Source organism: Schistocerca cancellata, chromosome 2 (genome assembly GCF_023864275.1).
Source record: "Schistocerca cancellata isolate TAMUIC-IGC-003103 chromosome 2, iqSchCanc2.1, whole genome shotgun sequence".
Lineage (NCBI taxonomy): Eukaryota > Metazoa > Arthropoda > Insecta > Orthoptera > Acrididae > Schistocerca > Schistocerca cancellata.
The window spans coordinates 571,699,374-571,771,462 of record NC_064627.1 but is presented as its reverse complement, the minus strand read 5'-3'; positions in this window follow the sequence as shown (position 1 = coordinate 571,771,462).

Below are 72,089 nucleotides of genomic sequence, written 5' to 3'. Positions count from 1 at the left end.
GGCTGTGTGGCGTGGACTGGGTGTTTTTTAGGTTCGACAGTCTCGGGAAAGATCATAAAGGGCTCCAGTGTCAAAGCGTACAGGGCAAAGAAACGACGAGAATCGACCAAGCAACAATCGGTATTGTAGTTGTAAATTGTCGTAGCTGTGTTGGAAAAGTACCAGAGCTTCAAGCACTGACAGAAAGCACTGAAGCTGAAATCGTTATAGGAACAGAAAGCTGGCTAAAGCCGGAGATAAATTCTGCCAAAACTTTTACAGAAGCGCAAACCGTTTTCAGAAAGGATAGATTAAATAAAGTAGGTGGTGGTGTGTTTGTGCCTGTTGGTAGTAGTTTATTTTGTAGTGATGTTGAAATAGATAGTTCCTGCAAATTACTATGGGTAGAGGTTATACTCAACAGTCGTACCAAAATAATAATTGGCTCCTTCTACCGATCCCCCGACACAGATGATATAGTAGCTGAACGGTTCAAAGAAAACTTGAATCTCATTACAAATAACTGCCCCACTCATACAGTTATAATTCGTGGAGACATCAATTTAGTCTCGATTTGTTGGCGAAAATATATGTTTAAAGTCGGTGGTAGACAGAAAACACCGTCCGAAATTGTACTAAATCTATTCTCTGAGAATTACTTTGAACAATTAGTTCATGAGCCCACACGAATTGTAAATGGTTGCGAAAACACACTTGACCTCTTAGCCACAAATACTCCTGATCTAATAGAGAGCGCCATGACGCATACAGGGATTAGTGATGATGATGATGTCTGGTTTGTGGGGCGCTCAACTGCGTGGTTATCAGCGCCCGTACAATTACCCAATCTTTTGCTCAGTCCAATTTCGCCACTTTCCTGGATGATGATGAAATGATGAGGACAACACAAACACCCAGTCATCTCGAGGCAGGTGAAAATCCCTGACCCCGCCGGGAATCGAACCCGGGACCCCGTGCTCGGGAAGCGAGAACGCTACCGCGAGACCACGAGCGGCGGACCCACAGGGATTGGTGAACACAAGCTCATTGTAGCGAGGCTCAAAACCATGCCAACCAAAACCACTAAAAATCAACGCAAAATATATCTATTTAAAACAGCAGATAAAAATTCGCCTGATACCTTCCTAAGAGAGTGTCTCCATTCCTTCCAAGCTAAGTATCTAACTGTAGACCAGATATGGCTCAAATTCAAAGATACAGTATCGATAGCAATAGATAGATTCATACCGTATAAGTTAATAAGAGACTGGACTGATCCACAATGGTACACAAAACACTTCAGAACATTGTTGCAGAAGCAACGAAAAAGGCATGCCAAATTCAGAAGATCGCAAAATCCCCAAGATTGGCTAAGTTTCAAGGAAGCTCGAAATTTAGTGCTGACATCAATGCGAAATGCTTTTAATATTTTCCACAATGAAACGTTGTCTCAAAATATGGTAGAAAACCCAAAGAGAGTCTGGTCGTATGTAAAGTATACTAGTGGCAAAAAAAGTCAATACAGTTACTGCGTGATAGCGATGGAAATGTTGCCGATGAGGTGCCACTAAAGCGGAGTTACTAAATACAGTTTTCGGTAATTCCTTCACGAAAGAAGACGAAGTAAATATTCCAGAATTCGAAACCAGAACAGCTATTACCGTGAGTGACATAAAAGTAGGTATCTTAGGTGTTGTGAAACAACTCAAATCACTTAAGAAAGGCAAGTCTTCCAATCCAGGTGGTATACCAGTCAGGTTCCTTTCAGAGTATTCAGACACAATAGCGCCTTTCTTAGCAATCATAAACAACCGCTCACTTGAGGAAAGGTCTGTTCCTAAAGACTGGAAAGTATCACAGGTCATACCAATATTCAAGAAAGGAAATAGGAGTAACCCTTGAATTACAGACCCATATCACTGACCTCAATTTGCAGTAGGAGTTTGGATCTTATACTGTACTCGAACATTATGAATCACCTTGAAGAAAATGACATATTGATACATAACCAACACGGATTCAGAAAATATCGTTCTTTATTCCCATGAAGTAAAGAGTGCTGTTGACAAGGGATCTCAGATCGATCCCATATTCCCATATTTCCAGAAGGGTTTTGATACCGTTCCTCACAAGCGACTATTAATCAAATTGCGTGCATATGGAATATTGTCTCCGTTGTGTGACTGGATTCATGATATCCTCTCAGAGAGGTCACAGTTCGTATTGATAGACGATAAATCATCGAGCAGAACAGAAGTGATATCTTGCGTTCCGCAAGATAGTGTCATAGGCCCTCTGCTGTTAATGATTTACGTAAATTATCTGGGTGATAATCTGAGCAGCCCCCTTAGGTTGCTTGCAGATGACGCTGTAATTTACCGTCTAGTAAAATCACCAGACGATCAATTCCAATTACAAAATGATCTAGACAGAATTTCTGTATGGTGCGAAAAGTGGCAAATGGCACTAAACACAGAAATGTACGAGGTCATCCACATGGGTACTAAAAGAAATCCGATAAATTTTGGGTATACGATAAATCGCACAATTTTAAGAGCTGTCAATTCGACTAAATACCTAGGAATTACTATTACGAGCAACTTACATTGGAAAGACCACATATATAATATTGTGGGGAAGGCGAAACAAAGACTGCGCTTTGTTGGCAGAACACTTAGAACATGCGGCAAATCCACTAAAGAGACAGCCCACATTAGACTTGTCCGTCCTCTGCTGGAATATTGCTGCGCGGTATGGGATCCTTACCAAGTAGGATTGACGAAGGACATCGAAGAAGTGCAAAGACGGGCAGCTCGTTTCGTGTTATCGCGCAATAGGAGTGAGAGTGTCACTGATATGATACGCGAGTTGGGGTGGCAGTCACTGAAACAAAGGCGGTTTTCTTTGTGGGGAGATCTATTTACGAAAATTCAATCACCAACTTTCTCTTCCGAATGCAAAAATATTTTGTTGAATCCCACCTACGTAGGGAGAAATGATCATCATAATAAAATAAGAAAAATAAGAGCTGGAACGGAAAGCTTTAGATGTTCCTTTTTCCCAAGCGCCATTAGAGAGTGGGATAGTAGAGAAGTAGTATGAAAATGGTTCGATGAACCCTCTGCCAGGCATTTAAGTGTGAACTGCAGAGTAAACATGTAGATACAGATGTAGACGGGGTGATCATAGTGTGCTACACGTACAGATATAGTTTTCTCTGGCTATAGACGGAAAGATAATCTGCTTACGCTTTTATGTATCTACAGTTATTCTCTACAAACCTCTACGAACTGTATAATAGGAAGTTCTTCCAATCGTACCATTTATTAGGGCTTATCCCACCTCCATCCTGGCATGGGTAGCGGGAAAAATGATAACTTAAAACCTCTGTGCGTGTTAAAAAAAGTTTAATCTTGTATTATCGGTCCCAACAGGAGCGTTGCGTAGGACGTAGACTATTACTAGTTGTCTCAGTAAGGGTTGTTGAATCTTTGTAAGCAGGCATTCGTGAGACAGTTGCCTACCTTCAGCAAACGTGTGCTCATTTGTGATACTCATCTTTAGATACGTTCACTATCCCCTGTATGTCCCATTTGGTATGGCACACTTGCATACTATTCCAGGATACGGATGCGCTAGCGCTTTTTCAAAATTCTCTCTTATAGACTGGCCGCATTTTCACAGTGTCTACCCCTGGACCGAGGTTTGATAACTCTATTACCTAAGACTGAATCCATGTCATCATACCATTTCATGCCTTTACATACTGTTATACTCATGTAATTGTACATATCAGTTGACTGTTTCTGATTATCTCGCTATAGTATATTAGGATTTTAGTTTTGTTAAGTGCGTTATTTTACATTGCTCATCACACAAAACAAGTTCCCAGTCTTTGCACCACTTTGAATCTTACCAATATCGGAACGAATATTTGTGTAACTTTCTTCAGACTGTATTTCGCTACAGATAACTGCATCACCCGAAACAAATCTAAAGTTACTGTGAATATCGTCTACTAGGTCAATAATATATTTGAGTTTTGTTGACAGCGCAACGGGAACACAACAACACCGGTTACAACATGTGTATTTAGTGTCACATGATGAGCATTTGCTCGCCTACCAGCTTACAGCACTGTGAAATGCTTATGTGATTGCGCACCGGTAGAAAAAAAAAGGGTTATTCATACGTAAAATAAACAAAAAGAGTCCCAAAACAATCCCTTTGGACACACCCGATACTTTCGCTAATAAACAGTGATATGTACTAAGTCAAATGTTTCTAGAAGTCAAAAATTACTGTATCCTTCCGATTTCCTTGCTCCATAGCTTTCTGGATATCCTGTGACAAACGTGTGAGTCCGGTTCCAAGATGCTACTCCAGTCAGGTGTAAAATGAATGAGCGCAACGGAGAATAATAGACGCTAAAATGAAGATTTGGCCCTGTCTGACTACCCCCTGAAGTAGATCTTTGGATCTCTTGATTCTATAAATTACAATCTAAATATAAATGAATGATGAAGGCAACTAATCCTACTAAATAATAAACGTTGTTCCTGCTTATATATTTTTTGTAGATTAAAAAAACTTTATGTTACAAAGTTTACATTTAAGTAAAACTACTAATCAATTGCCCAACTCTGCCCCTCATTATGACTGTGCGGTCTAATATCAATAAGGCGAAGTGACTGACATCATCTACGTAACAAACACTAAGAAACACTATTTTCAAAGATGATCTATGGTGGTGTGGAACCTCAGTGGAAATAAACTAACGTGATCACAGCTGTTTTGCTTTTATATCCCTAATAAGCCGAAGCAGTTTGTGATATCACCCTATGTACTGCGTCCGATGCGTCGGAGTGATGATTCTTGTACTCGTCTGCGACGATGGAAGGACTCCAGCCACAGATAAACTCTTTCAAACACTAGGACGGCAGAAGGCTGTCCTCTGTCTAATATACTCTAATAATGCCTTCTCTGTGTTCTACAGACGAGAAACGCGAACTCCTAGCCACAAGGAAGGCGCTCAAATAACAACGTAAGTATAGGCAGAGGAAGTGCTCTCAATTACTGAACGCTGCGTACTCAACGACCAAGAGGTGAAGTCCGGAATCATATAGGTTCGAAACAGTACAGCGCCTAACTGTTCGAACTATAAACTGAGAGCAAAGACAGCAAGTCCGTCCATACCAACAAAACTGATATCGAGTGACCATCACACACGGACGCTCACAACGGAAGACCTCGTCTCTCGAGAGCTGTCTTCCCAGCAAGGCTTGGCTCCCCACCATCGTAATTCCGAAAACGAACCATATTCCCGAAACCACGGAATATTCTCCCTCTCTACAGATTCTTCCGAACGCCGGCCAACCATATTTTAGTCTTTTGTCGTCCAGCGCGGAAAGTTTGAGAGGGAAAAGCTATACTCGTGCAATGGTACGCTTGTATGTAAAAATCCTTGGAAATAACCCAGCCTGCTTGGTTTCCGAGGAGCCGCTTCTTCCTTCCTCTCACCTGCGTCCAAGATTTTCAGCGTTCGGAAGTATTATCCGTTTATCCTTCCGGCCCCTACTACAATAGCGGCCGGCCGTCACCCTATTGCACTCCAGAGCTCAGCTGCCACGACGTCCGTCTAGCTACTTCCTGTGTTTAAGCAGGACCAACATCTGTGCGGACCTTCCACCCAGAGCTTGAGTTCTGCCTGCCGTTTCATCTCCACTGGCGTTCCAATCTCTACTAGTGTAGGCAATCATTCATTACTCCGTTTTTGTAATAAAGACACTCCGTCACCTTTCATGCTATAAGCGTTAACAATTATTTACAAGACGTACGTGCGTTAACAATTATTTACAAGACGTACGTGGCATGTCAGTCTCCTTTATATCTTCATATATACGATGTACAACCTATCACGTGATACCTAATTGTGTTTGTAGATCACGGCGAAGTATGTGGATGAGTTCTTGTAAGGTGCGAAATTATAGCCACCCTACACGGTGTACTATGAATGGTGTCTTTTGGATGGAGGAGGCGGTTCAGTTCAAGGTAGCGACGAATGACACGATTTGAATGGGAGCGCGGACAGCTGCAGACTGCCAGCGTGACACGGCGGTGTGACCGGCGGTGTGACCGGCGGTCTGGACAGGGCAGGGCTGCGAAATGCAGAGCGGGCGATAAAATCAGCGAGGGGCTGCCGTGGGTGCGGCGCGGCGCGCGTCCGAAACCACTGGCAGGGGGGCAGGGGGCTGCGACCGCTGGCACGGCGCCTGTCAGGGGGTGGGGAGGAGTGGTGGGGGCGGGCCTCGTTAGGTGCTGACAGCGGCGACAACACTCCCTACCCCGCTACCCACAGCCGCGCGCACCCACCACCCCCGGTGTCACACGCAGGTCGCAGCGAAGGGCCGGCAGACTTACACCACCGTCCACCAGGCCAGCTTCAAACGTAGTTTTATTTCTTCGTCAACCGCGTTACTGCCTAAAGACGATGTTATACTAACGTCGCCGGTATAAGCAAATCGCTGTGTAGGATTCTCGGGTTTCCGATCGTGTACCGGCGTAAGTTCTACACGATATTTCGGGAATCAAACTCGTTCCCATCTTGCGACGTGACAGAGAGATATGTGCAGTTAAATTATAATATATTGTTGAACCTGGGACCAGCTTTTGTTCGTATAGGGGCAAATTTTATCACCTGTAAAGGCAGTGTTCCAACTGACTGCCTCACTCAATCACTGACTCATCGTCGTCCAGCCCAAATCACTAAGGACAGAAACTTGAAATTTGCAGATGGTGTGTATCTTATACCATAGGTATCGCTTAAGGGATTGTTAGAAATTTCATTTCTAAGGAGTGAATAAGAGAGGAAATGTTTTTTGAAAATATGTTGCTGTGGCAATGTTGGAACTTTCGTTAGGAAAGTTGGTATTTGGTATCTCACAAGGTAAAAAAGTAAATAAATAAATGAATAAATACGTGGTTCAGCAGTTTTGGAAATTCAACCACTAAGGGGCAAAATAGTTGGCGAAAGTTATTTTGAAAATAAATCATTATACAAGAACTACTAAGGCATTCTTAAAGCTACATCAATGAAAACTCGTATCTGATTTCTCGAAAATTAAAGGCCCGAAGCGAATGAAATAGGGGATGAAAATTTCATTACGAAACCATGTGCAAAGAAAATGTATGAAAATTTGTATTTCACTTCTATGTTAGAAATTTAAAAAAAAAAAAAAAAAAAAGAAAAAATATCTACTGGAGCGCTTTTGTAAATTCAACCCCTAATTTGGGGAAACATGAGATGCAAAATTTTAAGAAAATATTTCGTTGCATTAAAAAAATCTGAAAGCTAAATCGATGAAAACTGGTAGTTTACATCTTGGTTAGATATAAAGAAATACATATTACGGTATGGAATATTCTATGGAAATATCGCTACAAGAACGCAAAAGCCACGATTAATAAAAACCTAGGACTCCAGCTACCACAATCGCTTTTTGGTTAGAAGTACATTCGAAAAAATCCGTAGCCTTAATTAGTGTGGAAACTATAGGTGTTGTAGTTTCTGAACAACGTAAAAATTGTATGCAGACCGTAGAAACTACGCGAGCGAAACAGCGGGTGCTAAGGTAAATTAAAATAAAACTATAGAGTGGACACTGCCAATTGGTCAGAATCCCGCTAGCTGCTGCGTTGAAACATCGGTGCGGGTCTTAAATCTGTAACGAAACTACTAGTGATTTAAGTTTTCGCATAACAAATTTACTGTCCACCCAACATACGTTATAGTTTTCTGCTGATCAACAATGATATGCCTCTCACCCCCAGTGGTGGACAACAACGCATCATAAATGTAATAATGAGCTGAACGGGAAACAGCGTATGCATGCACGGCTCCAAGTTACTATAAACTATCATCACACAAGGCTAGCTAACCAGAAGCTCGATGTATTGTTCTGCAGGTCGATTAGATATGAAATTCGAGCAACTTGTTCACTAACTACTGTGGCATACTGCAATATTATCAGACTCCAAACTGATTCCGTACAGTTCCAAGTTCTGCGATTGTGCCAGAAACGAACTAAAAACCGCACAAAATTAGTCAGAAGCCACTCGGAACACGAAATGTTTTGAAAGTAGCGGCTGGACCACCGCTCAAAATGATCGTCTCCGACTCAGAACTCACGAGGCTGTGACGGGCAGCACACCACACACCGACAGACTCAGACAAACCACCAGGAACCTGGCGGCACTCCTTTTAAAGCCTCGGTCTCCCCTCCAAAAACTAACCCCTTCTCTAACTCTCAGCGATTCCCATCCGTGAGAAGTCCACCCGCTGACGTCACACAGGTCCCTTATGTGATCACCAGTATAAATTTACAACTTTTTATACACTCATTTAATTGAAATTCCGATTCCGCCATTAGCTGGGCGATGAAATTCTACTTCAAAAACGTTTATCATAATAATTTCTAAGTACCATAGTTCGCCCGTAAATCAGATTTTAATTCTTCGCAATACAATTTGAGTAGTGATGGCAAAACGAAATCAAAAAAGTCGATTCATTCGGTTGTTGGAAAACAACCGACACGTTCGGTTGCAGTTTTACGTATCGGTTGAATTATTTGCTCATTCTTTTAAGTCAAACGAGTCTGTGGAAGCAACCGAATGAAAACAGTCGTCCATCTGGTCGGACAACTCATTCATTCTTTTGAAAGAAACCAGTCTGTGGGGCCTTGCCCACTCGTCGCTGATAGGGTGCCTACGGGATGCAGCGTTCTCTGAATGCTATACAACAATGTCAAACAAATAACATTAGTAGTTTTATATCCAGAAAGCAAAATGACAATACTTAACTTTCCTTACAGCAAGTGTAGCTAGAGAGAGGCCACGTGAAAATAGTACAGTTCTTGGTATACACAGATACTGTTAGCGTAGCACTAATCACGTTACAGACTCGGGCCGTTCTAGGGCGGCCGAGGCTAGCAGGAGCTGCGTTTATATGCAGCTATTGCAGGGGGCGTGCCTGGGGCGCCGTTTCTTCACTGCCTTCTCTGGTACTTCACGTCTTCATTCCGGTGTTTGTGGCTACTCCAGAACATTCCTCTCCCAGTCCTCGATGGACTGTCATCGTGTACGGCGAGCGACAACGGCGGGGGATGCAGTAGGGTGGACGCTCTGATGGGCCGGAAGCTGTGGCTACAGGGGACGACCAGCTTCCGGTCGTACCCCGCCATCCGGCCTGCGCTCTGGCGGAAACGTCCCCCGGAAACGACCAGAAGAGTACGCATCCACCTCCTGCTACCATGAACCAGATGAAGACGGCTGCGACTGCTGCTGTGCGGGTGGGTAGGACGAGAGGAGGCGGAGAAGGCGAAGGCTCCATCTCCATCGGGTCGTACCACTGTGTCGTGAAGACACCCTCCGGCGGCTGCTGTGGCCGCGCTTTCCTTGGACCTGTGAATCTGGGGGAAGGGAGACTGAAAAATCATCGTGTACCTGGCAGAGGCGAAGTTGATTTTGATGGCGGCGCTGCAAAACCATCCGGACTTGAAACAAGGTACATGCAAGCGCCTAGTCGACAGACGATCTCGCCCCGCGTCCACCGTCTACTGCCGCTAAAAACCCGTAAAAGACAATATCATGCGGCGCAAAGCGATACTTGCAACCTTCCTGCGGCGCCGGATGCTCAGGACCGGAGTGCGAAGGCGGCGGCCGTGAAGCAGTTCCGCCAGCGATGGCCCGTCTTGTGGGTGCGAACGGTACGAGGGGAGAAACAGTTGCAAGTCTTGATCCGTGGTGTGTGTGGAGCGAAGTTTGGCCATCTGTTGCTTGAATTTTCTGATAAAACGTTCCACTTCGCCGTTTGACTGTGGATGCAACGGTGCACTAGTTAGATGAAGTATGCCATTGTGTTCACAGAATGTTTGACATTCATGTGACGTGAACTCAGGTCCGTGGTCTGACACCTTTACATCAGGTAAACCTTCTAGGCAAAAGATCGATGACAACACCTGAATTGCGCTACGTGACGCTGTCGAGTTCATTGGCGCAGCAAACGGAAACTTGCTATATGAGTCAACCACAATTAACCAGCGAGTGTTCCAAAAAGTTCCCCCAAAGCCTATGTGCATCCGCTGGCACGGTGATTGCGACTTAGTCCTAGCAGAGAACTTTTGTGGCGGAGCGGACTGATTTTCCGCACTTGAGTAACACTGTGACGCGTATCTGTTCTATTTGGGCGTCCATGCCCTGCCAAGTACAGTGTCGACGAGCTAACTGTTTCGTACGAACAATCCCCCAGTGTCCTTGGTGAAGTAGTAACTGGAGCACTTCTTTTTGCAAAACTTTAGGGATCAATACACGTGCCTGCCCATTGTTATTTTGAACAAGAATCACACCTATCTGTACAGCGAGACTATGAAGACGTGCAAATTATCGGCGCACTACAGAGTTCTTTATGCTATTCAAGCAGTGAGGCCAATACGTGCGAATATAATTGTGCAAAATGTTCAAATCTGGATCAGCTTCCGTGGCCTTTGCAATTTTCTTATAGTTCAACGGAAAAGACTGAAGCAATTCAGAGTCCTAAGCATCAATATGACAACAAGATGCAGCAGAAGCGTCAAAGTCTGTGTCAGGGCCAATCGGAACGCGTGAAAGTGCGTCTGCGTTACCATGTTGAGCTGTCCGACGATACACAATGTAGTACTGGTATTGAGACAACTACAAAGCCCATACTTGATACTTCTCTTGGGCAGGAGTGTCATTTTCTCCAGTGTTAGTCTGCTTCTTATGTCCTCTTTGCTAGCTGGATTATGAAGTATCTTGCTGCAGAATTCCTTACCATCATCCACTTCATGACCACCTATCCTGGTATATTAAGTTGCTCGCTATTCCCATTCCTGCTAGTTCTCATTGCTTTCGTCTTTCTTCGATTTACTCTCAATCGATATTCTGTAGGCATTACACTGTTCATTCCATTTAGCAGATCTAGTAATTTTCTTTCACTTTCACTGAGGATAGCAATGTCATCAGTGCGGCTTATCATTGATATCCTTTCACCCTGAATTTAAATTCCACCGTTGAACCTTTCTCTTATTTCCGCTAATGCTTCTTCGATGTGTAGGTTGAACAGTAGGGGCGAAAGCTGAACCCTTCTTCATCTGAGCATCTCGCCCCATTTGACATTGTCAAAAAAATGTTCAGATGTGTGTGAAATCTTATGGGACTTAACTGCTAAGGTCATCAGTCCCTAAGCTTACACACTACTTAAACTAAATTATGCTAAGGACAAACACACACACCCATGCCTGAGGGTGGACTCGAACCTCCGCCGGTTCAAATGGTTCAAATGGCTCTGAGTACGATGGGAGTTAACTTCTGAGGTCATCAGTCCCCTAGGACTTAGAACTACTTAAACCTAACTAACCTAGGGACATGATACACATCCATGCCCGAGGCAGGATTCGAACCTGCGACCGCAGCGGTCACGCGGTTCCAGACTGTAGCGCCTAGAACCGCTCGGCCACTACGGCCGGCACCTCCGCCGGGACCAGCCGCACAGTCCAAGACTGCGGCGCTTTAGACTGCTCAGCTAATCCAGCTCGGCTGACATTGTCAGAAACCATTTTTCAAATCGAAACATCCTATGAACGCCTACTGATTTTTCTTTAGTCTTGTTTCCATTTTGAATCACAACGTCAGAATTGCCTCTCTGATACCTCTTTCTTTCGTAAAGGCAAACTGATCGTCATCTAACTCTTTTTTAATTTTTTACCGTTTTTCTGTATATTATTCTTGTCAGCGACTTGGATACATGAGTTGTTAAGCTGATTCTGCGATGATTCTTGCACGTGTCTGCTCTTGCAATTTCCGAAATTGTGTGGGAGATGTTTATCCGGAAGTCAGACGGTATATTGCCAGACTCATACGTTGTACACACCAACGTGAATAGTCATTTTGTTGACACAGTGGTGTAAGACAGGGATGCAGTCTTTCGCCCCTGATGTTCCATCCGTACATCGAAGAAGCAGTGATGGAAATAAAAGGAAGTTTCAGAAGTGGGGATGAAATTGAAGGTGAAAGGATATGGTTCAAATGGCTCTGAGCACTATGGGACTCAACTGCTGTGGTCATAAGTCCCCTAGAACTTAGAACTACTTAAACCTAACTAACCTAAGGACAGCACACAACACCCAGCCATCACGAGGCAGAGAAAATCCCTGACCCCGCCGGGAATCGAACCCGGGAACCCGGGCGTGGGAAGCGAGAACGCTACCGCACGACCACGAGATGCGGGCTGAAAGGATATCAATGATGCGATTCACTGATGACATCGCTATCCTGAGTGACAGTGAAGAAGAATTACTTGATCTGCTAAACGGAATGGACAGTCTTATGTGAACAGAATAAGGACAGACAGTAAATCGAAGAAAGACGAAGGTGATGAGAAGCAGCAGAAATGAGAACAGCGAGAAACTTATCAGGATTGATGGTCACGAAGTATATGAGGTTAAGAAATTCTGCTACCTAGGCAGCAAAATAAAAATAACTTGTAACCGATGCACTTTGGCATGTTTATTCTAGCCTTGGCACTGTCACAGTGACGGACGGAGAAAGGACACAAAAAGCAGACTAACACTGGCAAAAAGGGTATAACTGACCAAGAGAACTCTGCTTGTGTAAATATAGGCCTTAAGTTGAGGAAGAAATTTCTGCAGATGTGCGTTGTGAGCATAGCATTCTATGGTAGTGAAACATGGACTGTAGGAAAATCGGAACAGATGAGAATCGAAGCATTTGAGATGCGGTGCTTCAGACGAATTTTGAAAATAAGGAGGACTGGTAAGAAATGAGGAGGTTCTGTACAGGATTGAAGAGGAAAGGGATATGTGGAAAACACTGACAAGGAGAAGGGACAGGATGGTAGGACGTCTGTTAAGACATCAGGGAATGACTTCCAGGGTACTAGATGGAGTTGTAAAGGGCAAAAATGGTAGAGGAAGATAGAGACTGCAATACATTCACCACATACAGTAACTGACGACGTAGGTTGCAAGTGCTACTCTGACATGAATAGGTTGACACAGGGGAGGTATTTTGTGGTGGGCCGAATCAAACATGTCCGAAGGCTGGTGACTCAAGAAACCGTAGACTTTCTTTGAAAGAATCTAGAGCAGTCAGCGGAATCGGTTGGCCGATAAAAGCATTCTACAATTAAAGTGTTTTCACCTAGACCCGTTACACGCCACCAGATAACTTCACTGTCAAACACAATTTCGACCTCAATAGAGACAATATTTTTGTCTACTACGATGCTCATATCCCCCTGCCTCCCCTCCCCTATGACGTCTAATCTGTCTTTCCGAGATATTAAATTTCTCGAAGATTTCTGCTGCAAATTTCAACGAGCTCCGTGTCCCAAGAATAATTTTAAGCGCGAGAACTTCCTGATGTGCAATAAACTCGATAAGTTTATTACTAAGATTTCGGTAATTTCCTCATAAAATTTTGTCAGGTAAAGTGGCCTTACTCAGAACACTGTCTGATTTCACTGTCTGTGTATCGACTGGCGAGTGTTCATCAGAGTACCTCCAACTAATGGGTAGGCTAAAAAAAACGTGTGCACTCCAGAAGTACTCTGCTACCCGAGTAGCTGGTTGCTTTGTGTAGCGCACCCTTGAGCTATCAAGGAGAGTCCTACAATCCCCCACCTGATGTCCTGAAGCCTGCAGCCAAGACTGTCACAGAGTGGACGTAGCCTTTGTTTGAGGCGCTCTATTCGTCTCCAAAACAAAAGATCCAATCGACTACGGAAACAATGCTGAAAATTGCGAGCTCTGCTTCCACGCTGCGCGCTTGGCGAGCAGCATACACCTCCTCCGCCTCAGCCTGTATGAACTGAGGGTCGGCTCAGTACCCACGAGACATGCTTCGTTGGTACCGATGTTAGCCATGACTTGCAAACGTCTGCACCTTGAAGAAAACTCGATACCCGCAGGCACGGCCACCTCCACATCTCGGATAAGCCTTCACTCTCAGACGTACCGAGAGCACATTGGCATTCTGTCCAGCCGTGGACGCTATATTAGTAAGTTCCATGACGCCCCTAACACTGTAGCTTCCGATAACCTAGCAAACCCCTGCCCACGTGTATGTGTTGGATCCTGTTGAAGGAACAGCCGCCTGTTCACTCACAGGGCAAATAGTCGAGGCCAGACGGCCAGCGTCGACATTGACCTTCCTCCACTCCAGGGCAGCAGCCTGAAGGTACATTCAGCTGTTGGTGAACTGCGGACAGCTCCGCCTGCATCAGCCAGATCCCATCCATGCTAGCAACACTGAAGAAGTAAATTCTTAGCAGTGAACGCAGATGCCTTAATGAGCCGTGTAGCTGTGTAAGGGAATTGAAAACTGCGCTACAGACTGCGTGAAGTTACATTTAGGGCAGTATAGTTAAACCGCGAGATTAAACCACTTAAATTGAAAAACACGCATGAAATTTAAGATATGGCTCTGAGCACTATGGGACTTAACATCTGTGGTCATCAGTCCCCTAGAACTTAGAACTACTTAAACCTAACTAACCTAAGGACATCACACACATCCATGCCCGAGGCAGGATTCGAACCTGCGGTCACGCGGTTCCAGACTGAAGCGCCTAGAACCGCACGGCCACACCGGCCGGCGAAATTTAAGATATATACCATTATGGAAACACAGGAAAAGTTAAATACGTAACTTACCGCTCTGGAGATTTGAACAGGCGACAGCTTGCGTACACTCAGATTTACCTGCCAGTAAATATTTGGTATGGCCTTACACAGTTGAGCAATATACTAGGAACGGTCGCATGAATGACTTGTAAGATACGATTGAAAGAAAACAGCCCTCGGTCACTAATTTTAACGAATTAACCGGGTTTCAATACAGCTAGGAGTGTCTTCCTCAGAATTTAAATCTAAGAACGGTCTGTAGCATGGTCACAGAACTATGACTAAGAACGTATGATACAGAGTGTAAGTACAGAATCATCGTGAAAGACTGGTAGTACTTATATGTGATTTATAAAATAATAAATATGCCAAAAGGGCATTAGTTCCAAAAATATTTACGATAAAAAATTGTGATGGCGAGCCACTAAGGCTGCTCGTTATTTGCGCGGTTACAGGTTGCAAACGGACTGAGGTGCCCGCGTTAACAAATGCGGCCAGGTGAACATAGCACAGCAACAAGCGCCCCATCTAGTAGCCATAGATATAATAAGGCTACTTAACATTGAAATATAGGCAGAAATGATTATAAATGAACAGTATTTGGTACATAATGAAAAGCAATGTTTGTTTGATAATAGCATACAACATAACATTTTGTCTACATCGAAGCTTATAACGGTAAGATAAAACATAAAAACATCATTATGAAAATGTAGATAGGACTGAATGACAACTTATAGAAAGCAATATTGACGTGAAATGCAGCCAGGAAACAATTGATAATTAGAAAACATAGGACTATCTTAAAAGGAAAAGAACATTTCGGCAACGTGCACAAGGAGACCCGAAGTCAGATATCGAGTAACGGCTTTATACCGTTTAAAAAGTTTTTGTTACGTAGCTGTAGCTGTTCGTTAAGGATGAGGCTATCCTTTCGAGCAAGATGTTGAAAATCTCTAATTCTTCTAGAATATCTAGTCGACGCCCTTTCTTTTCGGTGTGCAAAATGTTGCTATCGCAGATGATGTGAATGACCAGTAATTAGAAGATGGTTGGCAAAAGACGAATTTCGGGGGCTAGTGCCATTTTTTCTTAGCAAAGTGTTCTTTATATCGGGCAGTGAAGGCACGTCCAGTTTGTCCTAGATAGTAATAGAAACAAGTATTGCAGACAATTTTGTAGACGCCAGAATTTTCCAAAGGGGAACGAATAGAATGTAAATTATGAATGAAGTTTTTTTCAAATTATTATTAGTAGAAAAAGCAACGTTGCAATCGTATTTCTTTCGAAGAGTGCGTTGGATCTGATAAGATATAGACCCAAGAAATGAATAGAGAAATATTTTTTTGAGTTAGACTCGATAACAGAAGTGCCTAGCATAGTAATTCTTTTAGCAGTTTTATTTTTAAGGACGTCATCTACTATTTTTGGTTTAAACTCGTTGTTAACTGCTATTATTTTAAGTAAATTGATTTCGTCGTTGAACTTTTCTTTAGAAAGTGGGATGGAAATGGCTCGGTGAACAACAGAATGAAAGAAGGCTTTTTTATGCGAGTGTGGATGAGTAGAAGATGCAGGAACGATCTGGTCGGTACATGTTACTTTACGAAAAATATTGAAAGAAATTTAATTTTTTTCTGTGGTAAGCGTCAAGTCAAGGAAGGTTAATTGACGGACCTCATTTTCAAATTCGATAGCGAAAGACATTTTCTCATGAAGATCATTGAATAGGTTGAAGATACGATCAACACCGTCAGCGGGTCCTTTGTAGATGATTAGACTATCGTCAACGTATCTGTAATAAGAAAGAATACATAGTGACACAGCTGGAAAACCATCAAAAACATTTTCTTCTTGGGACTTGATGGAAATATCAGCGAGGATACCATCTAACGGATTTTCCATAGCGAGACCGCCGGATTGCTGGTACAAATGTCCATTAAATTCGAAATGGTTGTACTTGACTACGACTGAGATGAGATTCATGAAGTCTGTGATTTGTTCATCTGAAATATCTTTTTGGAACCGACATAAGTTTTCTGTACAATTGTAAGGATTTCCTGTACGGGGACGTTAGTATAAAGATTTTTGATATCGAAAGAAACTAACTTGGTGTCTGAACTGCATTCTAAATCTTTTATTTTAGGACAAAGGTGTGACTATTTGGGACGGAAAAATTGCTCACAAAACGAATGATTTTCTCAGAGTTTAATGTAGAAATTTGGCCAGATTATGGTATGCACTATTCATACTATTAGATATCGGGCGTATCGGATGAATAGGTTTGTGGATTTTAAATTGAAACCGAAGTTTTGGGAGCTGAGGGTTCATGTTAATGAGCATTTTCCTCTGAAACGGTTTGAGTAGGAAATTTGCGCTGTTGATGGCTGTCTTGACCTCTTTTTGTAAAACTGGAGTCGGATCCTCGTGCAGTTCCGAAATATTATTTTCGTTAAAAAATGTAAGGTTTTGGAAATATATTCGGAGTTATAAGCAATAACTAAGGCGCACCCTTTGTTTGACTTAGTAATTAGAGCTTCTGCTACTTTAAGTTTATTATCATTATGCATAACGTTATGAATAGGAGCTGTATTTTTCATGAAAATTTTAGCTAATTCATAAGCAATACTAGTTTGACAAGCATTATCTATTTTTTACTATTGAGACCAACTTTAAGATCTACAAGCACTTTCTCAAGCACATTTATATCTGACAAGTTGAGCGAGAGATTATACTTCAGCCCTTTTTCCAGCAGGACAGTTTCAATCTGTGTAAAAATAATGTTAGTTTTGTTTAGAATTCTTTTGTAAAAAGTATGACTGCTTTTTTAAAACGTACTCTGAGGACACTTTTCACTAGGAAACAGACAGAAAAGCTTGCTGAGTTTCTTTTCATGCTTCTGTATTATGCGTAGTTTACAAGTTTCAAAATGCTCATTAATTATCGTACAGAGATCGTCAATATTAAAATTGTAATTAATATGAAAACTATTTGTCAGTTCTAAGTACAGGTAACAAGCTTCTTCGAAGTGTCCATCAACGTAACCACACCTTCCTAAATCGATCTTAGTTCATCCAGCCTGTCGTTACCACTGCGCAGTATTGTTGCATGCCCAAATTCTGAGTTTTAATTATATTCTAAAGAATTATATTTTAATTTAACTAACTGCTTGCATTCAGTATGATCACGCTTTTGAGTAAATTAATTTCAGTGTTCGTTTGATGAGAGTACTGTCATATTAATGGTTAGTATCCTAAAAGTTAATAATTTCTTTAATTAACTGTAATTAATTTATTCTCAACTTCGTTGGGTGGCGACCCTAAATAATCTACTATAAAGAAAATATCAGAGAGCTTATTTGCATTAGCACTCGATAGTCCATTAAGTTTAAAAAGCCCCGCATCATGTTTCAGTATAACCAATTTACTTCTAATCGCTTGAGAGCAGTGGGGGCGACTTTCAGCTGCTTACCAATAGCGACCACTTCACCCTTTGCACGAGAACACCAAACACAGTGTGGATGCGTTAGATCTGGTGCAATATTTCATTAAACAGCAATCAAGTAACTCATGTCTGGAGCAGTATTTTACAGAACAGTAATCTATTAACCTTACACTAAGCTTGTTGGTTCTCTTTTAATTTATGTGTTTGATATGCTACGAACGTTACCAGTGGCGTTTTGGAATTTAAGTGATTTACAAGCAAAAATGAAATACCCCCTACAACAACAGAAAGTAGGTTACAAGTTTTATTGTTTCTCTGAAGGGTTTTTTATGTTATGGTCACTTGATTCGGCAAAGCTTTTATTTACGACAAACCCAACAACAGACACTCCTATCGTAAAAGAGAACTAATGTGACACGATAGGTTAAATATTTTCAGTAACATGCAAATCAGTCACAGACCTGTTAAGAAATAGGTCACGCAAAATATTCGTAAATTACAAAAATCTTCGCAAGCATCCAAAACTCTCAAGAACAAACCTTTTTCACGTAAATATATTGACGGAAACATGATTACAACACCGAGAAGAAACCGAGCGATATGAACTAAAAATGGTAGGCATGATTCTACGTCTGAAAGATGCCTATTCAAATTTTGTGCCAGTCGCGTAAGAGGAGCGCTAGTAGCACCACTTTGACGATGAATATCAGGTTTTCTTTAAATACACCCTGCCGTGAGCGTTAGTTATCTTTGAGATTCGCCGTGGTGAGTATGGATTAGTCAAGAATGCATTATAGGCGACAAAGACGCCATTATCAATACCTCGCTGGGTTTCAACCAGGTCGTGTAACAAGGCTACGAGAAGCTGGATATTCCTTCTGCTTTACTGCAGAAAGACTTGGCAGCAATGTAGCCACTGTAACCGATTGCTGGCAGCAGTGGTCACGAGAAAGGTCGGTCGCAAGTACACAGGGCTCCGGACGGCGACGTGGTAACACCGAGAGAGAAGATCATCGTTTTTGGTGTATGGCGCTGGCACATCGTACGGCATCTGCAGTAGCAATTTGGCCACCACACTGACACAACGAACTGTTACTAATCGGTAACTTCAAGCACAGGTTGCGGCGGGGCGGGGTTGGTGCGCAGCGTTCTGAATTATGTAATGTCCACCTACCTGAGTATAGCGTCCATACACCGTACTATGTAGACGATGAGAAAAGCAACGTTGCAGAAAACCACCGTCCACACTCACGATTACAAAGTCCGCGTAACTCAAGTAACAAGATAAACCTGTAAATCTCTATTAATAACGGACAAAGTCGGTGCTTCCTCCCATAATTGAAAGTGTTTGTTTTTAGATACTGATGTTTTATTACGGTCCTTTTCATTTATGGTGTCACCTAGCCCACATTTACGTTGGCAGTACATCTACTACTAGTTCATGCACCTTATATCACGTGTAAGACATCCATAAATGTGTTAAGTCCAACCCGAAATATTATGAGATTCGCACAGGCAACACACTGTTACAAAACGAGTTCTCAGTGTATTTTTCGAAAGAAGATGCTCGCCAAAATGTTCCGTACATGCATACGGAACACGCCACGTAGAATATTCACGAAGGCCGATAGTTTCACACGCGGTTTATTTAACAACCAACATTCCAAAACCTCTCCAAATTTCACCGAAATGCCCGTAATCGCGTCTGCTAGCACTGTGATACAAACCGAGCGCGATTTAACTGTCATTTCTTCATCTTACAGACAATTTTTTCGTATACATTTAACATGACCTTCTCGTCTGACAGAGAGTCCACGACTGACTGAATGCCGTCGCTCACACGACTTTTAACTCATTCAATTACGCGGGAATGATTTTTCTCTCATTGATTAATCAAAATGATCATCAAATCAGATTAACCTTTCATCATCAATTTCGCGCGCAAACCGCTTTACTCCAGTCAGCATTCGCAGATGCATCTACGTCATTTCGTTTTGCAAAATTTCACAAAATGTTCCACAAAACCAAACCAAACGAAAACGAAAAGAAAACCATGTTTAAAATATACTTTAGAACTAAGTATCCTCTTACTATCTTTCTGGCTGCCTTATTACAAAAGCAAACGCTCCTAGACATACATCATCCACCAGTTAGGGGGATTCACCATTTTCAGGACATCCCGGTTACATAACACTTGCTAGTTACAGATCGTGTAATGCATTATAAAATTTAAATTTAACGTATGTCCCCACATACACACTCACATTCACTCTCATCTACTCCCACCCGAACACAAAATATAAATATCAACTTTTAAACTACACTCCTGGAAATGGAAAAAAGAACACATTGACACCGGTGTGTCAGACCCACCATACTTGCTCCAGACACTGCGAGAGGGCTGTAAAAGCAATGATCACACGCACGGCACAGCGGACACACCAGGAACCGCGGTGTTGGCCGTCGAATGGCGCTAGCTGCGCAGCATTTGTGCACCGCCGCCGTCAGTGTCAGCCAGTTTGCCGTGGCATACGGAGCTCCATCGCAGTCTTTAACACTGGTAGCATGCCGCGACAGCGTGGACGTGAACCGTATGTGCAGTTGACGGACTTTGAGCGAGGGCGTATAGTGGGCATGCGGAAGGCCGGGTGGACGTACCGCCGAATTGCTCAACACGTGGGGCGTGAGGTCTCCACAGTACATCGATGTTGTCGCCAGTGGTCGGCGGAAGGTGCACGTGCCCGTCGACCTGGGACCGGACCGCAGCGACGCACGGATGCACGCCAAGACCGTAGGATCCTACGCAGTGCCGTAGGGGACCGCACCGCCACTTCCCAGAAAATTAGGGACACTGTTGCTCCTGGGGTATCGGCGAGGACCATTCGCAACCGTCTCCATGAAGCTGGGCTACGGTCCCGCACACCGTTAGGCCGTCTTCCGCTCACGCCCCAACATCGTGCAGCCCGCCTCCAGTGGTGTCGCGACAGGCGCGAATGGAGGGACGAATGGAGACGTGTCGTCTTCAGCGATGAGAGTCGCTTCTGCCTTGGTGCCAATGATGGTCGTATGCGTGTTTGCGCCGTGCAGGTGAGCGCCACAATCAGGACTGCATACGACCGAGGCACACAGGGCCAACACCCGGCATCATGGTGTGGGGACCGATCTCCTACACTGGCCGTACACCACTGGTGATCGTCGAGGGGACACTGAATAGTGCACGGTACATCCAAACCGTCATCGAACCCATCGTTCTACCATTCCTAGACCGGCAAGGGAACTTGCTGTTCCAACAGGACAATGCACGTCCGCATGTATCCCGTGCCACCCAACGTGCTCTAGAAGGTGTAAGTCAACTACCCTAGCCAGCAATATCTCCGGATCTGTCCCCCATTGAGCTTGTTTGGGACTGGATGAAGCGTCGTCTCACGCGGTCTGCACGTCCAGCACGAACGCTGGTCCAACTGAGGCGCCAGGTGGAAATGGCATGGCAAGCCGTTCCACAGGACTACATCCAGCATCTCTACGATCGTCTCCATGGGAGAATAGCAGCCTGCATTGCTGCGAAAGGTGGATATACACTGTACTAGTGCCGACATTGTGCATGCTCTGTTGCCTGTGTCTATGTGCCTGTGGTTCTGTCAGTGTGATCATGTGATGTATCTGACCCCAGGAATGTGTCAATAAAGTTTCCCCTTCCTGGGACAATTAATTCACGGTGTTCTTATTTCAATTTCCAGGAGTGTATTATTTCCATTACTAAAGCAATATAATTACAAGTTTAGAATCAAAATTCCTTAAAAATTACTTGTGAGCACTCAGAGTGCTGTTATTGTTTTCAAATAACAAAGAAACTTAAACTGTCATGATTCCTATCTGAATTTATTTTACTAAGTGTCGGTTCAATACTTTTTAATAGGTTTTTTATTTTTTCAAAACTATTAAAGTTATCCGCTTGAAAATTTTACACACTGTTCTTCTAAATTATAGAAGTTCCTATACCAAATTTGAAAACAAACAAATCATATTTATCATAGTTATTTGGTTTCTTAGGTGAGATGGATAAGTGATCTTAGTACATTCCACACAGAGTAGGTCTCACGGTCCGCACACCGCGACAGATGGCATTATGACGCCAGCAGCCGACTACACAACGGCCGAGGCTCCAATAGAGCTTGACCTAACGGAATAAAACTTACTGCAAAACTCTGAGCCGTGCAAATAGCTGCGACGTTATAAGGTCCGAGCCAGAGGCGCTCTAGAACGCACTCCACTGATGCCAAACCATCGCCGTTTGCGACTTCAGTGGTGTCAAGAGAGAGCTCATTGGAGGTCAGGGTGGATGTCTGTTGTGTTTTCTGATGAAAGCTGATTCTGCCTCAGTGTCAGCCATGGCCGCGTGTGGGTTAGAAGGAGGCCAGCTATAGGCCTGCAATCGACTGCGTCCTTCACACACTGGACCTACGCATGGAGTTGTAGTCTGGAGTGCGGTTTCGAATGACAGTAGGAGCACTCTCGTGGTTATACCACGCACCCTGACTGCAAATTTGTACGTCAGTCTGGTGATTAGACCTGCTGTGTTGCCATTCCTGGACAGCATTCCAGGGAGCGTTTTGCAAAAGGATACATACCGTCACCCACAACCAGTATTAACCGTTCTTGTATGACCTACCAATTGAAACAGGCATGGAACTCCATCACACAAACTGACATCCGGCACCTGGGCAACACAATACATATACGTTCATATGCTTGGAGTCAACAGTCCGGCGGCTGCGCCGGTTGTTAATATATCAGTATTTCAAAGTTGGAAAGTATTATCTCGTGCTTACAGTAACGTCAAAAGCTTTCTCTAACTCAACAAATGCTAGAAATGTAGGTTTGCCCTTCCTTATTTTAGCTTCTAAGATGAGTCGTAGGGTCAGTATTGCCTCACGTGTTCCAACATTTCTACGGAATCCAAACAGATCTTCCCCGAGGTCGGCTTCTACTAGTTTTTCCGTTCTTCTGTAAAGAATTCGCGTTAGTATTTTGCAGCTGTGACTTATTAAACTGATAGTTCGGTAATTTTCACATCTTTCAACACCTGCTTTCTTTGGGATTGGAATTATTATATTCTTCTTGAAGTCTTAAAGTAGTACTTAAAGTAGTAAAGGAGTTTTGCTATTTGTGGAGCAAAATAACTGATGATGGTCGAAGTAGAGAGGATATAAAATGTAGACTGGCAATGGCAAGGAAAGCGTTTCTGAAGAAGAGAAATTTGCTAACGACGAGTATAGATTTAAGTGTCAGGAAGTCATTTCTGAAAGTATTTGTATGGAGTGTAGCCATGTATGCAAGTGAAACATGGACGATAAATAGTTTGGAGAAAAAGAGAATAGAAGCTTTTGAAATGTGGTGCTACAGAAGAATGCTGAACATTAGATGGGTAAATCACATAACTAATGAGGAAGTATTGAATAGGATTGGGGAGAAGAGAAGTTTGTGACACAACTTGACTAGAAGAAGGGATCGGTTGGTAGGACATGTTCTGAGCCATCAAGGGATCATCAATTTAGTATTGGAGGGCAGCGTGGAGGGTAAAAATCGTAGAGGGTGACCAAGAGATGAATACACTAACCTCATTCAGAAGGATGTAGGTTGCGGTAGGTACTGGGAGATGAAGAGACTTGCACAGGATAGAGTAGCATGGAGAGCTGCATCAAACCAGTCTCAGGACTGAAGACCACAACAACAACAATAACGTATGATCTTGCAACGTTTGTAACTTAAAGAAGTTATCTAGACAAAGGTATTCCCGAAATTTCACTACTCTACATTAATTATTTTTTGGTACTGCGATTTTTTCTCCGTTAGTGTATGTAATGAAAGTTTGAAACTGTTAGTTCTGAAGAGGATAATGTGGCCAAAATTTCTGAATCGCACAGTTAAATCTATAGCTGACGATATAATACTATGTAATACATGACGTTCTGAAACGCATAGGTTATGCTTCCAATTGACGATTTAATATCACGCAATATATCGCGACACTCGCACGAGTTGATCAAATAGTCAGTATAAATTTGAAAACTGAATAAATCACAGAATAATGTAGATAGAGAGGTACAAATTTACACACATGCTTGCAATGACATGGGGTTTTATTAGAGCCAAAAAAATACAAACGTTCAAAAAATGTCGACAGATGGCGCTTCATCTTATCAAAATAGCAATAATTAGCATAAGAAAGTAAGACAAAGAAAAATTGATGTTTTTGACAGTAAATGCTCAATATGTCCACATCATTCCTCAACAATAGCTGTAGTCGAGGAATAATGTTGTGAACAGCACTGTAAAACATGGCCGGAGTTATGGTGAGGCTTTGGCGTCGGATGTTGTCTTTCAGCATCCCTAGAGATGTCGGTCGATCACGATACACTTGCGACTTCAAGTAACCGCAAAGCCAATAATCGCACGGACTGTCTGGGGACCTGGGAGGCCAAGCATGACGAAAGTGGCGGCTGAGCACGCGATCATCACAAAATGACGCGCGCAAGAGATCTTTCACACGTCTAGCAATACCTTTTGTTTTGGTTCTAATAAAACCCCATGTCATTCCAATAATGTGTATCAATTTTTAGCTCTCTATCTACATTATTCCGTGGTTTATTAAGTTATCAAATTTATACTGACTTTTTGATCAGCCGGTATGTTTAAATTTTACGAAACAAGCTTTTGTACCTAAATTTTCGAAATGAATTTGTCACGCTCGTGATTTCACACGGAAGCAAAGGAAACCGCCGGTAGCTGGCTTGCATACGAAAGTATCAGTAAATAAACGTGGGAAATGCACGTATTTTGCCACTTAGCTGATGTCGTGTCCTCTTCTACGGTAGCGTACCAGAGGTGAGCACTGCAGCTGCAGTATATCTCACTAAAACGACGAGATATGTCAGAGCACAACAGACGCACGTCCGCCTGCACCTGCTAAAACTTGTCTTTGGGGTGCTCCACTTTTTTGTCAGCTACTGTAGCTTAGTCATGGGCAGGGTGCCTTACGTGGTTAGTGTTGGGAAACAGCGTAAAGCATTTTGTCACCGCGAGTAAAACACGCACGTACGTAGCTGACGTTTCGGAGGGCGCGACGAGAGATGGGCGCGTTGAGGACTGCCGACGTGCGCTCCGCTCCACTCTGCTGCGAGCGAGCTCTGGCGTTTGGACGTGACGGCTCGCCTGATTAACACAGCCACGGAGCGCCCTAATGCCTTTTGTAGCTGCGTGGAGCGAGCCATTAAAATTTACACAGGATTAAAGCCCCGTGGTCCGGTCGCGCTGCGTTCTGAGGGACACAAGTAAACCATCGATGTTAACAAACCGGCGAGAGAGCTTTTGTTTGTAGGGAGATTAAACCTGAAGCTCTAAGAGATGAACAAATGTCGGTAGAAAAAAAGCAAATACAGCCGTAGAAGCATGCATTTTGAATGTGCTCAGCTAAAAACTAGATACTCTCTGATCTTGGCTCATGAATATGCACTTCCCGTAGCGTTTTTTAGATAGCGTGGATGAAATAACGTGACGCACACTCTTTTGGATGTAAAACAGCCCATGTAATACAATCATCATGACTTTTTTGTGGCGGATGATTCTTGCTGGAAGTTAAACTTATAAGTGGGGTACGAAGCGAACACTGTTGAAATGAAAAGATGAAAGTATGTTCGAACGTAGTTGACAAAATTTATCGGGCAACGAAGTAACGTGTCAACTAAGGAGGAGTTTTAAAGGGATATTAACCTAACTAACCTAAGGACATCACACACATCCATGCCCGAGGCAGGGTTCGAACCTGCGACCGTAGCAGTCGCTCGGTTCCAGACTGTAGCGCCCAGAACCGCACGGCCACTCCGGCCGGCGCGAATAGTACGATCAAGATATTTTTGAAATAGTGATTTCAAAATCGTCATCATTACGTTTTGTTCTTATCACCCTAATTCTTGCAATGTTGCTGCAGAATGTGTAATTTTTTCCTCCTATCTATGTAATTATGTAGTTATGTAGTTCTCAATTCGTTCGAGCAATCAATCATTCATAATAGGAAACACAGTCATCACTCAGTCACTCAAAATGATTCAGAAATTTTACTTGTTAGAATGAAATCAGGCGATGATTCTTCTTCTCCGCACGCTCGTGCTTTGCGGCAGTCTGCTAATCTGTACAAATAAAATGCCTCGTAATTTTGGGAGCGTTGTATAAGCAGTTGGGAAACCTCAGATCAAGCGGGTATTTCGCTTTGATGAAGTTTAACCTTCCGAAGAAGTATTGGAGCTCTTGGATTATTAAATGCAGGTTGTAACGTTGTTACTTTAATTTGCTATGATGAAAGCAGTACTGATGTTCAATAAAAGCGTGTTAAAAGCTGTGAGCTGTCTGGGGAAGTTAACCTTGCATTACTGCGCAACTGTTTCACCAGGTATCCAGTCTAGCTTACCAAATTCCCAACCAGACTAACATTAATTATAATCTTTTAATAGTCATACGACAACCGGTGATATATATATATAAAAAGTGAATTTAAATAAAAAGAAATAAATCAGTTTATATTTGGAAATTTATTTTAACATTGATCATTGAAATTTCAGCATATTAAACGTGAGTTATAACTGAGCTGGTGCCTTATTTAGGACTGTGAAAATGTGAGTTTGCAATCTTACGGAACACACCAAATATGGAGGCAAGATCGGGAGACTGCATACAACACTGCATTCATAAAACAACACACAAAGAACGTTGAAACGTATGCAAGAGAAAGTTAACCACTACCAACAGATTCAAATTTTCACCCAAAGAAATTACGTTCATAGCACAATCCTGTCCGTCATGTAATTACCACACACTGGTATACTAAATTCATATTAACTCTTTGTGAAATCTTCGCGAAAAGAATAGCTGAGGGCTACTTTGATGATTACACCACATGCTTCACGTGGTCAACTTGGTTTACACAAAGAGTGTAACTCCACAATAATTTTGATAATTAAAATAAATTAGATCGAAAAGCAATTTACAAAAGAAAAACCTCGAACTGGTTACTAACGTCTTACTGTTAACCTGACGGGTCAAACAGTTATATAAGCACGTGGTACTGATCTCGCAAAGTACACCCCACGTTGGTTGAACATAAAGAAAAGTTGCTATATTGAAAAATATTGTCAAGACGAGACGTTATAATCACACAAGCATTCGCATTTAAGATTGATCTTACCGGAAAATAATCTGAACTTCACACGAGAATTACACTGCGCTGCAATTTAAGATAACATTACATATTTTAGAGCTAAACCTGAAATAAAGGTGATTAAATTTTCAGTGAGGCTGAACTTAAGAAATCCATTGTCCTACGGACTTAGCAGACACGCGCTTAGCCGGAGATCTTACCACTTCAGACGCTCGCCACGGACCGACTGACCTGCGCTCCTACCCAGCGTGCTTCCCAAATACAAACGGAAGTGACCAGAGGGGCAGCTTCCTATACCAACATGACAACGGACGGACAGGACCATACTAAGGATAGAAACCTCTTTGCTTTTAGAAAGCGTAGCTACCTGTTCCGACGTTGGTCCTACTGTTATCTAGCAGACAGGCTTGTCTGCTACCCTCAAGCATGCAACTACAAATACATTTGCTCATTCATCCTCTCACAGAGAAGGGAAGGGGGATGACAGTATCTTATCATACACAGTGTATAAAAGAAAGCGGATGTAGGTTCCGTATGAGACTGTGTGACATGAATTACATATAAACTGTGTTTTAAAGTGTAGTAGTGTGACAGATCGTTCTTGTTTATGTGTAAAAGTAACACGTTCAACTACTCAGTCTCCTCCCAGATAGTCAGAAACGCCACAGTAAATTTAGAAGAGGAATTTATGCCGTAAATGACAATAGATTTAAGAAATGAAACATGAAAGGAATGCAACAGAGACCTTTCAAGGTTCGTATCCAGTCTTTCGGAAGTTCCCTTCTGATTAAGAACTACGGAATATATCGATGAATATCATTAATTCTCAAATGTCAAATAATGTAAATTGTTACACACCTTTTGCATGAAGGAGCAATATATATATTTCCCTTTTAATCGTACAATTTCGTATCACTTATCTTTTGTCATAAATCTCAATATTCAGATTATACAGTTCTTCAAACAATGCTCAGCCTAACCGACACGAAGACCGTCTCGGAAGCTTTTTTCTAACAACCACCAGAGAGAGTACTACAAAGAATACTTATGCGCTCATGGCATAGCTATTGTATGAAACTACTTTGCGTATGGATTCTACGAATATGAAGATAGAAAATTAGTAAACGTCATTAAGAGGCTCCGGAAAGGCTCAAAATCATGAAAAGTTCAATTTTTACTTTTTTGCGTTTTCTGAATCTGCAGACTATTACCTTTTAATAGATATATAATTTATTCAATTCCGAAGACTACAACTATTTTTAAATTTTTTTTGAAATGTGTTCTACATGGGCGTGACCCACTGTGGCGCTGTTAAACTGCTGTCAAATGGTGTTATTATTAACGTCCGTGTTCATCAGGTACATTTTAGTGATGTGAGATAAAGTATGTGTTGTGGCTAACCTGTGATGTTTCAATATATATCGCTGGTGTGATTGTCGAGTGTTTCATGTTTATTTACTCAAAATCCCAATGAAAGTGTAAATAGTGTTATATGGTCGAGAATCCCCAAGATTGTATTTGTTGGAATAGAAACACTTCACTTTGGTGTGTATGATACTGTTGCGACTTTCAATGATGGCAACATTGTAAGGTGCAAGGTATTTAGAAATATGGGAATGAAGATAGATTCTAACATGGTACGAGCGATGCTTGCTTTAGACAAGGAACGCCTTCGGGCTGCAGACAGGGCTGTAAAGAGTCTAGAAATATAAGCAAGAGTAAACAGGAGGAGGAACAAGAGGAAGCTGGAGGAGGAGTTTGCAGAGTATGAAGATAATACATCCTATGGACCTGGAATGCACTAAAAAGTTAATCCAATCTTTGTCGCTCGATTCCCAAAACTTTTATTTTCTCATACTAATTACGTGTTTTCTAAGGATCTTCCAAACATATTTGTTTCAAACTTTCAGTAAATGTTACACAGTACCTTCTGCATAATTTAACACAGCCTTTTTCCAAAAAACTGTATATTTTTGAATATATAAATAAAAAATTGCAAAAAAAATGTTGTGAATTTTCATTACAATTGAAAAAAAATCATCTTTAATAACTGAACTAAAATTTTGTAAAATCCCTGTGTTAAGTTGTAGCCCATATTCCAATAAATAATCTGTAAAAAGTTCAACTTCCTACCTCAAATACTTTGTGAGGAAAGATGTAATTTATAAGCGTTATTTTAACATTGCAAGTATAGGGCGTTCCGGAGTCCCTTAAAGGGTAGAATCGTATCAGAGTAATTCATCGAATATGAAGAGATATTACAAACGACATTAAATATACATGCACTCCGTCTTCAGGACCGCTGTGTCATCCTCTACTGAGGAAGCGGATAGCAGGGGTCAGCACACCGCCCTCCCGGTCGTTACGATGGTTTTCTGTGACCGCAGCCGCTACTGTTCGGTCGAGTAGCTCCTCAGTTGGCATTACGACGATGAGTGCGCCCCGAAAAATGGCAACAGCCCATAGCGGCCCGGATGGTCACCCATCCAAGTGCCGGCCACGCCCGACAGCATTTAACTTCGGTGATATGACGGGAACCGGTGTCTCCATTGCGGCAAGGCCGTTCGTTGCCAGATGTAAATGGGTAAACAGAATAACTAGAGATGGGGTATCGAATCAAGAATAAGAGAAATATTGGTCCGGACTAAAAGAACGGCATGTTGATAGGACACAGACTCATCAGGGAATAGTTAACTTGCAATGGAGGAAATCGTGTTAGGTAAAAATTATAGAGAAGGATGAAGGCTTAGTTGCAGTATGGGAAAGTGTGACCGTCTGCTAACTGTTCTTGGAAAAATGCTTGAAACCTATTGCTGAATGAAACTAATTAGCTGAGAAGTATCTGAATCTTAAAGGAAAATCTTTACATTAAGACCGTAATCTGTCTTGAACTGGACCTTATCTGAATGCAATGAACATAAACCTTGAAAAGTTTAACTTTAATCTTGAGAATTTTGTGACAAACTTTTCAACGTGGCCTGTAATTACGCTCCGCCGGCCATTTTTGTATTCCGTCTAAACTGCGTCTCGTGGACTCATCGAGCCACAAACCTACCTCATAAGATTGAAGAGAATATGTTTATATACATATGTGTGTGTGTGTGTGTGTGTGTTAGCTCAGTCGGTTGTGAACCGTTCAAATTGTAACCATGGGAGAGACCCTGCGGAAGATGATGCAGATGCCGTGTAAAATCAGTAACAATTTGGAACAACTCTACATTGAGAAGAACAGCCAAAACAACGGGCGTTTCAATCATAAATGTTAATCTTACTTGACGTGACCAAGAACTGAAGGTACATAATGTATGACCAAGCCTAACTGAAAGTACTTATACACGAAATCATGCGGTAATTATAATTACAAAACAAACAGGGAAACGAGATAGAGGGAAAATTTAAGATGCCATAAGGAAACACCGTGGTAAGGAGAGGCGCTCATGTGAGCCTGAAAACTTGAATTATTGCATTTTATACACGTTGAGATTCAATTTTGAATCCCAGGAAAGTCTACTAATCGAAATTCAGTGACAATAATATGGGCAAATTTTGGCTTGAGCTATAACTGATAATTAAAACAAGAAATAGGGCGAAAGACGAAAGTAGTGGACTCACAAAAACGTATAATCCTTACATAGCATAGACATCATTGCCGTGAAACGGCTTCTGAAAATTCTGTAGTGATAGTAAGTCTATGTCGACAGAAAATAGGTATTTAGCCACTCCTGTTACATGAAAGACGCCCATCATTTAGTAATGAAGTAAATAGGAAGTGCAGGGAAGCTAAGGCTAAATGGCTACATGAAAAATGTGAAGAAATCGCAAAAGAAATTATTGTCGGAGGGACTAATCCAACATATAGAAAAGACAAAACAACCTTCGATAAAGTTAATAGCAAGGGCGGTAACATCAGAAGTGAAATGGGAATTCCAATGTCAGATGCAGAGGAAGGAGCGGATAGGTGGAAACACTACATAACAACATAGCAGGCCTCAATGAGCGTGAGGTCTGAAGACGGGATGCAAGAAAGAAGTGATAAAGCATCCAATACTAGAATCAGAATTAACAAGAACTTTGGAAGACTTAAAATTAAATGAAGCAGAAGGGATAGGTAACATTCCATCAAAAATTATTCCATTCCATCTTGGTGTGGTGGTACAGCAACCTTCTATTGGTACTATTTAAAAATATTGATGGGCTGCAGAGTTGTTCATTACCGACATAGGAACGACGGGTTTCGTCAGAATAGGGCATAATCAGGTTTTTTTAAAAGATAAGAAGTTGTTTGCCAGTAAGCTCCCGTCAAGAGGGTATCGCGCCTTCTTGGCGGATGCTTTTAGGCAGAAATTTCTGATCTTTTAACGTAAGATAACATTTCATCGAAATTTCGAAAATCATTGAGGCAACGGAGCGACCGTTCGCGTTGGCGTATAGAATGTTTGAGACTGGTGATATAACCATCTGACCTGAGGAAAAATATCATCCACACAATTCCGAAGATAGCAAGAGCCGACAAGTGCGAGAGTTATCAAACAGTCATCTTTAACAGCTTATGCATCCATGTTGCTGAAGAGCAAAGTATACACAAGAACGGAAAAGAAAGCAGGGTATCTATTACATGAACAATCAACTTGGTTTCAGGAAAGACAAAGGCGCAAGAGAGGCAGGTGAAAAGTTACGGTAATAACTTCTGCCTTATTCAATCTTAAATCTTTTGATGCTCTTTTAAATTCTGATTCTAATACGGTACCCCTGTCTTTTCTGTACTGACTGCTGTTTATTCCATGACGTCATTAGATACGTCTTCCTCCTCATATAGGCCTTCAATGTACTCTTTTCAACCATCCGCTCTCTCCTCACCGTTTATCAGTGGAATTTCCGTTGCACTTTTAATGTTAACATCTTTGCTTTTAATTTCACATATTGTTGATCTGACTCTTCTTTGTGCCGAGTCAGTCCTTCCAACAGTCATTTCTTTTACGATTTCTTCGCACTTTTCGCCAGACATACCGCCTTCCCTTCTCTGCATTTCTTATTTCTTTTATTCCTAAGCTACTTCTATTACTGTATTCCTGAATTTCCCTGAGCATTTGTGTAGTTCCTTCTTTCATCGATCGGTGGACGTATTTCTTCTGTTATCCATGGTTTCTTGGCAGTTAACTTCTTCATACCTATGTTTTTATTTCCAACTTCTTTGCTCTTTTTAGAGATGTTCACTTCTCTCCAACTGAACTACCTACTGAGCTATTCCTTACCGCAGTATCTATAGCATCAGAGAACTTCAAGGGTCTCTCATCATTCCTTAGCCACTTCAGTATCCCACTTTTTTGCACACTGTTTCCTCTTTACTTCTCTCTTAAACTTCAGCCTACTCTTCATCACTATCAAACTGCGACATGAGTCTACATCTACTCCTGGGTACGTCTTACTATCCAGTATCTGACTTCGGAATCTTTGCCTAATCATGATGTAATCTAACTGGAATCTCCCCTTTTCTCCTGGCCTGTTCCATGTATTTCTCCTCCTCTTGTGATTCTTGAGTAGAATATTCACTATTACTAACTGAAATTTATTGAAAAACTCTGTAAGTCTGTCTCGTCTCTCATTCCTAGTACCAAGGCCATAATCTCCTGTAATCATTCCTTTTGATCGCTCTCCTACAACTGCATTCCAAATCCCCCCAGGCTATTAGATTTCCATCTGCCTTTACGTACTGCATTACCCTCGTATACTTTCTCTATCTGCCCATCTTCGTCTTGCAAAGTCGGCATGTATGCCAGAACTATCGTTGGCGTAGGTTTGCTGTCGATTCTGATGAGGAAAACACAATCACTGAACTGTTCATAGTAACTCACTCTCCGCCCTACTTTGCTATACATAACACCAGGCGATATATTTGTTAATTTGTTTCTGCTGCTCAGAAGCTTCACACATTTGACTTTGGTCTCGATCCTTGTGGACAGTTATCGTATGTAACGTTTAATACAACAGATTAAGTACTGTATGCATTCAATTAGTCCAACTTAATGTGCATATTTTTAAATGATTGCTAATTTCTACTTTAGTATGTCAAGTATTCTCACCTGGGGCCGTGTAATGTTTTATTCTGTCCGACTTTGCGCTGAAGTAGGCCCTGTTATTACTTATTATATGATTCTTGTGTGTTCATATGTACGAACAAATTGCTTCTCAGGTTTTGTTTGAATTTGTGATCGGTTGTAAGCCAGTGAGTCAGCGTGGCTGAAAGTGCTGAATGCTATGACAAATTGTCTATTGGATTTTTGTTTGTTACGGTGGATCTTCGTATGGTAGCTTTAACCTTGTTACTCAAAGTGCTGATGTGTGGTTTCTATGGCAAGTACCCGCCTCACTATTACATTACTCTTAGCCCGGGCTGGTGATTGTATATCCCGTAACTAACTTTCTCTCTGCACTTCCTTTCCTGATTGTTCTTTCGTGGCCTGCCGAATGGATTGTAACTACGACGCGGACGAGTTGTGCCTGCGCTAGAGGTTTCGTCGTCCTGTGTTCGTAGGCGGAACTTCGAGGCTAAGCCACGCCATATCGTCCGGATGTTCCGAGAAAGAAGTCAGTTACCGGATCTTTTTTAGATATTTTTGCATCAGCCACTAGAGTCCAAGCACCCAAGGACTCCGCCAGTCCTAATGTATCAAGAGATCAATTAATAATTAATTAGTTTGTATACGTCTATTGGGGCCACTATGTACCTTGTTCTTTCTCTATGTTAAAACTCCCTTCGTAAGCGCTGCATTGGAGATCTCATTAGTCTCTTCATTAGTAGCAATGTAACTTTCACGTGATGCTGAGTGTTTGTACATCGGAAACTGTTGCACCTTACTGCTTAAATTATGGAAAGTTTCAGCCCTGATTTGGTTTGTAATTGGGTTGAAGCCTTAAGATCTGTTTTCTTATGATAAAATTCTGTTTCAGGTTATTACGGAAGATTAAATTATTATTATTATAATCACAATTTACTAATTGGGTTTGTTTTTCATTGGGATTTCAGGGCCTTCCTTGTTAAGTGATTCTTTCTTAACTTACGTCATGAAACACCTCTGTTCATATTTATTAGTATTATAGAATCGTTTGGTCATCATTTTGCCAAGATATTTAATCCCTGAATAAACTGTTAAATTTAATGGCAATGAAACTGTATAATAATAAGTAAATGAACGGTTGTAAACACCTGGTCCAGTCCTTCCCGAAATTCTCTGTAGGCACCGTTCAGTTACCCTGACCAGTTACCCTGACCAGAAAACCTTATCTTCTTTCCAGTTCACGTCACTGACCACCACTTTATCTAGATTAAGCTGTAGCATTTACCTTCTCAGATTTTCTGGCTTCCCTACCACGTCCAAACTTGTTACATTCAAAGCCTCGACTAGTAGAACGTTATCTTTTCGTTATTTACTCAGTCTTTTTGTAATGGCCGCCTGGCCGCCTCCCCAGTGGTAGTCCCCTTCCGGAGATTCGAATGGGGGATGTTGTGACTGACAGTTCGCAATTTTTCACAGCACAACTTTTATTGATGTAAGTTCCCAAGGGTGATGACTGAACGTACAAATGAAAGGTAACAATAACGAAAAATATGTCTCCTAATTGAGGCAAACAAAAGTTCACTTCTTATTTCACACAAAGGTCCGTGGTAACACACTCACACCTAGTAACAGTCCAATTCCGAGACGAAGACGTAATCTTCAACGTTTGCAGTACACGAGGTCGGCATCCGGCGCGAACCGAACTTTCGGCCTGGCTCTAGCCCATAAATGTCTCCACTCAATCATATTTCGGGGTAGTGATACTTCCTGCAGTCCGTGACTCGAGCTCCCACTGCAGGAAGTAGTGCTCGGAATGCCTGTTTCCATTGTTTTGTGTGTAAATAGCCAGTGTTTACCGTGGTGCTTTTGGGTACGCCTTTGAGCATAGACAGCCTCGTCCTCTGTGGTGTTATATGGGTTGCCGGCCCTCAGGGCCTACCTTGGCTTCGGTATAACAGGAGACAAGTCCGGAAATCATTTGACAATGGAGAGATCATCATGACACTTTTCCAATTAGAGGCCTCATGTACCCTTTGGATACACGTAGAGTGTCCTTAATGCAGTGGTTTCCATTGTCTTCTGCGTGTTCATGCCGTTGATAGTTGCTGTTTCTTCTGGCCTTAGGGGCTGTTTACCTATCCAAAGGCTATTTATTACCGGTTGAAAGTTATTACAGAATTGAATTAGCTTTTCTCCTCTCTCATTCCTATTACGTAGCCTAAATTCTTCCGTGACAGTTCCTGCTAAACCTTCCCCTAGAACCGCCTTCCAATCGCCCATTACTACTAGATTTTCATCTCCCTTTACGTACTGAACTACCCGTTAAATGTCCTCATATGCTTTCTCTACCTCCTCATCTTCGGCTTGCGAAGTCGGCATGTATACCAGTAATTGTGTAAAGCTTTTGCCGTTCTTTGCTTGCCTTACAGGTTAGAAGGTAATTGCAAACATGGAGATTCCTGGAGTGCCGACAGCTTATCATATCATGTTCGACGTGACTGTTCTGAGCCTCTATGTTTCACGTTTCTGGGTAGAAATGTATTTGGTTGTCAAATGAAGCCACGTATGCTCATTGCGCATATATCTCTTACAAGATGGATTATCTGAACGTTATCGAAAAGTGATTATGAGCTTGCAAGTAATAACTGTCACAAAAAGTACACATTAATATTGATTTATGCCATGTATCCTTCAATTGAGCAAGGTAAGCGGTAACTACTCTTTAATATGTACCTTTCTTACAAATATAGTAATATTGGTTAATAAATCCTTTCTTGGGTCTAAAGCTTATGTTTAAATGGCTACGGTATTTATTCAGTAGATGCTTTTGAATATATACTTTCACGAACTCAGAATAAGACAGAAAATGGTAGTGCGGTTACAGACTGTAGAGTGTTGTATGTAGGTAGAGAAGATTCTATTAAAAGTTGTGATGATAGGAAAAAGGAAGTGAGAAGGACGACGACATTTCATCTCAGACATGACGTAAGAGCAAATGAGAATTGATAAAGAACATTTTTTCCTCTAAGTAGAGGAGATGACCCTCTGGCGCCTGTTGAAAAATGGAAAATATCGAGAATGCGATAGTTACGTTATAAAGAACTAACGCGTCTCTATTTGCGCAGATAAGTGAAGAGGCATTTTATGTTAGCGAGTTATTGATAAATTTGTATGACCTTAAGTAGTTGTTAGCTACGAGCTTATAGATGTCTAGGGAGGACGGGGAGGTAAAGGGAGAGTGGAAAGCTGAGAGAGGGTCACGGAGAGCTAGAGAGGGACAGACTTGGTACAGAAAACAATAGGGCCACTTACAGTGACACTGACACTAAATGACGGGTTTTAGCCTCGGCCCAAGTCATAGAAGTTTATTCTCTTGGAAGCTGTTCCTCCTCTATTCCTGCTCTGCATCGCGGTGTAGCTTGCTCGCCAGGTTTCGAGAGGGTGCGTTTCTGGATGAGGTATCGAATATATTGCTTCCCCCTACTTATACCTCCCGAGAAGATCACGAATGTAAAATTAGAGAGATTAGAGCGCGCACAGAGGCCTTCAGACAGTCGTTCTTCCCGCGAACCATACGCGACTGGAACAGGAAAGGGAGGTAATGACAGTGGCACGTAAAGTGCCCTCCGCCACACACCGTTGGGTGGCTTGCGGAGCATAAATGTAGATGTAGATGTAGACTGGTCGAACTGTTGGTACCTCTGGGTCTGAATGGGCGACTGTAGTATCTGGAACAAAAGAAACCAAACGTCTCTGGCGGCTTCTTCTTCTTCTTGTTTCCTGGCTGTCCGAAGTCTAGTTTGGTCAGACGGGAGTAGTCCACAGGGGACGAATCCTGTTTCATGCACAGGACAGCTTGCTCCGTCATGTACTTCCAGTCAACGTCGAAGATCGGGTAGTTGGTTGATTAGCTCTAGATCCGAACGCCGAACGAGTTCCCTCCGTTTAATCTCCTGGTTTAAGGGTTCAAAGTTTGTGTGGAGGAGGGATATCGTTCACTGTGAAAGGGTATAGGGAACCTGCGATCTTGATGAGTACCTCCCTCACGCAGTTCTTGTTGGGGAAGGGAAGGCACTCGAACGGCTCGTTTTCTTCTCCCTCGGTCTCCATGGGGCGACCGTTTCCAGGGGGGCTGTCTTCTTGTAGTCGGCGGGTATCCCCGACTCCATGATCACCTTCCCAGCGGACTGCGTTTCCGCATCAGGCAGGGAGACGGTCATTTGCGTTTCCGCAGGTAACCCCGGACTAGTGGGGGTTGGCGTCTCTTCAGGTATCATGCGAGATGCGAGAGCAAGGGCTCCCCTCAGTTGTGTCACCAGGCAACGCATCTCGTCCAGTTCCGCCCTCAGGACAACCCTCTCCTCCGCCATGGTGGATTTGAGTTCGGCAACGGAGTCATCGGTGGCTTTCCGCATCGTCTCGTGGAACCCAACGTCGTCGCCTTCGCGACGGCGCGGCCCGCTTCCCCTGCTTGTATAGGGGGCGGGGCGTCCGCCTTCTCTTCTTGGGCCATCTCTTCAAGTGTGGTGATCCCTTTCTGCCGCTTCCATGACTTCAGGTAGCTGCAGCTGCGCAAATTTGTGGCGCGGGCCACCACAATTGCCACATGCAGCCGCAGTGCCCCTTGGTTTGTCGCAGTTGCGTGTATCATACGGTCTTCCGCACTTCACACTTGCAACCGCGCCCTCGCAAGTCGTGGCTCTGTGTCCCATCTTCTGACACTGTAAGTGTGCCATGGCCTTCCGCTTCTTCTTCTTCTTCTTGTTGCGGCGACTGTCGCTCCCGACTGCCTTCAGCAGGAGTTCGACGACGGCAGCCTCTCCCTCCGTTTCCGCGTCAGACATGATTGCGTGCGTGGGGGTGAGTGACGAAGTGAGCCGCAGCGTGTGCGTGCGTGAAAAACATTGGGGTTAATTTTCTAGCAGCTTCTCTGCATCAACAACAGTAGCAGCTACTAGATACTCCAGGAGTTATACAACATTCGTTTACATGTATCCATGTTGCTCCTCTGTGTTACCCGCATTCCAGTGTTTCATCATTTTCTACTTCTCGTATTCTCGGAAACCAACAAAAGCTTTCTCTCCAGTTTGTTTCCTGTTCAATTTATATTTCTCGTCTCTACTACTAAGTTCCAACAGACACGTTTACGGTGCTCGTAGAGCGACTAACAATAATAAAATAGTTCACATAGTGACAATCCATACGTCAAAGCCATAAGTCAAAACTGATTGAGAAATTACAATTTCTTAAAAAAAAACGAAGTTTTAAGAGCCCAGTTTACGTTGACAAAACCACTCCAATTAATTAATTTTTTTGCTAACACTTTAGCCATGACATCAGATGTCCTAAACACAAAAATTGGTCAAACCGTTCTATGAATTCGACGTTAATTTGTACGATTTCAACTTCCAAGTGTTATAATAATAATGCCATACGGCCGGATGACCTTTAGCAAGGCTTTGTGATTGGACGCAACATCTATGATTGCGTGTGCTTGAGCCAACTGAGTCGGCGTACCCAGAGGGTCACTCAAGCGTGTACTAATTGGTCCCAACATTCTTTCACTTCGGCGACATGGCGGGAACAGGAATAGCTACTTCGTTGTCCCTTCCACTTGTTGACCTCACGTGCTTCACGCGTTGGTAGTGACACGTGTTTGGACGGAGCCGGCGGCATGTATCTGACGCACGGAAGAGCGCAGAGGCTCTGCGTGACGTGTGTGTGTGTGTGTGCGTGTTTTCGCGGTGTTTTGATGGTGGGGAGGTGGTGTGGGTGGAGGCGCGCCATCGCGGACGCGGCGCACGTCGTGTGCGCCAGCTGGCGCCGGCGGCCGCTGATGAGTCGCTGGTGCTGCCACTGCCTGCTGTCCGCTGCGTGAAGGACGAGCCCACTCCAGCGCTGCGCCGCGCCTCCTCTCTACACTGCACGCACTCCTGTTTTGTTTCCCTTGTTTAGTTTTTTCCAAACGTCAGTAGTGCGATATAACGCGACGTCGTGGTGCTAGCTAGATTACAGCTTGCTAATTTGCGTGGTGAACTTCCAGAATGCTGTGATAGCTGTGGGGCAGTAACTTCTGTTGAACAGTACAACGGGAAACTAGTCCAAAATTGCAAATCCCACTCTTTTATTCGAAACTAGTTTCGGGCCGGGACTCACTTTCAAATCATCGTATCATAGCTAAAAATGGTATTTCCGAAAATCCAAGACCATATCAAACATGTACAAACGAACATTTACAGTCCATGCGGATAATTGTATGCGCTGTAATTGTTCGCTTGAACATTTTTGGACATGGGTTTACACTCTCGGAAATAACATTTTTGACTATGTTACGATCATATGTGTGGTGTGCGTACTGTAAGACCTTCAGTACACACACCATCATATTATTTGACTTGTCGCTCTAACGAAGTAAGCGAGTGTCAGCAATATGTCTCGTGGTCTTACCGTGGCGTGTTTATCTTCTGCCATTAGGTCAGACGATAGAAATGCCACTTGCACGCTTAGAGTAGCAGATTGACGGTGACCAATTTTAAACAGAACTTGATTAATTTTCACACACATTTCTTAAAATAATAACAAGCATAAAAATTACTTAACTTGGTTCTGGATGCTATTTACAATTGACAATCTGAAGTTCCTTTGATATTGGTACGTTAATCTTATTCTCACATATATCTCTGATACTTGACAAAAGTGTCTATACATTTATCTTCGTGGCTATGTACAGGAATATGGTAATCTTATTAGGCGCAGACTGAAACTTGACTATAGACTGGTACAGACAAATGTAGAACTCGTACAGACTGGTACAGACTAATGCAGACTGGTACAAACTGGTGCAGACAAATGCAGACTGACTAATCGGAGGTCTGTACACTCGTTATAGTACCTCGCGCGTTCATGTATCACTGCGTGAGTGTGATCCACGAAGAGAAAAGGTTGTACGTTAGCAGCAATCTCATTGGCTGCGTTACATATTAATACGCGGATGGGCGGAAGCAGAATTTGGTCGGTCTCTATGGCAGCGCCATCTCGTACTGCGGAGACGGACGAGTGCTGGGCCTGCGCTGTTGTGCTTAGCGGGGCGCGCCCTAGTGGGAAAGTTGTGTACGCGCTGACTACGCGGAACTATGCACACAACTATATGATAATGGGTCCCGGCCTGAAAGTAGTCATCGAGTGAAAAAACCAAGTGCAATTTGCAACGTTGGACTGGCTTCTTGTTGTACTAATTTAGTTGGTGTTTAAATTTGGCTTCATACCAATGACTACATGTAACAGTGAAACACAGTTTACTACAAAAAATTAGTGAGCAAATATTTTTACACTACACAAAGGAAAACTGTGAGTCATATTCATACAGTAGACAGTACACATTAAAACGTAGACAATACTGCAAACGTATGTCTGCGAATGGTTGTACTCCGTGAAAAAATAGGCGAAGCGCGCTCAGCCTTAGGAAGAAGCGAAATGAAACTTTAGGGATTGAGAGGGTATGTGATTGTCTTACTGTATCACGCAGACAACTGATGGTGAAACCATTCTTAACTGGCCATACGTTATAACTTCAAACAATTTCTTTAATGTTTTTCTATAATTGTGAACTATTTAAGAATAACCATTTCAAAAGATTAAGTAGTGTACTAAGAACTTCTAGGCGTAAGAGATTATAGTACAGTCTAACACAACAGTCGCGACCCACCGGCTGAATTTTGTTACCCACTGCGACACCAGCGTGACAAGCGGCCAGCAAGTAGCACTTCCGAGTACGATATCGAGTGAGTGCGAACACTTCTTTTATCCTAATTTTTAACATAGTTCTTACAATATGAAGCGTATGTAGAGCCACAAAAATGACAGTAACTTAAAAGACTCACTACATTTGTCTTTCTTTAGTTTTCTAGGGACTTGGGGATGTATGAAACTTTAGATTACAGGACGGTTTCTGTATCATTCTCGTGTAACGTACGAATACTTGCCGAAGTAACAAAAAATTGCCAGCAAAGATAGTTTACATAAAAGATCTACACAATAACGCTAAGATTCCTTTGCTACACTTCCAGCCAAATCCGTGAATGTGGAACGTAGTAAACCGGTATGCAAGATAATACCTACATTATTTAACGTACCAAATAAGCCACCGCACATGTAGCTGTTGGGATAACCGCACAGACGTCACAATAAAACTTCTGAAAGCAATAAAACTGGTTCGCAGTAGGGAAGAAACCAATTCCACTATTGTTGCTACATCTGATCCCCAAACGGCATGAATCTTCAACATAGTCGCGTTTGAAGCCAATATAATTAATTACATTTACAAAAATGTTTGTGTTCAGAAGGTCGGATGAAGTTGAAGAATTGGCGAACCATTAAACTCCACATAAAACTTGTACATTTCAACGGAAGAGCCCATCGCAATAACAACAGGGAGTAACAGAAATGTATGCTTCTTGTTCATGAAACATGTATTTATATTGTTGTCAGTGAGGTAAGCTGCAATTATTCACAAATTCAAAGGCATTTCGTCATGAACAAGCAGTCTTCTTCTTCATGTGCCGTCTCCTCTAAGAAGGTTGGCTGTCATCATGGCAATTTCTGATCTTGATTTGGCTGATCTAAGGAGTTCTGACGTTGAGCAGTTGTACCAATTTTTTAAATTGTCAATCCAGGATGTCCGTCTTCTACCCCTCGTTCTCTTCCCACAAATTTTCCCTTCTAGTATTATTTGCAATATTTTGTAATTTACTCCCCTAATAACATGGCCTAAATATTGTAGCTTCCTTACTTTAATAGTTTTAATTAATTCTTTTTCCTTTCCCATTCTTCTTAGGACATCTTGATTAGTAATCCTCGACACCCAACTAATTCTAAGTATTCTTCTATATGCCCACATTTCAAAAGCTTCTAAACTGTTCATGTCCTTCTTTTTCAATGTCCACGCTTCCATTCCGTATAGTAATTTTGAGAATACATAGCATCTTAGCAACCTCATTTTTGTGTTTAAACAAATGTCTCTCGAACAGAATGCATTTTTCATCTTATTAAAGATACTTCTGGCCTGTCCTATTCTCGATTTAATTTCTTCTGAGCTTTCAATCTCCTCATTTACAATTGTTCCGAGATATTTAAATTTACGTACTTGATCGACTCTTTCCCTATTGATTGTAAGATTTTCTTGTTGGTGTGTTTTAGATATCACCATGAACTTAGTCTTGCTTACGTTAAGAGTCAAGCCAAATTCTTCACTTTTTTCTGCGACTTTGTCAAGAAGTAATTGTAGATCTTTGAGGTTTCCAGCTAGTAGTGCAGTGTCATCAGCAAACCTAACATTGTTAATGTTTAGCCCATTCACTTTAATGCCAGCTATTTCATCTGATAGAGCTGCCTGGAATATGTCTTCTGAATACATATTAAACAATAAGGGTGAGAGAACGCAACCTTGTCTCACACCCCTCTTTATTTCTATATCATTCGATAACTCATTTTCTACCTTCACGGTTGCGGTTTGATTGTAGTAGAGGTTATATATAATGCGGATGTCTTTCTTATCAAGTGTTTTCTTTTCTAACAATTCTATGAGATGATCATGACGAACTTTGTCAAATGCTTTATTATAATCCAGGAAGCACACATATAGTGGCTGATTAACCTCCATACATCGTTGCGCTAATATGTTAAAAGCAAACAATGCTTCTCTTGTACCGAGGGAACTTCTAAAACCGAATTGTGTTTCACTTATACCTTCTTCTACTTTTTTGTATATTCGTTGGTGTATAACTTTTAGAAATATCTTTAAGGTGTGACTCATTAAGCTTATTGTACGGTGATCATTACAAATTTTGGCATTAGCCTTTTTGGGTAATGTAACAAAGGTAGATGTCAACCAATCCCTAGGAATAATTCCCGAATTATAAATATCATTAAACAATTGTACAAATATATCTATATGGTCTATTCCTATGAGTTTCAGGATGTCATTTGGTATCTTATCCGGTCCAGGGGCTTTTCCTGTCTTTGATTTGTTGATAACATGTAATATTTCTTCTTTCGATATGCTTGGTCCTCGTTCTCCGATCATGTTATCATAAAATTTTTGATCTTTTCTTGTATCTTCAAATAGTTCTTTGACATATTCTGTCCACCTGTCCAGTTTACCTTTAACATCAGGAATTATTTTGTCATTTTTATCTAACAATAAACTTGTACTTTTCTTTTTATTAAGTCCAGCTAAATCTTTAACTTTTTGTGTAAGTTGAAACTATCATGTCTTGTTTCATAACTCTCAATTTCAGAGCATTGTTCCTTGTACCATTCTTCTTTTGCTCGCCGTGTTTCTTTTCGTATTTCTGCATGTAATCTTTTATACTCACTTTCATCTCTATTTTTAAGTATTCTTCTTTGTTCCATCAGTAACTTATATCATTTAATCAGTGAAATTCGGCTATTTTTAGTTTAATTTAATTCACTGTGATCCATGTCATTTGATAATTTAGTAACACTTGAAACGCTAAAATATAATAATTATTTCGCTACTTAATAAGAAAAATAAATAAAACATACATGACCCTTCGACATAAGTTTTCTCACCTCTTGGAGCGCTAGAGCCGCTCCGACTGTCAACTTTCACACCAGGGAGGGTCACGGCTGTATGTATTAGACTGTGGTTACAGTTAAGTCAACTTTTGTTTTGTTTAAGTCTATATACAGGTGAAACAATAGTGTCTCGCTCTCCTTTTTCTCGCTACAGTCTGGAACCGCACGACCACTACGGTCGCAGGTTCAAATCCTTCCTCGGGCATGGATGTGTGTGATGTCCTTAGGTTATTTAGGTTTAAGTAGTTCTAAGTTCTAGGGGACTTATGACCACAGCTCAGAGCCATTTGAACCATTTCAATCTCCTTTTTCTGTATTATGTTAGCTCGTGCGAGCGCATATTATGAAAATATATAGTGATAAAACATGTAAGAGAGAAAATTTTTATTATTAAAAAGAACTAATCATTAATTTTTTAAGTGGATTCATGGAAGTGAGACAGGGAGTTTCAGTGGATAGACATTAATCCAAAGCTTAAATTGTTGTGCTTCTTTATTTTCGAACGCTACATTACGCAACGCAGGGCAGCGCAGGGATCGTGATTTTTTCATCAAACTGAAACGGAAGTCAACATAGGCATTAACTTTACAATAACTCGGCAAAATAACTTTTTTCCTCAATTTGACGCACCTGCAAGAGTGCAAAATTAATGTGGACAGGGCTTGTTTGGTGATTATCATCTTTATTCTTCAATTAAATGATCAAAGTTAAAGAGATAAACATACTACGGAATATTCAGTTCAATTATAAAGCCCGTTATACGTCGAATTTTAAGGATAATAAATTGCGGCGTCTTCTCGCAAAGAAAGTTAACAATTGTGACTCCGTGAGAGCAGAAAGAAACTAATATTAACGAGGAGTTACCACTACTAGCTAGTCTAGAAATATTAGGATTACGAGAGCCGCCACAGTTGACATGCGTGCCCTCTGTGGACAGGCATTGTTCTGTTGAAAAATGGAACTATGAATCTTGTGTAACCTCAACTCTTACCCGGTGGCTCATCAGTCTATGAAGACAGTAGTAACGCCACTGTACCTGTCTAAAATGTTGGATTAATCGAACCTTTCCATATCGTCACCATGTTCGTCGATGATGACAACCCGTGGTAGTGCAGAACTGTGATTCATCGCTGAACACAATGGGACGCCATATATCGTCTGTCCCCTCCGGTTACGGTATCACAGACGTTTGTGTTGTGATTTTAACTGCAGCCTATGCATTGGACGGTAATGCCCAAGTCTGGCTCCTGTCATCCATCGACCAACGGTGCGGGAGGTCACAGAATGCTGCAGGGAGTCCATCACTTGTTCTCAGATGTCAGGTGCAGATGCGAAGGGATTACGGCGCAGAATATGGCGATCCTCCCGTACAGTGGTCAGTCGTGGTCATCTGGAACCTCGACGACGATATAATGGCACTCAGGTTCGCAATCTGTAGGCCATTGATAATCGAATGCCCCAAAAATGTATGACAAGTTTCGGTCAGTCACCCAAATGGAGACCATCCTTCAACCTTGCTCATGTGCTGAAAAGATGTCTCACACCAGTATTTTGCATCTACATGTCCTCCACAGACATCACTGAACATCTGACGCTGTTCATGACACATTCCCCAACAGACCTCGTGACAACATTATACATATCTACATCTACATACATACTCCGCAATCCACCATACGGTGCGTGGCGAAGGGTACAACCAGCATCTTCCCTCCCTGTTCCACTCCCAAACAGAACGAGGGAAAAATGACTGCCTATATGCCTCTGTACGAGCCCTAATCTCTCTTATTATATCTTTGAGGTCTTTCCGCGAAATATAAGTTGGCGGCAGTAAAATTGTACTGCAGTCAGCCTCAAATGCTGGTTCTCTAAATTTCCTCAGTGACGATTCACGAAAAGAACGCTTTCTTTCTTCCAGAGACTCCCATCTGAGTTCCTGCAGCATTTCAGTAACACTCGCGTGATGATCAAATCTACCAGTAACAAATCTAGCAGCCCGGCTCTGAATTGCTTCTATGTCCTCCCTCAATCCGACTTGATAGGGATCCCAAACGCTCGAGCAGTACTCAAGAGTAGGTCGTATTAGTGTTTTATAAGCGGTCTCCTTTACAGATGAACCACTTCTTCCCAAAATTCTACCAATGAACCGAAGACGACTATCCGCCTTCCCCACAACTGCCATTACATGCTTGTCCCACTTCATATCGCTGTGCAATGTTACTCCCAAATATTTAATTGACGTGACTGTGTCAAGCGTTAAACTACTAATGGAGTATTCAAACATTGCGGGATTCTTTTTATTCATTTACATTTATTTACATTTATCTATATTTAGAGTTAGCTGCTATTCTTTACACCAATGACAAATCCTGTCCAAGTCATCTTGTATCCTCCTACAGTCACTCAACGACAACACCTTCCCGTACACCACATCATCATCAGCAAACAGCCGCACATTGCTATCCACCCTATCCAAAAGATCATTTATGCAGATAGAAAACAACAGCGGACCTACCACAATTCCCTGGGGCACTCCAGATGATACCCTCACCTCCGATGAACACTCACCTTCGAGGACAACGTACTGGGTTCTATTACTTAAGAAGTCTTCGAGCCACTCACATAATTGGGAACCAATCCCTTATGCTCGTACCTTAGTTAGGAGACTGCAGTGGGGCACCGAGTCAAACGCTTGCCGGAAGGAACATGGCATCCGTCTGATACTCTTCATCCATGGTTGCAAGATATCATGTGAAAAAAGGGCGAGTTGCGTTTCGCAGGAGCGATGCTTTCTAAAGCCGTGCTGATGCATGGACAGCAACTTCTCTGTCTCAAGGAAATTCAATATATTCGAACTGAGAATAACCGATGTTATGAATATTGGTATGTAATTTTGAGGATCCGTCCTTCTACCCTTCTTATATATAGGCGTCACCTGCGATTTTTTCCAGTCGCTCGGGACTTCACGTTGGGCAAGAGATTCGCGATAAATGCATAAACAATACTAATGCATTTAGGTGGCCGCTCTACTTGTTACTGATAATGCAACTATAACCATTTGCTTATTTGCCAATTGTGTGTACACGTACGTAGTTACACTGAAATCCAACCATGTATTCTATGTGCTTAACTTTTTTTGTCGCGCAGTGTATTTGATGAAATGTGGACAAATTTAATTTTATAGAGAATCGACACTACCCATTCATAATCTTGCTGTTTACATTCGTCGGACATTTCTTGTTGCTTGTGCCCGTCTCTGATCTTATTCCTTTGACAGTAATATTGTTGTCAAGCTTAGAACTTACAACTGCACGCTACGTCAGTGGAGTATCAGCGCATCTTCTGCCTTCGTACCTAACTCAGAGCATCGGAGGTCTAAGAGATTCAGTAGCATGGTCTCCCTGATCACTGTTGAAAAGTATTCGGAAATTCGTAATCAATCGACAGCGATCAGACGTTACAGGAGTCTGTATTCCATGAATGTGACCAAATATGCCAGCCAGCTGTAGCCACACGAGTTCCTGATTCTTTGAGGACAGGTAGAAGTGAGAGATAACCGCATTGAGCAACTCTTGCAGGGTACCTCTAATAAATAAGAGTTACGTAATTCATGTTTGGTTGTTTGCAGGTACGTGTTTGCTTCCTTGGTCCACATTAAAGCCCGCCGAGCGGTTCTAGTCGCTACAGTCTGGAACCGCGCTGCTGCTATGGTCGCAGGTTCGAATCCTGCCTCGGGCATGGATGTGTGTGGTGTCCTTAGGTTAGTTAGGTTTAATTAGTTCTAAGTTCTAGGGGACTGATGACCTCAGAAGTTAAGTCCCATAGTGCTCAGAGCCATTTGAACCATTTTTCCACATTAAAATTATCGTTCCACAGTACCCCAGCACGCCGCTAGGGCAACCAAAACAAAATGGTACAGTTCATCATATAGTGCCATAACTGTATTTGAAACAGAACAACGTCTCAACAATCCAGATTGAGATGATGAAAGTTTAAAAGCCACATTGTACCCTCATACGAAGAAGTGATTAGATGACGCAAAGTTTCCGGCATGGTCAAATAAGTCTGAACGACGAAGACTGAAGTGGAAGACCATCTCTTTGTTAATGACCGGAAATACTGAGAAGAAACCCTGGTGCTTGAAGGCCGGCGTATTATAATCGAGGCGATAGTGTATGTCTGGGAATCAGCGTTAATAATGACTACTGCCGACGCCTTTGGCACGATTGTTTTATGTATCTCCACTGCAGGATGTGATTTTAGTGTATTTTTTCCTCAGGTGGAGGTATATTTAGATATACTGAAACCGTGGTCAAGGATTTCAATAAATCTTTATCCCGCAACTGTTTGACTGTTATCACTTACCGTGAAGATTTTCAACAGTTGCTGCTTCAGCCATGTTTAAAATTTTGTGAAATACTTTTCTTATTGTGCTTACTTTTGTCGTGAGGTTGAATGTCTTTGGATATCATTTTTAAATTCGATAAATACTTACGAGCGTTAACAGCGCTCCGAGTCAACGAGGGATAAAAAAGGAAAAGAACGATGTTCAGCCAGAATCATTTCCAAGGTTCCGCGCACAGACGCCAACGCCTCCATGCTTCTCCATCTGTTCATCACTCGTTATAAGGTGCGAAGATCATCTTGGACGCACGAGTGCTACCACTGGACAGATTTACTATGCAAACAGATTGCCTGGACTCATTAGTGGGTTTACACTACGATGTGACTGCGTAGGTATGTCAATTTACGAAGATAATTCCTGGCATTAAAATCACATCGATGCGACACCGATATGTCTCCAGATAAAGTCTGAGAAACGGACCGCAGCATTTGTGGCTGTCGGAACCTTCCTCTCCCGTACTGGATCCAGTGCAATGCCAGACGCAGTACGTGCCTCATAGGCGAAACTGTATTAGTGTATTACAAGGCGTTCGTTAATGGGTTAATGTGCAGAGTTTCCGATTGAAACTTATCTCTAGATCAAGTAAAACTATGTGGTTCCAGAGAGAGTTTCAATCTCAGCATACATCACGTATTTATACAGACGGAAGCGACGAATGAAAGTTTGTACCAAGTCGTACGTGGGTCTCCTGCTCGCTAGGCAGACGCTCTAACCACTACATTACCCTGGCGCAGTGGTTTTGCACAGTTGTATGTACGTGCTAGGGTAGTCCGTGGATTTGTGTGTAGTGGTTAACGCATCAGTCTAGTGAGCAAGAGACCAAGGTTCGAATTCCGGACTTGGTGAAAGTTCTCATTCGTCGCTTCAGTGTGCATGAATACGTTATCTGTTTCGACATGTGTGTTAAATTTACGTCCATTGATACTGACCGGGCCAAATATCTCACGAAATAAGCATCAAACGAAAAAACTGCAAAGAATGAAACTCGTCTAGCTTGAATGGGGAAACCAGATGTCGCTATGGTTTGCCCGCAAGATGGCGCTGCCATAGCTCAAACGGATCTCAACTGCGTTTTTTTTTTTTAAATAGGAACCCCAATTTTTTATAACCTATTCGTGTAGTACGTAAAGGAATATGAATGTTTTATCTGGACCACTTTTTTCGCTTTGTGATAGATGGCGCTGTAATAGTCACAAACATATAAGTAGGTGGTATCACGTAACATTCCGCCAGTGCGGACGGTATTTGCTTCGTGCTGCATTACCCGTGTTAAAGTGGAGCGTTTACCAATTGCGGAAAAGGTCGATATCGTGTTGGTGTAAGGCTATTTTGATCAAAATGCCCAACGGGCGTGTGCTATGTATGCTGCTCGGTATCCTGGACGACATCATCCAAGTGTCCTGAGCGTTCGCCGGATAGTTATGTTATCTAAGAAAACAGGAAGTGTTCCGCCACATGTGAAACGTCAACCACGACCTGCAACAAATGATGATGCCCAAGTAGCTGTTACGGCTAATCCGCACATGAGTAGCAGACAAATTGCGCGAGAATCGGGTATCTCAAAAACGTCGGTGTTGAAAATGCTACATCAACATCGATTGCACCCGTACCGTATTTCTAGGCACCAGGAATTGCATGGCGACGACTTTGAACGTCGTGTACACTTCTGTCACTGGGCACAAGAGAAATTACGGGACGATGACAGATGGTTTGCATGCGTTCTATTTAGCGACGAAGCGTCATTCAACAACAGAGGTAACGTAAACTGGCATAATATGCACTATTGGGCAACGGAAAATCCACGATGGCTGCGACAAGTGGAATATCAGCGACCTTGGCGGGTTAATGTATGGTGCGGCATTATAGGAGGAAAGATAATTGGCCCCCATTTTATCGATGGCAACCTAAATGGTGCAATGTATGCTGATTTCCTACGTAATGTTCTACCGATGTTACTACAAGATGTTTCACTGCATGACAGAATGGCGATGTACTTCCAACATGATGGATGTCCGGCACATAGCTCGCGTGCGGTTGAAGCGGTACTGAGTAGCATATTTCATGACAGTTGGATTGGCCCTCGAAGCACCATACCATGGTCCGCATGTTCACCGGGTCTGACGTCCCCGGATTTCTTTCTGTGGGGAAAGTTGAAGGATATTTGCTATCGTGATCCACCAACAACGCCTGACAACATGCGTCAGCGCATTGTCAATGCATGTGCGAACATCACGGAAGGCGAACTACTCGCTGTTGAGATGAATGTCGTTACACGTATTGCCAAATGCATTGAGGTTGACGGACATCATTTTGAGCATTTATTGCATTAATGTGGTATTTACAGGTAATCACGCTGTAACAGCATGCGTTCTCTGAAATGACAAATTCACAAAGGTACATGTATCACATTGTAACCACCGAAGTAAAATGTTCGAACGTACCTACGTTCTGTATTTTAATTTAAAAAAAAAACTGCCTGTTACGAACTGTTCGTCTAAAATTGTGAGCCATATGTTTGTGACTATTAGCGCCATCAATCACAAAGCGAAAAAAGTGGTCCAACTAAAACAATCACATTTCTTTACGTACTACACGAATATGTAATAAAAATGGGGGTTCATATATATATATATATATATATATATATATATATATATATATATATATACAAAAAAAGATATTTGGCCCGGTCACGATCAATGCACCATTCCTGCATAATGATAAGAAAATAAGCGGAATTATTAACACTCCCGTTGTGTTAACAAATAATACCCTGGGGTCTGGTTGTAGCTGGTAAACTATACATTCGAGACTTGTTGTTGGAGATATGCAAATGCGTCACACCCAGCAAAAATTATCTAAAGGACTCCTACCTGGTATCTTCTGAATATTACCCTTTGTTGTGGATGATAGGATCAGGTCGTCACCTCGTTGAGCCTCTGAAGCGTTGTTCAGTTAAAACTTTAGGAAAGTGAGGCGGCAATCTCCTGTAGAGTGCACATCTAGTATTTTAAGGGCTGCCAATTTTTATTTCTGCCTGTAAGTCTTGCCAGAGCACCGTGTTCACACGGAAGTATATGCGCACTCTTTGATTACGGTCACACGTCACCTGCTCCTTCAATGATCCAATAGCCGCGCAGGATTAGCCGAGCGGTCTCAGGCGCTGCAGTCATGGACTGTGGGGCTGGTCCCGGCGGAGGTTCGAGTCCTCCCTCGGGCTTGGGTGTGTGTGTTTGTCCTTATGATAATTTAGGTTAAGTAGCGTGTAAGCTTAGGGGCTGATGACCTTAGCAGTTAAGTCCCATAAGATTTCACACACATTTGAACATTTTTTGAATTATCCAATAACGCCTAACTATATTTCATAGTAATAAGAGCGTCCTTGACAACACTGTAATCAAAAATAATTCTGCTCAGCAGCGCTTTTGGCAGTCACAGTCGCATTAGACAACAATAGAGTTAATAATGTGATTTTCCATAACAATTGGCGACCGTACACTTCGTCCGCCGCCCCAATATTTTCTTCAGTAAAGGGCTACTACTACGTTATGAGAATTGCCGAGAGCCACCACTGATACGGCCGTCCACTTTAGCCCCGCTATGAGACTGACTCTATTAGCAAAGAAAACAGATTTCCTGCCGGCGCCAAGGATCATCTGTGTCGGATGTTACGTCAGTCACAGCAAAGGACGTCTTGTGCTACTATATATAGTAATTTTACCTTAACTGCAGCTCTTTCCAAGCTATGACACAGCTGAAATGAAGTAATGGAAATTTTCTAGTGAATAGTTGAGTGTTGCAGGCCTGTCAGATTGCACGTATGCCGTTCACTGTGAACAGCAGACCAAACTTCCCTTCTTAACTCATCCTAGCAGCCGATTCGGCGATAGTACGAGCTTGTTGTTGGAGACGAGAGCGCCGGGGATCTAGATGTCAGAGGCTTTCTCACATTACAAAGGGTCTCATAGGGCTTTCTTTAAGGGAAAATGCATCGAGAAGTCCTCGAGCGTCTCGAGGCATGCGCACTCACTTCCCATCTCTATTAAATATTATGAACATATTGTAACACCCAATTTTTGACCTATTTTGTATCTATATCGATATTTCTATGTGAATATGTAATATTGCTTACGTATAATGTTCTATCTGTCATGGAAATTCACACACATCCTTCAGTTATGTGAACGTTTCAATGATGTTGCTTAAATTATGTTTGTGAATTTAAATAACTACTGAAATGATTGTTATGTAATGTACTATAAATGACTTGGTCCACTAGTAGGGAACGTAGGGTTAAATGTAAAAGAAGTGGGGAAGCATCGCAGTTACAGAAGTAGTCAGGCAGAGTGGAAAAGGTGTGTTTGGCGCGCAAGTGGCAACTCGTCCTTTGAGATGAGTAAGGAGTCAGGGCTGAGAAGTGCTGTGGTTACCACCTCACTAGCAGGAGCGGATCATAGTATCTCACATTCCTGGAGTTTTGAGCTCAGAAGAGATTAAGGGCATTATTTATTGGCCTCGGATGCTGAATTTGTTGACACCATTATCAAAGCTTGGTTTTGGTCCCATAGAGATATTATTTCGATGTCAAGAAGACCAGTAATAGGGCGAGGCCAACAGTACTGCCATGACTGCATCACCGCCACGTTAGTAGCCACTGCAAATTGCGCCACCAGAGCCACCAGCCATCCACCTAATTTTTTTGTATTTGGCACTCTGTAAATCAACAAGGTATTTATGATATTTGCTTGATTTTAAGAATAATCGTGGTGTTACTAAAAACTCTTACATCCGTTATTATCCCAAATCACAAACCTGGGCAGGATTTCTATCCTAGTGAACTTAATTCCGAGTGTCCTAATTTATTATGAGAAATTGGCTGATCTTTAAATTCAAATTGTGTTGTCATTTGCACAGCCAATTCTAATTCTGAGTAGGTCAAAAGACTGCTTATTAAAGCACATTTGTTATTTGAAGAGATATAGTTTGTTGTGCTTTACTTAACCAATAATTAAAGACAAGAATACTTACCTTTCCTCATATATACTGGTGTAGCTTTCTTAATAAGCATGGTTGTTCAAACCATGAAAGTTTAAGGGTCCTCATGTACCAGCCTATATATTTAATGAAGAAATGCAAGGGCCCCTCTTTTTAGTTGGTTCGAACCGAGTTTAAGAAAGAACTGTTTATTGTGTTATCTATTCTAATGATTGTTGGTTAATGTACAGGCATAGAGACCCTGTATTAGGCAATGAAATTATAAATTATGATAATTAGTAAACCCCCTGAGTTAAATCCAGAATTATTTCAAGCTTTTCCCTGTTCAGTATTGCTACTAGTTTCATGTGTGTCGGTATTTGGTTTTATAAACTGTTGAATCTAGGTCATTTATGTTACGTGTTGTTGACATTCATATATAGCTCTTTACTATATTATTAGCCGTTTGCTTATCTGACTTACTAGTTAGTAGCACATATATCAGCAAGGTTAGATTACTGTGTTGTAGTGTGAAAAGATATAAGAAAAGAGTTTAGGTGTGTGTGTCAAGGAAGGTTAGGTTAGCCTTACCACTGCCTTCTGTTTTATCATTTTGCTTGACACAAGAATGCCTAATTAGGCTGGCGACCTGTTTTAACATGTAATGTTACAATTTGCTTTTGTGGTTGGAGAACGTCTGTTCCTGACCCACCGTTTACTGTTGGTTATACTCTGCTGGAGTATTTCGGAAACGATTTCCAGTGTGATTGCTCTGTTTCCATTAGGTTATCCCACGGTTACGTCCCAAAAATTACTCGCAGAGGTATAACGTCAGCAACGATTGCCGTTTAAGGTGGTCGGTGGTACCGCTACAATATTGGGAGTAGATGAAGTAAAAGCAACCAAATCTGATACTTCACAAGGAGCGAAATATACTAACGTAACAGTAACTTAATCCAAGAATTTTCTGACACTTAGCGAAACAGACTTGGTGGTCAATCACAGAATGTATTGCATGATATACATTCAAAGGAAGGCACCGATCTGCTTATGGAACTGCAAGAACAGTAGAACTGCCTTATGGTGAAAGAGATCCATGCACCTGGACACATGTTGGTACTGTAAATGGCGAACCTGACTATTGTGTGGTGTATTCAAAAGATGAATGTCTGTATCCTTCTGTGAGGAGCATAAAAAACAACCTCTCTGTGACAGTAGTTAGTTACGTCGTAATAAAAACAAAACTTTTTCGGTCTTCAGTACTGTTTTACACGTGCGATGTAAAATTTCTAACATTCTTAATACGGCGCGTTTTCAACATCTAGCCAGTAAACTAGACAGCAGTGAACGTTATATAACAATTCTTAGTTGTCTTCGTGTGGGGAACATATACTCAAAGGTCTCGCACATATTACGAAGTTTAGCTTCTAGTGAAATGAGCACAAGCTGTTGCAAGGCATATTTGTAATTAATGAAAGAAGAATTCAACTGTTGATTCACGTTTAAAAAAATAATTCATCTTCACTGTACGACGCAAGTAAACAACCTAATACGCAGAATGATATCAGGCTTCTGATCGAGATCAAATGGTTTTCTCGAATCTCACAAGGGGAGGCCACGACGATGGGATCACAGATTTACTTCAAATTTTATACACCTTTAGTAGGCCATTAAGACAATATAAAGTGAAAGTAGTAAGACGCACTACTCTGGCAATTCAGGGAAAATCGCAAGAGAAGTTTTACGCATCTATTATGTAAATCACGTACCTGCACAAATTAACTGGGTGCAAGAATTGGGTGTGGTTATGTGGTTAGCGTTTGGGCTTGGGAAGAGGACTGTGGACAAGGCGACATTTCGAACCCGGCGTACACTTGCTTTTTCATCATTTTTCTCATTATTTTGTTTATATGATATTTGACAAGTAATATAGTGAAAAAATACCTTTATATGCATGAAGTATCAATTTAAGTTTTCTATGTCTGTATGACAAAAACCATCCTGCAACGTGTGATGTCGAGGGTACATCCGACGAGTAATTGTACATTACTCTTGTGGTCCGCCACATTGTGACTTACTACGTTATTGAGTGTGAATAATGTCGTTCGCATCGTCATTGATCGGCGTTTGACTTGGGCTTACCATATCTGTGCGTCAATCTTGAATATTTAATTGCAAGTAGTAAATAGTCAAATAACATATGAAATTCACTACAACTTCATGAAAATACATGTGGTTTTCGCTATATTACCTGTCAGATATCATATAAATAAAATAATGAGACCAATAATGAAAAAAGATATAGATTAAAAAATTAGTGTTGTACGATTCGTACCGACGCCAAGACCACGACCCTCCTGCCACGTGCAAACGCCAACCACATGACCTCAATTGATTCTAAGGGGGGTGGCCTCTGTGCATAGATACATGATTTACGTAATAGACGCGTAAAACTTCTCTTGCGATATTGTCTGAATTGTCAGCGTAGTGGGTCTTCCTACTTTCACATTATGTTGTTTTAATGGCATACTAAATGTGTACAAAGTTTGGTGTACAAAGCTTCGAGTAAATCCGTGATCCCAATGTCGTGGCCTACCCTTGTGATTGTTGTGTAGGTATCAGTGGTAACTAGCTGTCGTTTAGCATTTGTGTTCATCTTTAAACCAAACTTTGTAATAAAGACTTCCGTAAACTTTGAGGTCATAAATGTATCAGATTTTTTTTAATTCTGAAAGGTTAAATATGCAGAAACTTAACGAAAACTGAAGTAAGTGCACTCTAAGACAAGAAAAACAGCTACGAACAACGAAGGAATTATCTAAATGGCACGGAAATCGGTAGATGTGTATATATGTACAGACAGACAAATAAGTACAGTTACAGAAAAGTGGATGATTTATTCAAGAGAAATAAATGACAACCTGAGCAAGTGAATAACACGCTGGTCCACTTCTGCCTCTCCAGACCAACACTCCTGCTTGTCGGGACACATCTTTGGCGTGGAATCTCATTTAGTGGAATTGAATTGTCTTCAGGAATGATTCCCGCTTCGAACTGCGCTCTTTTGAACAGCGAAGACGTGCCTGGAGGCGCAGCAGACAGCAGTGGGATACCAACCTGAATGTCGCGCGGGCCATGCGGCCCGATAACCAAGAGTGAGGATATGGAACACAATTTCCGTTCATAGCAGGACCCCTGTGGTAGTCATCCGCGACACCTTTACAGCACAGCGGTACGTCTATTATTTTCTCCCTTCCGTTTCGTTGCTCTTCATGGGTTTACATTTCGGCAAGATAATGCCCGTTCGCACACGGCGAGAATTGCTGCTGCTTGTGTTCGTCCTTGCCAAACACTACCTCGTCCACCATGGTCATCAGATCTCTCACGAACTGAGAACATCTGGAGCATTACGGTTGAAGCCTGAAACCAGCTCAGGATTTTGACGACTGAATGCGTCATTTTGATGATCTAATGCGCCACTCTGACATCAGGTGGCACTGAATGAGGTCATCCAACAACTCTGTCAATCAATGCCCAGTCGAATAAGTGCTTGCAGAAGGGCCAGACGTGGAACAACACGTTATTGATTGTGAAGATCTCTCTCATCAATAAACCATTCTGTTTCAGTGAAAATGAAATCGTTTGTTTCTTTGTTAATGTACATGACATCTACCGATTTCTGCCCCATTCGGATAACTCCTTCGTGATGCGTTGTTTCTTTTTTTCTTAGAATGTATATAATGATATGGCAACGAACGAAAGGAGTGTGAGAAAAGCCGGCCAGAGTGGCCGAGCGGTTAAAGGCGCTACAGTCTGGAACCGCACGACCGCTACGGTCGCAGGTTCGAATCCTGCCTCGGGCATGGATGTGTGTGATGTCCTTAGGTTAGTTAGGTTTAAGTAGTTCTAGGAGACTTATGACCACAGCAGTTGAGTCCCATAGTGCTCAGAGCCATTTGAACCATTTTTTTAGTGTGAGAAAATTCTAAGAAATTTTCGATAATGGACGAACTAATGTGTTGACGAAACTCTGACCCAGCATCTGCCACACATCACAGACATTTTGAAGAACCAAATGAAAAACCAATCCTTTTTCGAAGCTCAAACATTTTAGGAGAGCGAAACAGTACGACGGTGAGAAAGTAGATACTCGGCCAGAGGAAGAGGATGTCAAACTCTGTCCAGTCCTCCAGATTCAGATTTTCTGTAAGGTCTCTGCATTGTTTAAGGCATAGTTTCGTTGTAAAGGACCCGTCCAGTTCTCTCCCCTACTTCGAGATTGTGCTTACGACCTCGACATCGACTGAAGGTTAAATCCTAAACTTCGTGCTTTCCTTCAATAAGTTCCTCAGAGTAAAATGTATTGGATGTGTCATTCGAGGTGAAGAACATATTGAACAACTGACGTAGTGGACTAATGACATCCGAGTAGGACACGGGAATCCTAAATTACTTGAATATGATGACACAAGTTTTAATAATGGAGGTGGTAAAGCGAAGAATTAATTTTGTAACTGGCATTATATTTGTAAAAGTCAAACTTCTGTCATTTCCTGGGTTACAATTGAAATATCTCAAGATATCTAGGGACATTCAGACAAGATTTTTCCCTACAGTCCTCCCAAGTAGGATTCAACCGTTTTACCAAGGTGTTTTACTATTCCCCTGGTGCCACGGTCAGCCCAGGGGTGACGCCGTAATCAGGAAGTCGAGAGAGGTGTTAGGGTGAGTGGTCCAGTGCGTGCCCAGAGGCGTTAGTGAAACAGCGTTATCTGTAAACACATTTACTGTCAAACAGTGTTTGTAAATGTTTTAGCTTCTTCAGAGCTGCAGTGCTACAGGGTGTGGGACGCACATGCCGCGGAGGAATGCTGATGCCTCGTCAGCACGTCAAGACTCTCGCTTGTGTGAGAGAGCGGGCGTCGGCGGAGGCCGAAGCAGGCGCGGCCGCCTGGCGTGCGCTGGTCACCCCGATCGGCTCCCACCTCAGCGCTCCCGCTGATCACGCCGTCCTGCGCTCAGGTGGAGTCTGCGACTCCTGTCCAGGACGACTGCTGTTTTGCAGAATGGCCCTGGTAACCCGCTACGGGCCGACCAAGACTGCAGCAGGTGTTCACAACTCGGCCTGGGGGCTGCACGGACGCGCCCCGATTTGTCGGTGCTAAGACGGCAACTTGTAGAAGAGCCAGTGAAGAAGGAGGACTGGCCGTCCACGAGTCGTTTCATCCCCTATGACACGGGAGGCAGCAGCAGCAGAAAACAGTTGTAGTATGCCTCAGGCTTGATTGCTTCGGTGTTGGACTCAGAAAACAGGTAGCAAGCTGGCAATTATTGAACAGCTCACCGTGGTTTCACGTATCTCAGAACGTCGTTTTCTGTGGTTCTTCGACACGGACAGAAGAGTAGCACTATGGAATGGGTATTCTGATCCAAAAGCTGAATTATTTATAAGTACTAAGCCTCTACTTGTGACACAGTGGCTCTGAAAAAATAACAGTATTTATCCTCATTTGTCGGACCTGTCAGCGCTGCTTGCCTCGCTGTGGTAATTTTCAGTGATGAGTCTAGACCACTGAGCTCGTCTTTTCTGTCGACGTTTGACTTTTTAGCGATGCTCGGTCGCAGTGTTACCTGGTATTACCTCATAGCGCCTTGCAAAGTAGTGCAGTGGTGCTTACATTTCTGTCTGCCCCGGTACTGAGGTGTGTTCCATTGATGATTCGCCATGTCGACGTAACAACTGGCACATCGGTTCAGTTCCGAGCTCGCCTGATGGAACTTTAGTAAAAAGTTATTCTGTTGTGCAACACTGGTGTCCTGCTCAAACTTCCTTCGCCTATCAGTAATACCTGAACTGTTAATATTTGAATACAAAGTTAAACTTAAGTTACTTAATACTCAGTTACTGAAAGAGTAGGAAAAGTTGCAATCTCAGCGTAGAAACCACTTTTTAAAATTAGTCTTTTTAATGCATCCGTATTGTAAAGTAGGAAAGTGATAAAAAAACATACATGGTATATAAATTTTCAACACCGTATTGTTATTCATTGCTTACAGTTCGGACACAATTAGATAACGTTTTCTTTACACGCACGTCTTATCGTTATTGTTTGACGGGGAGAATCGACAATGTGCATTTTTATAGTTCTTCCCGTTGTTGCAATTTGCTATAATACCATTAGGTTTTCTGCTATCTCGGCAAATACCATCCTAAGAATATGCATCTGCTTGTCAACTTTTTTGCTTTTTAGGTGGAATGTATCAAAGTCCACAAACCATAATCGTAGTATAAAGAAACGCCTAAAATGCTGTGTAAAATATTGTCTATCAAATTGTTTTTTGTTTGCAGGTAAACTTATTTGTTAGCTGATCGAGTATATCAATAGTCTCTTTAGTGACGCTGTAACTTCTGCATTTTTTTCTTATTGGTTGGTGATTTGGCCAGTGCGACGCATCCATCGTATTCATAAGTGTGATAAGTGATATATATATATATATATATATATATATATATATATATATATATATATATATCTTATTGGCTGGTGATTTGGCCAAATAACCAGACAATAAGAGAAAAATGCAGAAATTACAGCGTCACTATATATCACATATATCACACTTATGAATACGATGTGTTGTAGTTAATTGTAACACAACGTGTTTTTTTGCCGTATTACCAATGTAATATTCAATGTAATGATGACGTTTCTGTTCAAACATACATAGGTGCACCAGAGGTACACTGCAGTTGGCAAGAGGACATTTTATCTTTGCAGACTAGAGCGTGAGGAGTCAATTGAAGAATGTTAGGATTATTTTGCATGTTAGAATTTAAGAATATTTTAAAATCACTCGAACGTACAAAGTTAGGTACACGCAAGATTTGCTTTTATGTTACTCACATTAGAGTCCGTTCTACCTAATAAATAAGGAGACCTTCCAAATAGCAATGATGCGGTCATTTATCAGACATGCATGCATTTATCAGTGATGCGTACATTTATCAATGATTTGTACATTGTACATAGCGATTGTACGTTCTGTGGTAGAAAAGAAGGCACCAGTCTGATTTTTGTGTGTGTTTTAAGTTAGGAAAAGAGACTCACGGCGAAGGAACGTAGTGCACTTTTGGTAAAAGCATTCACACCCAAGGCAGTCCAATAATGATGGTCATCGAGCAACGTATTGTCTTGAGTGACCAAGTGCTTCCACTGACACCCATTTTATGTACATTTTATACAGCTCTTTTATGAACATTACAACTTTTTGTGTCACTTGTCTCTATTGAAAGTGTCTTGTTTGCTTTCCATGTTGGCATTTCTGACGCATAACCATTTTATAAACATTACTGCGGTGTAAAGCTAACTTTTGTGTCACATGTCTCAATTCTAAGTTTTGTGTTTTTCTCATGCTAACATTTGTGACATATAATTATTTTATAAACATCATTGCGGTGTACAGTTCATTTTTGTTTCACATATCTTAACTTTGTCTTGTGGATGTGTAGTATTCTCACTTGTCACATGATGAACAGTGTTATTGTGTGAGGTTTATTTTTGATTTTCACACGTCTTGATTGCATATTTTATCTACATCTGTGACGTTGTTGCCAACTTCAATGCGATCTGTGTTTCTCACGTATTGTTTCCTCATTTTGATCTTTGTTCATTTATGCGTGTCTAGTATCTCTAATATTTAACCATTTAGGGCAAACTTATGTGTAAGTAGTCGACTGCGCTTGACAGCTAGGGCACAATAGGAAATGTAATTTCCCTGTAAAGTTACTATTAGGGAGTGAAGATTTTCGTTTCTCATTTTTGAAGTGTGTGTGCAACAGGCCAAATGAACATAGGGGGCCCACTTTGCCACGATTCTCAGTCTTTCGTATCAAAACCTTAATAGACATGACAGCCGCGCAGGGTAGCCGCGCGGTCTTGGGCGTCTTGTCACGGTCGGCGCGGCTCTCCCCCTTCGGAGGTTCGAGTCCTCCCTCGGGCGTGGGTGTGTGTTTGTCCATAGCGTAAGTTAGTTTAAGTTAGATTAAGTAGTGTGTAAGCTTAGGGACCGATGACCTAAGCAGTTTGGCTCAACAAGATCTTCCCACAAATTTACAATTTACAAAAATTAGACATGAGAAGGAGCTGTCTGATACCCCTGCAGATGGCCACCTTCGCCGACTCACACAGTCAGCGGCCCAGGAGAAAGCCACCCAGACTCCCTGCGACGAACGCCCGAGAGGGTAGGCGAGAGAACGCCCTCGCTTTGCTTAAGAATGGACGTGTTGCTAACGGCCTGATGGATAGCGAGAAGTGTGCCGACAACTGATAGACCCCTGCATGGAACGTCAAGAATGCACAAGCGAAAGAATGTGAATTTTTCTGGCCTGGCAGCAGCCGCTTTACTTGCCTTGGAAAGCAAGTACTTGTCAAGAATTCCAGCACCTGGCAGGCACTGGAGGATCGTACACAAAACTCACACAGGAAGGCGTGTGAAAGAAGACAGCCTTCTTAAAATGATTTTTCTGTACAGTAAGAACGTTCCTTATAAATCACGGACGCCAGCATACTCCGAGACGATGTTTATACATAAGTCAGACAAGATCTCACGCACATATAGCGGCTACAAACAACTATTGTGTGGTTACTTAACAACAGCTTCGGAATGCAGAAAAATATCAGTATTCCACCAACGCTAGTGAAATCATGATAAAGGTACCAATTCCCGATTCATACACCAGCCCACGAAAGGTAGGAAACTTCCACCCTGCACGGAATGGCGTGGTCATGAAACGGCGATCAGTCATTGGGTGGCATTGCAAACCGATTCCGCCAGTGACAGCTCTGCTCGCTGCTTTGGCCACGAACCGCACGAGGGGCAGCCAACGCGGAGACCGTACCTCGGCCTCGCCGCAAAGCCGCGATTGCCGATGAGAACAGTCGACTAGCGCGGCAAGTTGACAAAGAGTGAGTTAGAGAGAGGGTGATATATATGCGTTCGTATGATCAACATCTACAGCCATACTCCGCAAGCCACCTGACGCGCCATAACGACGCCACGCGTGCCGCTGACAGCACTACACCACGAATGATCACGAATAATGGTGAGATGATTCGTCCTCACCCCTTCTTTCTGTTAATAACTGAACTGCAACCACGTCCTCCAAATCGGCCCTGAGATTACTGGTTTTGTTTTGGTTTGCGTAAACAGTACTCAAATAAATACGTGATGATTCCCTTCCCCAAAAGTACTTCTCTTCTTCATACCTCCTCTGTGTTGCCACAGATGAGGTGTCACTGATCGCATTTGTACTAAGTACACTCGAGGTGCCTACTTGCTTCCACTGCCCAGACTGGAATGCGTAAATTCTAATAAAAGTTGACCAACCTGCAGTCTCCTACAGCTGTTGTCCCCTGCGCAGAAAACAGCACATAGGTCGTGCGTCTGTTGAGGCTGTAAGAAACTCTCAGCGAGGAACTGTCATTTTAGAAATAATTAGATTTCCAATCAGTTTGTTTATACGGGATGCCACTTGCTTTTCATTGGCAGAACATGAGAAACTGCAAAATTACGTGCCACTTTAAAGTCACAAATAATTTATGTTCTCAACAAATAAATGAACTGCATATTTTCGTAATTACTATCGCACTGTCTCAACTATATATCCAAATAACCATACATTGTTAATAAAGTCTTAATTAACACCGACCGCAGCAGACTACGTGACTGTTTTCCCGAATCATCTCTCACCTTTACTATCTAGACATTGCAAATTAAGTCTTAACTCATACCGCTGCGGACAACATGTCCGTTCTCCGAGACTGCCGAACGAGCTCTGATTTTGTAGCCCATCCACTTCGCCCGCCATCCATGTTAGGCTCGATCCGAAGATCACCGAACTGCTTCGTCTGCCCTTACGTTTTGCAGTTGTCTATTATTCTGCTGGTTATTAAAAAGTGTGAAATAATGGAATGATACCACGCTTTTGAGAGATGATTTAATTTGAAATTCAAGTAAATACGCTGTTTAATTTTCCAAATATTAATAATAGAAGATTACCATTTTGGCGCGCAACTTCCGAAGGCAGCAGCCAATCGCGGAGAAGGATCACAATTTAGGCGGTCTTTCTCACGATATCCGCACCGAAGAAACTATCTGTTGAGAGGCACCCACATGCCTTGCTCATACTGTGGCATCAAGCAGTCAGGCCTGCAAGATGAGTGGTCTGCCAAGCGAGTGGATTCTTTCTTAATTTAACGAGGAACATGAACTCTAGTACTCACACTTAAGTTACAAGTTATCCTCCTATATGATTACTACGCAACGGAAACGCATATCTGACTACCGGTGATTTACAGAACTCTGACTGTTCACTACGCACTGGCAGTACCACATTTTCTTTTTGTCTTTTATTTGACGGCTTTTATTAACACGTGGCCATCCCACTGAATATGAATGGCGCACACATTATAAATTCGGGACATTATGACAACATACAATTTGAAGGAATAGTCTACCAATCTCTTTCTTTTCACTATCTGATTTATTCCGATAAATTCTCTAACCTAAACACACAAATTCTATAACCTACAACAATAACATATGTGAAATTCCGCCCAGTGGGCATGGCTTTACATTAGTGAATCTCTATATTATGGTCTCGTAATTTATTTAACGCTACAGTGCACTTTCTGGATAGGATGGTGGATCTTTTATTATCTCTCACACTTCGACTCTCACAATCATCATCACGAAACTTTCCTCCAGACCGAGCGGTACAGAAGGAACAAGCATAACCCACTAATCTTTTGAAACTACTTCGCTACACACCCATGGAAACCACACATACCCAAATTACATGACATACACCACACTACAATATGAAATACAAGACTGTGAATAGTCACAACATTATCACTTTCAGCTTTCCCACTTCAATTAATATTTATCCCAGTTTCACACGACACTGCCCCACTTTGTAATTCTACTTTCCTACTATGAACTCTGGAGATATATGCACGCCTTCCTGTGCAATGCAAGCCATGTGGCGTTGCTGGATAGACGGCCGACTCACCTTGTTTCTCTCTCAGAGTTTGAATCTAGCGTCACACGCAAAGTAATATTAAGAATGTATTCATCACACACGCGAGTCCTCAACTGATACCATGGACGAGTACTTCTCTTTATCCTTTGTCTCATACACAGATTGAGACTCACACAGTACTCACCACGTGGAAGTACTCGTCTCTTATTTCAAGTCCTGCACACGCCATTTCTTAAATATTTCAGCTTATGGTACACACGCTATTTCTTAAATATTTCAACTTATTGTACACATTTCAAAAGATCTCACCAAACTGGATGTAGGGATTTATTTTGTAGGAGTGCACATATGATCAATTAAATAAATAAATTGTCATTCTTTCCTACACTGGTATCCGGCTTCGCTGTATTAATTGAAATTGAGTTATTTTACAAAAAAAATGTGTTGTTCTGACAAAAATAATGAAGAATGTTGTACCTATTTTCAATGTCGGGCGGTACTGTACCCTTTCACTGTCATCGGTACCTCACACGCCATTACGTCATCTTGCCAAAGATTCCTTCTCAGCTGCTCTAAAAATAGCTTTTTGTAGCCGAATATGATTGCTGGAAAGCCAGAAATATTACACACGCCATAACGACGCAGCGCCTGCCGCTGAGAGCACTACACCACGAGTGATCACGAATAATGGTGAGATGATTCGTCCTCACCCCTTCTTTCTATTAGTAACTGAACTGTATCCACGATCGTCAGATCGGTCCTGAGATTTCCAGTTTTGTTTTGATTTGTGTAAACAGTATTCAAATAAATCCATTTACCTTATGTTTTAATAACCTAAGCAACCAGATCCATTCATACAACAACTCCTTAACCTTATAACCTTTTGCGTTTGATTCCATTTAATTATTAACGTCACTTAATAGTTGGCTCCCAGTGTGGGGCCATCTCATTTGTAATTTTCATGCTATGTGATGTCACAAAGGAGAATTTCACGATCCAATACAATGTAGTGGAGAGCTCTAACGTCGCAGTACATGTGGTTGCCACGGGGCATGCTTCCCAAGATTAAACACTGGATCTTAAGGTGTTGCATAGAGTGGCTCGAAGAGATATTCCAGTCAAAGATCACAGACAGTGTCTTGCTCAACGACGCAGACGATGGCAAAGACGTTCTTCGTGGGCTGGCTGGCCCCCCAAGTTAAAAAAATGAGACGTCCTTCTGTCTCCTAGGAAGGCGTTAACAAACCTTTGAATGAGAGCTTAAGTAGTGCCATGAGAGTTGTTCACAATATGAGGACGTTTTCCATACACTATATTTGTATACATTATTTTGCTAACTTGGTAATCTTTGTATTCCTAATGCTTCGTAACAACAAACCATATTACCATATTTTTCATAATACACATTTGTTAGTATAAAAGGTTGATATTAACGTCACAAAAAACGCACTGCATCTATACATCTACTGATCAGCAACTGCTGTTTTTAAAACAGTTTGTCCGTAATATAAATATTGGTCTATTGAAAGCATAAAAAGTGTTGCATTTGTAATTTTCCTACACCATCGTGTAAATAGTTTACAATATGACACTGAAATAAATTTATTTGGAACTGTCACACCACAGGGCATAGTCGTGTGATCGAGTTCCGGCTTTCAGTTCGAAGTGGAGAAGATATTTTAATACGAAATTTATGTATTTTAAACGCCTGCTACACTTTTATCGAGGATATCACAGTTTAATTAACATATTTCTAGAAAACACAATTCTATTGGTACATAAGAAATGTAAACTGCTTGTAGTTCCACCGAACAACCTAGATAGCGCTAGTAGGGTTCATATTATCTTTCACTATCTTTTTAAAGCAATATATTTTTAACTCTATAGTTCTGTATTTTATTTAGCATAAATCTCTGTACAACTTATTGTCTTCTGCTGTACAGATAACTACTTTGTACGTAAATGTATTCAATACAGAGTGCACTGATGGCGTCCACCACAAACATGGAGCTAAGTTGCGCAAGTTTTTGCAAGCTGCTAGTTGGCATGTTCTTCAATACGAAAATCTATGTTTGAAGTTATATTTTGTGCGTGATAATATGAGTCCACTGCACTTAATCTTTTTATGTATTTTACCTTGTAAAACTTAATGTTCTCTATTGCAAATTGACAAATATGTTTGTGAATTGATGGTTAGGTTTGGCTTTGTGTGTTTTTATTTTATTTTCACACTGAAGATGATCACACTGTGACTGAACCTGATACGCAAAAAAGAAAAACGGTTCCAAATTTATGCGAGAATCTCGGAGTTTCTCTTGTTTGCAATAGTTTTAATGAGCAATTAAGTTTGTGTTCATGAAGGGCTCAGCCCACAGCATGAGTATTTTACTTGATTTTGGATAGACATATGTGGTAAACTAGTAAACTGCTGGAGAGGGTTCGGGAAGGATTATATAAACTTCGGAGTGTTAGTGTGCCATCCCACGTGGTGGAGGTCAAAAAGCTACTCACCAACGAAAAACTGAGTGTCATAGTACAAATCACGACCTAAAAATTCTGTGTTTGTGTCTAGTACTACTGAAACTAAGATGAAACTGTAAATATGATAAACTAATTATTAAACGGAAAGTGGAGTTTACCCCCAGGGGTGCTCTCAGTACTGAAGTAGAAAGACACAAAGTGAATATGAATGTAAATATTACAGTGGCACTGTTGTAGTCCACTTTCAAACAGGAATTCGGGGGCCGATTTCAACTCAGGTGGGAATAATGTAATGAACCAAATGGTGCCTGTAACCACAGCTCCGAGTTCCAGGCAATGACTTCTACAGTCAGTCACACTTGCTGACTCAGCACCACCACCGCCCCTTTCACATTCCGACCGACTTATACGAGGCAATGATCGGATCTTCGGGCACTGGTCACCCTTCAAGAAGCTTATGCGATGTGGGAGAATGTACTCTTCTACTTTATGCTCATCCTCCACTCAGTGGTTTGTATATCCCTTAGGGAAAGCCAGTCAGGATCAGACACCTTGGCTGTGTTTTGACTCCCATCCTGTGTCAGATACTGCCGTGGAGGCAACGGCGTTCCTATGACTCAGGTGCCACTACCGTCGCTGGGCCCCACTAAGTCTCTCAACAGCCCTGCATTCAGCAACCACCACGGGTGAACTCACTGAAATTCATATACCTTCCCATGTTCTGGACTTGAAATATTGTCTCCCCAGGCCTGCACCGAGCAAGGTGGCACAGTGGTCAGCACACTGCTCCCCCACAACAACCCAAGTCCCCAGCACCCCACCGCTGGGCCTTGACGCATCCATGGCCGCGCGGAGTGGCCGCGCGGTTTGAGGCGTCATGTCACGGACCACGCGGCCCCTCCTGCTGGAGGTTCGAGTCCTCCCTCGGGCATGGGTGTGTGTGTTGTTCTTAGCATAGGTTAGTCAAAGTTAGTTTTTGTGTATGTCTAGGGACCGATGACCTAAGCAGTTTGGTCCGTTAGGAATTCACACACATTTGAACATTTGATGCAGCCAGCAGTAACCGTCTTTCCTCTGGCGAGGACGCTCGGTAGGCTGCTGTCACTAGGCCACATTCACCAGGACAACAGCAGACGCTGCGTGCGGGCCTGCTGCAGGCTTCCTTACATGAGATGTCCCTGGGACCGTGGACATTGTAGGTTCAAACGTAGGTAATAGAAGTGTGACCACCGGCCACCCATGTCGCCAACCCGAAGAAGCACCGAAATCGTCATACAACTGGCTGCAGAGCAGTTCTCATCGGGCAGCCATCTCAAGCAAATCATCATTAGCTGCATCGCCATCTTCGCACCAACACTGCCTCTGGTCTGTATTTTTTTTTTTTTTTTCACAGCACCACTCCACTGAATAATGTATCTGATGTGTCATCCTGCAGTGCTCTGGGACAGGTGACAGACTCTGTAAACATTTCGTCTGTATCCTATCTACCGCAGAAAAGTGTAAACTCTATCCCATTACTATAGTGTCACTAGTTACATCCTGTGATAGACGCTGAACTTTGACTTCTACTTTTACTTCGTTTATTTTGTTGTTGACTGTAGACTTTTCCCAACTTGGATCTGTCTGAAAAATTATTTTATAAGATTGTTTTCCATTTATTGGATGTTACATGCATCAGTGCATATGTCATGCACATAACATTGGCAGTATAAGCAGACTGGAGTTCGTGGTTAGTACTGGGGAACAGTTGACCGTAACCCTCCCATAAGAAGGGTCTTCAACAATAGGTCAACTTTTTTTTTTTAGTCATAACATTCCACAGTAGTACATAATTTTCAACTGACATGTAAAAGTATTAAAACAAATTATAATTAATTACAAGTTCCTTGGCATTTTAGAAAAAAATCCAAGTCTAAACCAGATAGTGATGTTCGTCACTTGATCGTATTTGTTTTTCAAAGATCAAATTATTTCTCGTTTCTTCATGTTCTGAATCGCATCATCGAAAATGGAGTTCACATGACTGTTCTTCTGAGGAAGTTGGCGTATGTATCATAATAATTATTCATGCGTAGTAGCTTGTGATGCTGGTCGGAAATGTACGACCAAAAATCTCCTTCGCTCCTTTCTTTACTGGACAGCAGGTAAAATACCGCGTGTCCCTTCAACCAGTTGACAGCATTTTTCTTCCAGGTCTACTAAGAACATTAAAGCGACTCGTCTTATACCACGCAATTTCCAGAATAATTGCCAAAGAGAAACGAGAAGAAGTTAAGGAGTGGAGTAAGCACGAGAAGAGAAAATCGAAAAAAAGATACTAAACTGATGTGCAGTGTATGAAGCTCACTATGTTCTATCATGTCTTTAAATATTTCAGTCACAGTCTCTACTCTAATACATCCTACGCTAAAGGAAATTTACACACTGAGGCAGTCTAAGATTTCAGCACACAATACATACCCACTTACGGGGTTAATATTTGATGGCCAATAAATACTGTAACCGAAGAAGTTATATTTATTTGCTGCAGATTACAACAAAAGTCAGTGTGTTTCTCAAACACATCTTATTTTTATAAAATGTAATTTTAACATCTGGAAGTGTCATGTCACACTTGTTAAAATTTTCCGAGCTCAAATTCCACATCTTCAGGGTACATCTTCAAGAGGAGTCTTATGTTTTGCATATGACACAGCCGGGCTATTTACTAACAGAAGCAAAATTCCGTTTTCGTGTGCTCCGCAGAAGCGGGGCGTCACGTGTTTGGAAAATTCCAGCGCACTTTGTCGTCATCGGTTGCTGTCGACCATTAACAACTGTGCTCTAGTTTTCAAAGCGAGTGACGTCACGCTTCCGCGGGGTGGTTCACGGAATCGGAATTGCACTTCAGTCAGTTGCGAGCCAGAGTGTGTATCGGACATTCTAAAAATTCTGAAAATCTCCTCCGCAGGTGTGGACGAAACGTTGCGTTTCAACAAGAAATTCGTCAGACAACATCGGAAAATTGTAACAGGTGAGATATCTTGTTTTATAAACAGTAATAAAATACTGCTGTCGTGTTAAATAGACCCAAATAGAATAGCGTGGTAAAAGGGGAGCAGCGGCGCAGGGGGTGGAACGACTTTGTTCGCGAGCCACCAGTAAACGCGGAACGCGGCGCTGCGCCTGCGGCCCAGCAGCCAGGCTTCCCTGTGGCGCAGGGTGGGGCCAAGCCAACAGCTGCAGCCGCCGTCAAAGCGGTAGTCACCGCAGGCCACCCCAGCACACGGCGGACCGGCACAGTACAGGCGAACGCTGAGCACCGGAGCGGCTTGCCTCTGCCCTGCGCAGGCAGGAGGCTAGAGGCGCTTTTGTGGCCAAACTCCTGCTACCGACACAAAAGAACCTACGCTGTTTCCCTCCTCCACACGGTCGCACTTTTCACGTGCAAAGAGCCCTCGTGAATGCCTCCTACAGACTACAAACTTTGTTTAGCACACGGGACTGAGAAGAGAAAGGAAAGAAGTCAAGTAAAGCTACAGGGCGTATAAAATCTCAGTTCTCTGATCTCAGCTGCTCACAGTTAGGAAGAGCAGTTTATTTACTCTGTCCCACAAAATACTAATAAAGCAGAGTCTGAAGCTCTATAACGTGAACTTTTACATCAACACAGGGCTGTACTAAGGGCGACTTGAGAGGTGCAGAGGGGACGCAAAAACTAACCAAAAGCAAAAAAATAAATTAATTAATTAATAAATAAAAATAAAGAAAGAAACTGTGCATACTTTCATGGCCGTTGTCACCGAAGGAAAAATTTTCTGGTTAAGGCGTCATCTAATGTCTTCTACACGATCGACGTTTTGATCCTCTGTTGCGATCCTCTTCAGGATCCTGTAGAGTGAACAGTTAGCTGTGCACACCACAAGCTCCTGATGAAGATCCCAGCACAGGGGACGGAATATAGATCGTATAGAAGAAATATGACACGATGTATCAACACAGCTAGAGCTCCGTGGCGATAGGAAAGTGGCCTCCTTCCACACTTATCATGATACTGTCACAGGGCAATATACTAAAACAGAAAAACTACGGCAACACATAGGAAAGCAGAAAAATCTCTTATTAAAACAACTTACATCAAAAAATACTTTTGGTTTCTTGAGACATCGTGGTACTGTTGTAAAGTTATAAACCTAACTGTAACTGACTTCTGAATAATCAAATTGACGTTCAGTTTCAACTGCGGTTTCGTACTTCGTAAGTTCAAATAGGTAAACACTGCACCATTTCGACTAATGCCTTTGGAATCTGTCTAGCATTCTTCAGCTGACGTTGATTTGATGATTATTCTGACGTGTCGCCAACACGAGTGGATGGTACTGTCAAAGGTTCACCCTCTGCAATGGAGGGTGAAGATCTTACGATATCGTTCACTCGTGCTGGTGAAATGTCAGAAAAATTATCAAACCAACGTCAGCCGAAAACCTTGAGACAGAAGCCAACAGGCAATTTGTCAACAAGTAGCCCCGAAACACTGAACAATTTTGTGCTTCGACTAAGCTCCGACACTCAGCGTTAACTGTCCGACAGTCAGAACGGGTCGGCAACTGATCACTGTAGGCAGCTGTAGCAGAAACTGATCGAGAACTAGCAGAGTGCTGGAGTGCGGCCGCTTAAATACTGTACGCAGCGTATTAATATGTAAGTGCAGTCTGTTTGGCAGGTGCATCAGATACTTCGTGGGAAGCTCACTGTGATGGCAGATATAACTACTGGCGGATGAATGGACTACTTGAATGTCTTTTACCGGAAGCAAAGGATAGTTCCTAGCAAATGCTTGATCTAGGAGGTGACTGACCGTAACACCTGAGGCGCCACACTGAGACGGCTGAAGTCCGTCGCTGTTACAGCGTCACGAGGAGACACGGCAGAAAGACGGTTTAAAAATTAACCGATAACGGTACGTGAGATCTCCTACCCTCTCCCCTTCCTCACTTGTTCACATCTTCTGTCTAAGAGAAGAGACCTGTTTCTCTGCCCGAGACTGTTTAACGCACGCTGTTGTGACAGTGTCATTTAGCCCAAGTAGGATCTTAGAAAGACGACTATAACAGAAAAGACGTGATTCAAGCAACTGCCGCCTGCAATTTTCTCAACAGTGGAGTTATTAACGCTATTTCTTTACAGTGAGCTGTTGCTT